This window comes from Heptranchias perlo, unplaced genomic scaffold (genome assembly GCF_035084215.1).
Source record: "Heptranchias perlo isolate sHepPer1 unplaced genomic scaffold, sHepPer1.hap1 HAP1_SCAFFOLD_53, whole genome shotgun sequence".
Lineage (NCBI taxonomy): Eukaryota > Metazoa > Chordata > Chondrichthyes > Hexanchiformes > Hexanchidae > Heptranchias > Heptranchias perlo.
Genome location: NW_027139548.1, coordinates 3657016 through 3729104, shown reverse-complemented (window position 1 = coordinate 3729104; position 72089 = coordinate 3657016). Strand labels below are relative to the sequence as shown.

At 45.1% G+C, this 72089-nt stretch overlaps 2 protein-coding genes across 2 annotated transcripts; one reads left to right on the top strand and one right to left on the bottom strand.

Moving 5' to 3' along the window:
• Nucleotides 1-30197: 30197 nt before the first annotated feature.
• Nucleotides 30198-38626, top strand: LOC137315028 (probable G-protein coupled receptor 139). Its single transcript, XM_067979984.1, has 2 exons — nt 30198-30210; nt 37722-38626. The coding sequence occupies exons 1-2, from the start codon at nt 30198-30200 to the stop codon at nt 38624-38626; spliced, it is 918 nt and encodes a 305-aa protein (XP_067836085.1).
• A 27029-nt stretch (nt 38627-65655) lies between these two features.
• LOC137315027 (probable G-protein coupled receptor 139) lies at nt 65656-67499 on the bottom strand. Its single transcript, XM_067979983.1, has 2 exons — nt 67436-67499; nt 65656-66593 (listed from the first exon to the last, which is right to left on the bottom strand). The coding sequence occupies exons 1-2, from the start codon at nt 67497-67499 to the stop codon at nt 65656-65658; spliced, it is 1002 nt and encodes a 333-aa protein (XP_067836084.1).
• Nucleotides 67500-72089: the final 4590 nt, after the last annotated feature.

Genomic DNA, 72089 nt, shown 5'->3' with positions numbered 1-72089 from the left:
GTAACCTGCAAGGCTACAGATCAATTGCTGGCAAGTGCTATAAGGCATGACAGCTCTATTCTTCGGCTGGTACAGACATGATGGTTCTTCTGTGATTTAACCTCGCAGTTATTTTCATGGCTTAGTGTTTGGTGCCTATCCCTATTTTAACAAATCAAAAGCTGGCCGCCCAGTTAGATGCATTCTACTGAAGTGCAAACAGAGGACTTCTCATTGTGTTGTCTTGGAGCGGCCCGTACACAGAAACAGTCGCACAGAATCTCCTGTGCTGTGAATTCATGTATTTCCCAAAGTCTTGGATGTCCTGTTCCAGGAAAGCTGCTTTTGATATCCTGAAAGATATATGCCGAGGAACCAGGCGAGTCCTTGGTTTCCTCCTTTAACCGCTTACCACGGAATTATCTGGGCTTTTCCCTCCCAGTTATCTGGAGGGGTGAATGCTGCCTGATTCGGTTCCCGAACGATCTTACATTTCACCCAGTTCGGATCAAAACGAATTTAATTTACTGACCCTCGATTCGGTTTACCTAAAACTCTTTCTTGCCAAACCGTCAAGGAAGAACCCCAGTCAAATTCATGCACTAAATAGAGTTTAACGGTTACAGATCAGAACTTATTGTAAAATTTGGGCACACGGACGCTTAATAGGCATGAACACGTCACCAGAGTCATGTCGCAATTGAATAGCAAATAACTACGGGCAGACTTACATAACAAGTTTAAGCAGCAACGGTTGCACAGGCAATTCCACGGACAGTTTCAGCTCTTGCAACGTGTGCCAGGAGCATGCTGAATGTATTGAATGAAACCAATTGGTTAAATCCGAGTCATGGAGCCGTTGACATACCAACATCTCATAATCAACCCACACTCTTTTGGTAAGGCAAGCATAGAGTTAGACCACAGATATTCTACTAAGAGTGATGATTTCAGGGAGTTATCATAATTGCTCTCTATTGTTATCTGGGAAGGAGAGGGAATTTTTTTTACGAATACTAAGTATATTTTCCAGGTTGACTGGAATCAAAAATCGGTAGCAAAACAATAACTGAACAATTGGAGGATTTTAAGGCAGAGATGGCTCGGGTACAGTGTGGACACATTCCCACGAGGGGGAAAGGCAGGACATCTAGAGTTAGAGCTCTCTGGATGACTAAAGATATATAGATGACAAAGAAACAGAAAAGGAGGCGTATAACAAATTTAAGGTACATAATACAGTAGAAAACGAGGCTAAATACAGAAAGTTCAGAGCAGATTTATATAAGGGAGGAAGTGGGACAAAGAGAGAGCATGAGAATAGATTGATGGCTAACATAAAAGGGAACGCAGAAGTCTATTATAAACATATAAATACAAAAGGACTGGTCAAAGGAAGGGTGTGAACAATTGGAGACAAATAACGAGATCTTCTTGTGAAGGCAGAGGGAATGGCTGAGGTACGAAATGAATATTTCACATTAGTCTTGAGTGGAGAAGAGGATGCTGCCGTTGTAGCAGTAAGGTAGGATGTAGTAGCGATATTGGATAGGATAAAAATAGATAAGTAGCAGGTACTTAAAAGAGTGGCAGTTCTCAAAGTATGAAAGTCACCCGGTCCAGATGGGATGCATCGTGGGTTACTGAGGGAAGTGAGGGTGGAAATTGAAGAGGCTCTGGCCACAATCCTCTAATTCTCCTGAGATATGCGACTTGTGCCAGAGGACTGGAGGGTTGCAAATGTCACACCCCTGTTCAAAAAAGAAGTGAGCGGTGAACCCGGCAATTACAGGCCAATCGGCCTAAAGTTGGTGTTGGGGTAACTTTTAGAGACAATAATCAGGGACAAAATTAATTGGCACTTCGAAAAATAAGGGATAATAAATGAAAGTCAGCACGGACATGTTAAAGGAAAATCGTGTTTTACTAACCTGTTTGAGTTTTTTGATGAATAATAGAGTGGGTTAATGAGGGTAGTGCGGTTGATTTTGTGTATGTGGACTTTCAAAAGGCATTTGATAAAGTACCACGTTATAGACTTCTTAGCAAAATTAAAGCCCAGGGGATTAAAGGGACCGTCGCATCGTGGATATAAAATCAGCTCAGGGACAAAAAGCGGAGGATAGTGGTGAACGGTTGGTTTTCAGACTGGAGGGAAGTCAACAGTGGTGTTCCCAAGTGGATAATAGTAGGACCGCTGCTTTTATTGATTGTATATTAATGATTTGAATTTGGGTATGCAGAGTACATTTTCAAAGTTTGCTTTGTTAATGGGGGGCATGAAGTACAAAAGCAAGGAAGTAATGCAAAATCTTTATAAACGATTGCTTCGGCCTTAGCTGGAGTATTATGTCGAATTCTGGGCACCGCAGTTTAGGAACGATGTCAAGGTCTTAGAGGCTGCCCAGAAGAGATTAACAAGAATGTTACCAGGGATGAGTGTTATGTGGAGAGGCTGGAGAAGCTGGGTCTGCTCTCTGTAGAACAGAGAAGATGAAGATGAGATTTGATGGACGTGTTCAAAATCATGATCGGTTTTGATAGAATAAATACGGATGAGGCCCAGTTAACTGGACGGGTCACACCGTGAGATCTCAGGGTGAGGCCCATTTAACTGGACGGGTCACACCATGAGATGGCACAGGGAATAGGTGGAAAATCCAATGGATCTCCTTCTGTGCTATCATTGAGTAGCAGTAGATGGGGAATGGGCTGGAATGGACAGCGGGCTAAGGTCATCATTTGGCCGAGCGGGTAAGTAGAGCGGAATCCACGTGTGAACATTTGAACAGATCCGGGAGCACTGAGAGCACAGCAGGGTCGAGTGATTCATTTGTTGTCACGGCGAGATCTCATGTGACTTAACCCACAGGTAGGCCGAGGCCTTGAGTGCGGTTATTGATATTCACGGTGCCCCCAAGTGGAAACTTAGGGCTGGATGTTCCTCCTCGGCAGTATACCCCCTGGAGCTGCGTTGACTGTGCTTGGGAACTGCTCTACCGCTCCTGGCACTGGCCCAGGTGGGAGCTTTTAGAAAGGAATTGGATGTATAATTGTAAAGGAGAATGTCCAGACCTGTGGGGAAAGAGCGGGGGAGTGGACTAATTGGATAGCTCTTTCAAAGAGCCTGCACAAGCCACGATGGGCCGAATGGCCTCCGTCTGTGCTTCATGATTCTATGATTCTCGGTTGGATTTCCTCGCTCGGCTGATTTACATATATCAGGTGGCGAGAGAGTTGGAGAAATGAAGGCTTGAGATGGCAGAAGCACAGATCAGGGTCTCAGCACCAGTGGCTGCTCCTGCACCCAAGTTTCATCTTCCAGTGATTATAAACACTTCAGTATATTTCACTCCTTGTCCATCACAGTGAGGTCTCCCCTGATGTTTCAGCTTTCGGCGTTAAAAAAACATTGTCCAACACTGTGAGGTCTTTCCTGCTGACAGCTTTCTGCGTTTTTAAACACTTCAGTGTATTTCACTGCCTGTCCAACACTGTGAGGTCTCCCCCGGTGTGTCAACTTTCAGTGTTTTTAAAAATTTCAGTGTATTTCAAACATGTCCAAAACTGTGAGGTCTCCCCTGCTGTGTCAGCTTCCTCTCTTTATAAATACTTTAGTGTGTTTCACTCCGCGTCCAACACCATGACTTCTCCGCTGGTGTTTTTTTTAATGCATTCATGGGATATGGGCAAGGCCAGCATTCATTGCCGATCTCTAATTGCCCTTGAGAAGGTGGTGATGAGCCGCCTTCTTGAACCGCTGCAGTCCGTGTGTTCAAAGTTCTCCCACAGTGTTGTTAGGTAAGGTGTTCCAGGATTTTGACCCAGCGACGATGAAGGAACGGCGATATATTTCCATGTCAGGATAGTGTGTGACTTGAAGGGCAACGTGCAGGTGGTGTTGTTCCCATGTGCCTGCTGCTCTTGTCCTTATCGGTGATAGAGGTCGCGGGTTTGGGAGGTGCAGTCGAAGAAGCCTTGGCGAGTTTCTGCAGAGCATCCTGCAGATGGTACACACTGCAGCCACGGTGCGCTGATAGGGGAGGGAGGGAATGTCTAAGGTGGTGGATGGGGCGACAATCAAGTCGGCTGCTTTTCCTGGATGGTGTCGAACTTCTTGAGTGTTGTTGGAGCTGCACTCATCCAGGCAAGTGGAGAGCATTCCATCACACTCCTGACTTGTGCCTTCTCGGTAAAAATTTTGGAACATAGGAACAGGAGTCGGCCATTCAGCCCCTCGTGCCTGCTCCACCATTTGATCAGTTCATGGCTGATCCGTGATCTAACTCCATATACCTGCCGTTGGCCCATATCCCTTTATACCTCTGGTTGCCAAAAAGCTATCTATCTCAGATTAAAATTTAGCAATTGAGCTATCATCAATTGCCGTTTGCAGATGAGAGTTCCAAACTTCTACCACCCTTTGTGTGTAGATATGTGTTCTAGTGTCATTCCTGAAACGTCTGGCTCTAATTTTTAGACTGTGCCCCCTACTCCTAGAATCCCCAACCAGTGGAAATAGTTTCTCTCTATCCACCCTATCCGTTCCCCTTAAAATCTTATAAACTTCGATCAGATCACCCCTTAACCTTCTAAACTCTAGAGAATACAACCCCAATTTGTGTAATCTCTCCTCGTAACATAACCCTTGAAGTCCGGGTATCATTCTAGTAAACCAACGCTGCACTCCCTCCAAGGCCAATTTGTCCTTCCGAAGGTGCGGTGCCCAGAACTGCTCACAGTACTCCAGGTGTGGTCTAACCAGGGTTTTGTATAGCTGCAGCATAACTTCCGCCCCCTTGTACTCCAGTCCTATAGATGTAAAGGCCAGCATTCCATGAGCCTTATTGATTATTTTCGGCACCTATTCATGACACTTCAATGATCGATGTATCTGAACCCCTAAGTCCCTTTGGACATCCACTGTTATTAACTTTTTACCATTTAGAAAGTACCCTGTTCTATCCTTTTTTGATCCAAAGTGGATGACCTCACATTTGTCTACATTGAAATCCATCTCCCACAGTTTGGCCCATTTACCGAATCTATCAATATCCCTTTGTAATTTTATGTTTTCATCTACACTGCTTACAATGCCACCAATCTTTGTTTCATCGGCAAACTTGGATACGTGACTTTCTATGCCTTCATCTAAGTCGTTAATAAATATTGTGAATAATTGAGGCAACAAGACAGATCCCTGTGGAACACCACTAGTCACATCCTGCCAATGTGAATACTTACCCATTACCCCTACTCTCTGTCGTCTTTCGCTCAGCCAATTTCCTAACCAAGTCCGTACTTTTCCCTCGATTCCATGGGCTTCTAACTTAGCTAACAGTCTCTTATGTGGGACCTTATCAACTGCCTTCTGGAAGTCCATATAAATAACATCCATTGACATTCCCCTGACCAGTACTTTAGTCACCTCTTTAAAAAATTCATTCAGTTTGTCAGGCACGACCTACGTTTCACAAATCCATGCTGGCTCTCCCTGATTAACTGAAAATTCTCGAGGAGTTCATTCACCTTATACTTAATTATGGACTCCAGAAAGGGGAGGGGGAGGCCATGGAGGGATTTAAACCCAAGGATGAGAATTTCACATTTATGGGCTATGGAACTGAGAGCCAGTGAGGGACAGTGAGGCCGAGCAGCACCTGGTGCTGGTTGGACACGAACGACTGAGTTTTGATCGAGCTCCCCTTTGTGGAAGGTGGAGTTTAGGAGACCGGCCAGCAGTGCAATGGAGGAATGGAGTCTGGAGGGAGGAGAAGCATTGATGATGGTTTCAATGGCGATGGGCTGATGAATGAATGGAGGCGGGAGAGTGAATCCCGGGGCCTTTGTGATGGAGGTCAAGTCGCGTCATGAGCTCAGCTCGGGATCACACGGGGCAAATTTTACTGAAGCAGTTAACCAATCTGCAGTAAAATAGCGGAGAGAGGAATGTCAATGGGGCCCGCTCATTGTCCGTCCCCTAATATCACCCACAGTCTTTTCTAGACTGCAATCCTCAACCTGCCATTCAAATGTGCCCGCGTCAGAGACTCAAAATTCATATTTTAACTGGGAAACTGCAGGAACAGATTGAAACGGGAATCCTTGTGTCCCTGGATTCAGTGTACGCTGCGGAGAAATCGGTATAAATTATAAATGAATCTCCAGGAGTGAACATGGTCATTACAATTATATAAAAACTGTAAATAAAACCGCTGTTTATTATTGGATCAGTCCTGTATCAGCACAGATGTTAACTTTATTGCTAAGTTAGGTCTGGTTAAGATAATGCGCTGGATTTTGAGCAGTTTGTGTTGTATCCACCACATTATATACATCGGAGACAAAGCTGCTGATGCAGCGTGTTTGTTCCATTGACTGTAACCAATAAGACTGATCGGGGGTATAACAGTCTTAGTGGAGACTTAACCCCTGTATAAATCTGGGCTCGTTGGAATGGATTCGTTGAGAGTGCCTCCCGGAACTGTGGATTCCAAGCCAACAGAAGTCAGTGCTTCTCAGGGAAAAGGGATATCCAGTAATCTATCAGATCGAAGGCAGTTATTATCCTGTTCTTGCAGCCGTTGGAGTTCCAGGTAAGGCGTTATCTCAGCTGTTAATAGTGTAAATCGGTGTTGACTCTGCTGCTGTACGAGGCAAATAATTTTTCTCCCAACATGTTTTACACAGTGGCCTGTTCTGTTCCATCGGTTGAATGATGGAATGTATTAAGTCCCTGCTCTTTCCAACCTTGGCATTGTTACTGGATTATTGTCTGTACTGAATGTACCATTGAATAATGTTATCTCCTTAACTTCTAAACATTAATTCTTGTAGGAGTTATATTTTATCTGTAGTGACATTTGTAAACATAAATCCAGCATTGTTACTGGATTATTCTCACTGAATGTAATGGAATCAAGTGTCTGGCAAAGAGCTGGTATCAGACCATCAGGAGCTGTTAACAGTTTCATGTTGGGGAAATAACCTGTCCTGGAATATATTTTCATCAATGTGTTTTCGGTGATTGATAATGAGACAGCTCACGGTCTCCGTGTTACAAGGAGGCAGCACAATGTCCTCCCTCCCCAATAACAGGCTTCAGTTTAACTGGGACCTCAGTGTATTTATTGATTATCTCTGTTATGAAGTATTATTTCATTATGTGTGTATCTGACGCCGCTTCAGATATGTGGCGACTGAACTGAGTTTGTTGCTGACTCTTTCACATCTCCCTCTCTGCTTCACTGTGGATGAATTCACTGGACTTCATTGTGAAATGAATTGTTTTGATGTTATGTTTTATCAGTTTGCCCTGTGTCTGTTGGAATCAGGAGGCGTTCTATTTGTGTGTAGAATGTAAATATATTGTTGGAGTTTAGTTAGTTGAACATTTCCGCCATCTATCACTTTACTTTATAATTACAGGAGAGTGAACCACAATTATTGTGAGATCTGTCTGGAAGTGGCATTCGATTCTGTTTATTCCATGATTTGGAGATGAAGCGAACAGTGTCGGTGAACAGGCGGATCTGTAGAAACATTAAACTATTCCACAGAGGCTTCACTATTTAACAAACTGACACTGAGAATATGATCGCTGGAACACGGGGCTGGTGAACAGAATGCAGGCGCAGGATAATAGGATTTATTCGGATATGAAAATGGATTTGAGAAAGAGAGGAGAGTGAGTGATAGAGAGGGCGACTGAGGGGGAAAGCGATAGGCTGTGGTGTGAATAATTCATCAGAATGAACCGCTGAATCTTCCGTTGCAATTAAACACAGAAAATGTGACTTGAAGGTTTTATTATGATGTGATCAGATTGAGGGAGTTTTTATTGTGGGACTCACAGCTCATTTCTATATCCCTGTCAGGTCCTCAGTCTGTTTTTGTGAATGTGCCTTGTTTTACAACAAAACATTAAACATAATTAAAATTTACTTAAATAACAGAATCAGTAATTCCTTGATCGTGATGAATTATTCGGATACTGTATTGTGAAGCTTGGTTGATTTAATTAATACTTTTCAGTTTAATTTGAATTGAATGTACAAAGTAAATTTGTAGAATACATTTTATACCCACCACTCGTTTCCTGACACCAATAACGACAACATGAACTGTTGAATATATTAGTTGAATTGTATTCGGGGGACCTATGGATTAGATTTGCTCTAACACTCTGCTGCATTCTCTCCCTGTGGATTGCAGATTCTCCTCCCACTGCATTGAACCTTCTGTCTTGTCATCCCTTGCCACTTTATCCGCTTTCCACAGCCGTCTGCTGATGCCTCCCCTCCAGCTCCGACATATCCTTTTCTTTTCTCCCTCCAAATCTTACTCAATGGCTCGGTCTCCAGCTGCCTTTCCCGTTTGATGCCAGACCCTGTCGGTTCTCTCAACCAAGAGCAAAAAAACAGCTGCACGTCCCCCTGTCCCCTCAACATTTCGACACTTCGTTCTCTTTCCCCGTCCGTCTGGAGCCAAATCCGGCTTTAATCCGTTGGATTCCCATTGTGCAAAACCGCTTCTCCCTTCCCCACCGGCACTGCGCCCTCACTCAGCCCTTCCAGTGGATCCGGTGCTCACTTTATTCACTTTCTCTACCCATCTCCCAATTCATTATTGATCATTGTGTTTAAAAACATCTATCTGCCTGAAAGCGCTGCCCAGGTCAATCAATCACTTTCCACCCTTCGATGCAGCAACAAAGCTGGAGATTTCACGCCAGATCCTCGCAAACTGCTGCTTTGGCTCGTGATCTGATCAGTAATTTCTCTGCTTCCTTTTCTTTATCTTACAGTTAACCTGGTTGCGATTGTGATCCAGTCCCGAGGAAAGTGCGGTCTCTCCAAATGTATCAGTCTCCACCTGGTGGGAATGGCAGTGGCCGATCTCATGGTCGTTGTCATTGAGCTGATATTGAGCTGGATTGTTCTGATTTATCTCCCGGGGTCATTCCTGCACATTACTCCTGTGTGTAGTTTTATTGCGTCCTTGGGTTCTGCAGCCACAGCGGTTTCTGTCTGATTCACAGTCGCTTTCACTTTTGATCGATTTGTGGCCATTTGTTGTGAGAAGCTGAAAACTAAATATTGCACCGAGAGAACGGCGGTTGTGGTTCTGGGAACAGTGAGTGTACTGGGCTGTTTAGAGACTCTCTCCTGGTACTTCACACTTAATCCGTACGATATAACTGATAATGTTCCATGGGGTTGTGAGATTAAACCGAGCTTCCGTGCTTTCCCCGCATGGGCCGCATTTGAGTTCCTTGACCTCATTTTAACCCTTTCTGTCCCGCTCTGTCTGATTTTGCTGCTCAATGTTCTGACGGTCAAGCGTATTTTAGCCTCCAGTCAAGTCCGCAGTGGACTCCGGGCCCGATGTAATTGAGGGAATGACAAGGTCGCAGAGATGGAGAACCGAAAGAAATCCATCATTTTACTCTTCAGTATATCGGGCAGTTTTATACTGTTATGGGTGACACAGGTTGCCTTCATCATTTATTTGCGAATTTCAGACACTCGATATTTTTACTCCACCACTGACCCTCTTTATATCACAGAAGACAAAGCAAAGAAGCTGCAGCTTCTCAGTTTCTGCACAAACACGTGTATTTATGTCCTGACCCAGAGTAAATTCAGAGAGGAGCTGAAGAACGCGGTGAAATACCCACTCAATCCAATTGTTAAATTAGTGATATGTAGAAAAAGCTGAGGGTTTTCAAGCACCAGAAATCAATCCCATTTCATTCTCCATCCCATTTAGTTCCCAGAGGACGGAAAGTAAATTTTATATTAGCAGCACAGAGCGGTGAAATGATCTTAAAATCTGATTATGATTTAATATTTTACTGATAATCTGGCCTATTGAGGCGGAATTTTACTTTACAGACGACTCATGAATTGTTGCTGAAAATGGAGGCACGAAAGGCTAGACTTTAAATAAACGGCCACCCTGGAAAATGGGCAAGGCTGAAAATCAGAGTCACTGCTGTGGGCCTGACCAGAATGGGTGCACTCCACATAAATGGAGAGAGAGAGAGGGAGAGAAGGAGGGAGAGAGGGAAAAAAAGAGAGTTAGAGAAAGATGGAGAGAGATGGAGAGAGAGAGAGAGAGAGAGGTAGAGGCAGAGACAAGAGGGAGAGACAAGACAGACGGAGACAGAGAGATAGAGGAAAGGAGAGAGAGAGGGAGCGAGAGAGAGAGAGAGACATAGATACAGAGTGGGAGAGAGTGAGGTAGTGATCCATAAAGATAGAGAGAGACAGAGGGTGAGAGAGAAACAAAGGGTGAGAGACAGAGAGAGAGACACACAGAGAGAAAGACACAGAGAGAGAAAAACACAGAGAGAGGGACAAAGAGAGAGGCAGATAGAGAGAGAGAGATAGAGAGACAGAGAGCGAGACCGAGAGAAAGAGACGAGAGAGAGACAGGGAGAGAGAGTCAGTGAGAAAGAGAGACCCAGAGGTAGAGAGAGTGAGAGATTGAGATAATGCTACAGAAAGATAGACAGAGAAAGAGAGTGCGAGAGACACATACGGTGAGCGACTGAGAGAGAGACAGGAAGACTAGAGAGAGAAAGGGAGAGAGGGAGAGAAACAGGGGGAGAGAGATACAGAAAGAAAGACAGGGAGAAAGAGGATGAAAGAGAGACAAAAGAATGATGAGAGAGAGAGGGAGATGGGTGAGAGAGAGAAAGCGAGATGGAGACAGAGAGACAAGAGAGCGAGAAGGGGGGCAAGACAGACAGAGGGAGAGGGAGAGGCAGAGAGCAAGAGGTAGAGAGAGAGAGACACACACACACAGATACAGGATGAGAACAAGAGAGCGAGATAGTTAAACAGAAAGATAGAGATAGACAGTGAGTGAGAGAGAGACAGAGGCAGAGTCAGAGACAAACAGAGATAGAGAGTGAGAGAGAGCTGGATAAAGATATAGAAATATAGAGAGTGACAGATAACAGAGGGTGAGAGACAGAAAGCGAGACAGTGAGCGAGACAGAGAGAGACACGGAGAGATAAAGAAAGAGGGACAGAGACAGAGAGACAGAGGGAGAGAGTCAGCGATAGTGACAGGGAGAGAGCGGGAGAGAGAGGGAGACAAAAGAGAAAGAATGGGAGAGAGAGGCGAAGAGAGGGACACACACACACACACAGATAGAGAGTGGGAGAGAGAGCGAGATCGTGATATAGAAAGATAGAGAGAGACAGAGAATGAGAGTGAGAAAGCGACTGAGAGACAGAGAGAGAGAGAGGGAAAGAAAGAGAGGGATAGAGACAGAGAGACAGAGACAGAGAAAGACAGAAAGAGAGAGAAAGAGAGATAGTGATAGAGGCAGAGAGAAAGAGACGGAGTTAGAGACAGAGAGAGAGAGAGAGAGAGAACAGCGGGAGAGAGAGACAGTGAGAGAAGGGGACAGCGAGAGAGAGACAGACAGGCGGAGTGAGATCAGAGGGACAAAATAAATATACCAATTGAAAAAACGCAGAAAATTAAGACAGATTCACATAAAAGGGACGGAGTGCGTGTGGGAGAGATAGAAACAAAGAGGAGCAGAGACAGAGTCAGACAGAGGCGGAGAGAGATAAACAGTGTTCGTAACGCAGGAGAGAAAAATATAGAGAGAAAGAGAGAACGAAAGCATATAAAAACAGAAGAAATAGGAGCAGGAGTAGGCCAATCGGCTCCTCGAGCCTGCTCCGCCATTCAATAAGATCATGGCTGATCTGATCCTAACCTCAAATCCAAATTCCTGTCGAATTTCCTGCCCGCTCCCCGTAACCCGTAATTCCCATTACTTCTAGGAAACTGTCCATTTCTGTTTTAAATTTATTTTATGATGTAGCTTCCACAGCTTCCTGGGGCTGCAAATTCCACAGACCTACCACCCTCTGAGTGAAGAAGTTTCTCCTCATCTCAGTTTTGAAAGAGCAGCCCCTTATTCTAAGATTATGCCTCCAAGTTCTAGTTTCACCCATCTTTGGGAACATCTTTACCGCATCCACCCGATGAAGCCCCTTCACAATCTTATATGTTTCAATAAGATCGCCTCTCATTCTTCTGAACTCCAATGAGTAGAGTCCCAATCTACTCAACCTCTCCTCATATGTCCACCCCCTCATCACCGGGATTAACCGAGTGAACATTCTTTGTTCTGCCTCGAGAGCAAGTATGTATTTTCTTAAGTATGGAGACCAAAACTGTATGCAGTATTCCAGATGCGGTCTCACCAATACCTTATATAACTGCAGCAATACCTCCCTGTTTTTATATTCTATCCCCCTAAGCAATAAAAGCCAACACTTCGTTGGCCTTCTTCATCACCTGCTGCACCTGCATACTACCTTTTTGATTTTCTTGCACTAGAACCCCCAGATCTCTTTGTACTGCAGTACTTTCCAGTTTCTCGACATTAAGATAAGAACTTGCTCTCTGATTTTTCCTGCCAAAGTGCATAACCTCACATTTTGCAACATTGTATTGCATCTCCGCCCACTCATCCAGCCTGCCTATATCCCCTTGTAGGTTTTTTATGTCCTTCTCACTCTCTACTTTCCCTCCCTTCTTTGTATCATCTGCAAACTTTGATATGTTACACTCGGTCCCCTCCTCCAAATCGTTAATATAGATTGTAAAGAGTTGGGGACCCAGCACCGACCCCTGCGGAACACCACTGGCTACCGGTTGCCAGTCCGAGAATGAACCATTTATCCCAACTCTCTGCTTCCTGTTAGATAACCAACCCTCCACCCATGCCAGAATATTAACCCCAATCCAGTCTTTATCTTGAGCAATAATCATTTATGTGGCACCTTGTCGAATGCCTTCTGGAAGTCTAAATACACTACGTCCACTGGTTCCCCTTTATCCACCCTGTACGTTATGTCCTCAAAGAACTCAAGCAAATTTGTCAGACATGACTTCCCCTTCATAATGCCATGCTGACTTTGTCCAATTACATTATGTTCATCCAAATGTTCCACTACTGTCTACTTAATAATAGACTCCAAAACTTTACACACCACAGATGTTAGGCTAACTGGTCTATAATTTCCAGCCATCTGCCTACTTCCCTTTTGAAATCAGGGTGTTACGTTGGCAGTATTCCAATCTGCCGGGACCTTTGCCGAGTCCAGAGAATTTTGGAAAATTATTACCAAAGCATCCACAATCCCAACTGCCACTTCCCTCAAGACCCTAGGATGTAATCCATCAGGTCCAGGTGATTTATCCGCCTTGAGTCCCATTAATTTACTGACTACCAATTCCTTAGTGATTTTAATCATATTTAGCTCACACCCCCTCCCCGAGAGCCCCCTTTTTGTCCAGTGACGGGATATTCTTAGTGTCCTCGACTGTGAAGACTGAAACAAATTATTTGTTCAGCATTTTTGCCATCTCCATGTTTCCCACCATTAATTTCTCAGTCTCATCCTGGAAGGGACCTACGTTTGCCTTAGCCACCCTTTTACTTTTTATATAACTGTAGAAACTCTTGCTTTCTGTTTTTATATTTTTTGCTAATTTATTTTCATAATCTATCTTCCCTTTCTTAATCAATCCTTTAGTTACTTTTTGCTGTCTTTTGAAGACTTCACAATCTTCTATCCTGCCACTGAGTTTGGCTACCTTATATGGCCTTTTTTTTCGTCGGATACTATCCTTAATTTCTTTACTTAGCCACCGATGGCTGTCATTTCTTTTACACCCTTTTTCCCTCAGTGGAATATGTTTTTTTTTGAAAGTTGTAAAATAACTCCTTAAATGAACACTACTGCTAATGTACCGTCTTACCCTTAAATCTATTTTCCCAGTCCACTTTAATCAATTCCGCTCTCATACCATCATAGTCTCCTTCATTCAAGCTCAGTACGCTTGTTTGAGAACCAACCTTCTCACCCTCTAATTGGATATGGAATGTAACCATTTTATGGTCACTCATTCCAAGGGGATGCTTAACTAGGACATTATTAATTAATCCTGGCTCATTACACAGGACCAGGTCCAAGGTTGCTTGCACCCTTGTAGGATCAGTTACATACTGCTCAAGAAATCCATCCCAAATAAACCCAATAAACTCTTCCTCAAGGCTGCCCTACCCAATTTGATGTGTCCAGTTAATATGATCGTTAAAATCCCCCATAATTATAATTGTTCCCTTATTACATGCCCCGACTATTTCCTGATTAATACTTCTTCCAGCAACTATTAGGAGGCCTATATACTACGCCCACGAGTGCTTTTTTCCCCTTATTATTCCTTATCTCGACCCAAACTGTTTCATTATCCTGATACTTTGTCCCAATATCATTTATCTGTATTACAGTGATTCCTTCCCTTATTAACATAGCCACCCCACCTCCCGTTCCTTCCTGCCTCTCCTTCCTGATTGTTAAATACCCTGGCATATTTAATTCCCAGTCCTTGTCACCCTGCAGCCATGTTTCTGTAATGGTCACAGGATCATACCCATACGTAGTTATTTGTGCCATTAACTCGTCCATTTTGTTACGAATGCTCCGTGCATTCAGATGAAGAACTTTCAAATATGTTTTGTGACACTTAGTTCCTGCTTATTCCTTTTTAAACACTTTACCTTTTACTTCATACCTTCTGTCCCTTCCTGACACGCTTTCCTCTGTCTCCCTGCTCAGGTTTCCAACCCCCTGCCACAGCTTTGATACTGGGTTAATTGCCTTACGCCTTCTAGTTTTTATTTTATCTCTCGTGCCTAAAGTACACTTTCTTTCCGCTGCTCTACGCTTTTCCCTTGCACTTGTTCTTGAACAACTGTTTGTACTATTTGTATTGTAGATTTCCCCTGGGTATTCCCCTCTCTTGGTGCTATCAACTTTATTCCCTTCTGACTCCCCGCTCAGTTTCCCATCCCCCTGCCACTCTAGTTTAAACATTCCCCAACACCGGTAGCAAACAACCCCGCAAGGACATTGGCCCCTGTCCTGCTCGGGTGTAACCCGGCACGCTTGTACAGGTCCCACCTTCCCCAGAACCGGTCCCAATGTCACAGTAATCTAAATCCATCCCACCTACACCATCCCTGCAGCCAAGCATTCATCCTGTCTATTCTCCTGTTCCTATACACACCAGCACGTGGCACTGGTAATAATCCTGAGATCACTAACTTTGAAGTCCTTCTTTTTAATTTATCTCTTATCTCCGTAAATTCACTTTGCAGGGCCTCATCCCTTGTTTTACCTATGTCGTTGATACCAATATGTACCACGACTACTGGCTGTTCACTCTCCTCCTCAAGAATGCCCTGCAGCCGCTCCGTGACATCCTTGACCCGAGCACCAGGGAGGCAAGATAACATCCTGATACATATAAACATATATATAATCAGAGAGAGTAAGCAGACGTGAATGAAACGAAAGAGATTGACAAAGAATTACAAAGTAATAGAAGTAGAGGTAGAAATACCAAGTTAGAAAAACACACAGAAAATGAACAGGGATAAACGATATGAACAGAGAACAGACACAATGAAAGATGGAGAAACATAAAAAGTGACAGGAAGGTAGTGACAGGAGTGAGAATAGAACACAGAAATAATTAAATAACCAAACAAACTGTGTGACCAGACTGGAGTGTGTGAGGGTGCTGACCAACAGAACAGCAGCAGATGGAGCAGGCCAGACAGTTCATGTATAACATCTCCGTGGATTTAATTTTGACATTTCTAAAGGTGATGCCTGGAGGCTGCACAATAAAGTCACTCAGTCTTGTGTACCTGATCCTGACCATGACTTACTGCAGGCGTTTCCCAGCTGCTTTATGTAGGAAAAATTCATCAGATAAACAGAAGCCTGAGACTAAATCGGCTTTCGCATGTCTGAAAGAAAAGGACGATTAAAAGGAGAAAGGACTGTTAAAAGGATTGTAAAACACAGTTTGGAAAAGATCAAACAGCAGAGAATTTATCACCATAGCAACAAGACCGATTCCAGGAGGGCTGGAGATCGTTTTAACAGTTGCCGACTGAACTTGGTTATGTTATGCACACTGAGAGAAAACAATTGAAGTTAATTAATCGTGGGTTGTATTTGTAGGAACCGATTGTTGACAAGTCACCGCCCAGAGATGTGGTTCTGTGTTAAAAAGGTCTTTAAAAGCTGGGCAGAAGTTGAGTGGGGAGGGACATAGATCCAACGCGTCTGCTCCAACCTCACATTTCGCTTCCTGTCAGCACCACCTCCCCTGGAATCTTCCTGACTGCTCGCTACCTCCCAGCTTGATGCCTCGATGTAGGTTCATAGATTGCCTGTGAAGCAGATGACCTGCTTACAAATGAAAGCCACTTTATCCAACAAAGGTATCCATCAAAATGCTTGGAATCTTCCCGGCAAGCTTGAGGCAACCATCATTATGTAACTTTCGTTATGGGGTAAGTCAATGATTGACATTGGATTTCCAAACGGTTATTCATTTTGGGAATTCAGAATGTGTTGTTTTATTGTTGTAAAAAGAATTATAAATCGGACATAAAACCAAGATGTTGTTCAAATTCTAATGTCAATTCTTGTAGGGTATTGATAATAATCAATGATTGTTTTCGTTAAAAGACACGGTTTGAGCCTGAAGTTTCTCAGAAGAAGAGCCCATTCAGTTAAATATAAAATTAAACCTCTTGGAGATAAAAAGGCATTGCCCCAAATGAAACTTTGGACCGTTTTGCTCCTCCATCTGTACCATGTGTAACTTTCCCAGTGAGCTGCTGGATTCTGTAATAAATCACAATGTACTATTACCACTTCTGCTGTGTTACTAAACTGGACAGGGTCCCGCTGCACTCTCCTGTTCTGTTGCTGTTACAAATACTGTTATTGTTTCAGAAAAACACCAGCTCGTGCGATTCTCTCTCAGGTTATATATTTTACTACAGTGAAACATTGATTTAACTGGAACAGCAAATGAACCCTCTCCGTGTCTCTCACCATGACAAGCTCCACCTTGCTCCTCTGAAAGATGGCCGACTTGCCCCTCAGTAAGTGGGCTGCCTTACTGGCGGACTTCGTGTTTCAGATTCAGTGGGGTCATTTTGATTAAGCTTCATGGCTGCCTTATCCCTTAGTATGGTGGCTGCCTTACTTGCGGCAATGTTGTTTCAGGATCAGTGTGGCCATTTTGATTATAAGAACAGAAGAACATAAAAAATAGGAGCAAGTGTGTCCATATTGCCCCTCGACCCTGCTCCGCCATTCAATCAGATTATGGCTGATTTTCGACCTTAACGCCAATTTCCCGCCCAATCTCCATATCCCTTGATTCCCACAGAGTCTAAAAATCTACCTCGCACAGCCTTGAATATACTCAAGCCTCAGCATCCACAGTCCTCCGGGGTCGAGAATTCCGAAGATTCACAACCCCGTCCGTGTAGAAATTCCTCCTCAACCCAATCTTAAATGGCTGTCTCCTTACCCTCAGAGAAAGCCCTCTAGTTCCAGACTCTCCAGCCAGGGGAAACAGCCTCTCAGCATCTACCCTGTCAAACCCCCTCAGAATCTTATGTTTCAATGAGATCACCTCTCATTCTTCTAAACTCAAGAGAGTTTATGCCCATTCTACTCAATCTCTCTTCAGAGGATAATCCTTTCATCCCATGAATTAATTGAGTGAACCTTCGTCACACCGCATCCAAGGCAAGTATACCCTTCCTTAGATCGGGAGACCGAAACTGTAGACAGCACTCCAGGTGAGGTTCCATCAAAGCCCAGGATAACTGTAACAAAACTTCCTTACTCTTTTACTCGAACCCATTTGCAGCAAAGGCCAACGTGTAATTTGCCTTCCTAATTGCTTGCTGTACCTGCATGTTACATTTATGTGTTTCTTGTACGCAACACACAGATCTCTCTGAGCACCAACATTTAATAGTTTCTCACCATTTAAAAATATTCTGCTTTTCTATTCTTCCTGGCAAACTGAATAACCTCGTACTTCCGCACATAATATTCCATCTGCCAACTGTTTGCCCTCTCAATTAACCTGTTTATATCCCTTTGCAAACTCTCTGGGTTCTCCTCACAGCTTACAATCCTACCTAGCTTTGTATCATTAGCAAACTTGGATACATTACACTCAGTCCCTTCATCGAACTCAACAATATAGATTGTAGACAGCTGAGGCGCAAGAACAGATCTTTGCGGCACCCCACTAATTACAGCCTGCCAATCTGAAAATGATCTGTTTTTTCTTACTCGCTTGGTTCTGTCCCTTAACCAATCCTGTATCCATGCTAATATAACACACCCAAATCCATGAGCACCCACCACCCCATCATGCATAACAATATTTTATGTGGCACTTTTTTCGAATACCTTTTGGAAATCCAAATATACTATATCTACTTTTTCCCCTTTATCTCGCCAGCGAGTTACATCCTCAAAAAACACTAAAAATTTGACCAACAAGATTTCCCTTTCATAAAAACATGTTGACTCTGCGTAATCATATTATGATTTTCTAAGTGCCCTCTTACTACTTCCTTAATTATGGATTTCAACACTTTCCCGACGATTGATGTCAGGCTAACTGGTCCGTTGTTCCCTGTTTTCTCTCTCCCTCCTTTCTTGAATAGTGGGGTTACATTTACTACCTTCAAATCCACTGGGACCGTTCCAGAATCTGGAGAATTTTGAAAGATCACAACCAATGCAGCCATTATCTCTGCAGCCACCTCTTTTGGAACCCTCGGTTGCAGCCATCTGGTCCAGGGGATTTATCGGCTTCTGGTCCCATTAGCTTCTCCAATACTTTTCCTCCACTGATATTAATTATTTTCATTTCCGCACTCTTATTAGCCTCTTGGTTCCCCAATATTTCTGGTATGCTTTTTGTGTCTTGTACTGTGAAGCCAGATCCAAAATATTTGTGAAACGTCTCTGCCATTCCCTTATTCCCCATTATAATTTCACTTGTCTCAGCCTCTAACGGACCAACGTTTTCCTCGTGGCGGCCTTGCCCCTCAGTAAGTTGGCCGCACTGCCCCTCAGTTAAGTTTGCCGCCTTACTGGTGGCCATTTTGTTTCAGGATCAGGGTGCTAATTTTGAAACAGGTTCATGGCGGCCAGTTGGTTTAACATGACCGCCTTGCCCCTCAGCAGAATGGCTGCCTTGCCACTCAGTAAATGACACCTTGCCCCTCAGTAAGATGGCTGCTTTACTGCTGGCCATTTTGTTTCGGTGTCATGGCATTGAAGTTGTTGTTCATAATGTTATAGTTTCATAGTTGATACGGCACAAATGGAGGCCATTGAATCTTTGTCGGCTCTTTGCAGGGCCCATCAAATTAGTCCCATTTTCCCTTCTGCTCTTTCCCCACAGCGCTTATGGTGACTTTGTAGTAGTAGTTGTAATATATAAATATATGTATATATAAGTTGTTAAGAACATAAGAAAAAGCAGCACGAGTAGGCCATACAGCCTCTCGAGCCTGCTCCGCCATTCAATCACATCATAGCTGATCTTCTATCTCAACTTGTTGTTGTAGTAGTTGATGTAATATCTAAATACAAGTTGTTGTCGATAAAGATTGTCTCTCAATCTTTCACTCTTTAAATTCTTCTCCTCTATAAACTGGACTTTGTTTTTGTGTAAATCAATGTTGCTGAGAGATTGCCCGTGTTACTGATGTGGGATCTTGCTGTGTATTAGGTTTTTCTTTGATTTGGCTCGTTTAAATACCATGAATATGTTTGAATTCTTTGGCTAATTGGAGAAAGTCACAAACTGAAAGTTGGCCACAAACGACAGGCTTTTTGTCCACTGCTAATTAAATCAAGTGAAAAGAGCAAAGGTAAAGTTCGTTCACCTTTGCAAACTGCAACAAAAGGGGCTGAAGTAACAAGAAATGCCCAGGCTTTTTGTCCCCGCTCCAGGAACAGGAGGGAAAACAAAGACACGGACAGTTTGAAGCCTGCAGCAAACATTGACGAGGTCAGACAGACAGACCGGCATCTTTTAGGGGGAATGAGTGAGTGGAAAAGAAGGAGAGAAAACGCTTCAAACATTTATTAGAGAGAGAGAGAGAGAGAGAAGCAAAATGTGCTCTTCAGTCTGTCTTTTCTCTCTTCTCTTTAGATTCTCTGCTTTGTAACTGGAGAGTTTATTTGTCAATGGTGTTTGCTGAGAGATTGCCTGTGTAACAGAATGAGTGAGTGAGTGAGTGTGAGGGAACTCTGGGCTCTTGCTGTGTCTTTCGAGTCCCTTGCTTTGTTTTTAGTCAATTTGTTTTCTCTCTCTTTCCAGTGGAACTTTTTTTGGGGAAATCTGTAACACGAAGATGTGGAAAGAGACATTTTGGGAGGAGGGAATCCTTGGACAAGAAGCTTTCTCTCCAGACAGGATTGGTTGAGGCCTTGACCATATGCTTTCACCCAATTCGGCTCATGTGAGTTGTGTCTGGATCACTGTGGGATCACTGGGACACTGCAGGACCACTGGGTCGCTGAGCGATCACTGGGACCTTGTAGGATCACTGGGACACTGTGGGATCACTGGAAAAGTGTGGGATCACTTGGATACTGTAGGATCACTGGCAAAGTGTGGGATCACTTGGATACTGTAGGATCACTCGGACACTGCGGGGTCACTGGGACACTGAAGAATCACTTGGTTACAGTGGGATCACTGGATCACTGGGAGGACTTGGGGATCACCGGGTCACCGTGGGATCATTGGATCACTGTAGGATCAAAGAGACACTGTGGGTCACTGGGACACTGTACGATCACTGGGTTACAGTGTGATCACTGGATCACTGGGAGCACTGTGGGATCACTAGCTCACTGGTGGCCATTTTGTTTAAGATTCTCACCTTGCCCCTCAGTGAGGGAAAACAGGTACTTCCTGTCTACTCTATCTAAGTCTCTCATAATTTTGTACACATCAATCAAGTCTCCCCCCAGACTCCTCTCCTCCACGGAAAACAACCCCAGCCTATCCAGACTTTCCTCGTAGCTGCAATTTTCAAGCCCTGGCAACATTCTTGTAAATCTTCTCTGCGCTCTCTCCAGAGCAATTACGTCCTTCCTTAAATGTGGTGACCAGAACTGCGCACAATACTCCAGCTGTGGCCTTACCAGCGTTAAATACACTTCCATCATTACATCCCTGCTTTTGTATTCTTTACCTCGGCGAATAACGGAGATCATTCCGTATGCCTTCTTCACAACCAAATCTACCTGCACTGCCACCTTCAGGGAACTGTGCACATGCACTCCGAGGTCTCTCACTTCCTCTGCTCCTCTCAATATTTTCCCGTTTACTGCGTATTCCCTTTTACTGTTTGCCCTCTCGACGTGCATTACCTCACACTTCTCCGGGTTGAACTCCATTTGTCACTTTTCCGTCCACTCCACCAACCCATTGATATTGTCTTGGAGTCTAAAGCTATCCTCTTCACTACCAACTACAGGCCAATTTTTGTGTCATCTGCAAATTTGCCAATCATGCCTCCGACATTCAAGTCCAAATCATGAATATATACCACAAACAGCAAGGGAGCCAACACTGAGCCCTGTGGCACACCACTGGAAACGGATTACCATTCGAAAAAACATCCATCGACTTTTACTTTTTGTTTCCTGTTACTGAGCGAATTTTGGATCCAATTCGCCACATTTCTTGTATCCCATTTGTTTTTACATTTCTGACCAGTCTGCCACGGGGGACCTTGTCAAATGCCTTACTAAAATCCATCTTGACAACATCAACTGCACTACCCTCATCAATCCTCCTTGTCACTTCCTCAAATAATTTATTCAGATTTGGAAATTTGGAAGGCAAGACCTTCCCTGAACAAATCACCGCTGGCTATCCCTGATTAAACCATGGCTTTCCACGTGACAGTTGATCCTATCTCTCAGTATTGATTCGAATAGTTTGCCCACCATCGAGCTAGCACTGACCGGCTTCTAATTGTTCGGCCTTTACCTCGTGCCCATTTTAAACAACGGTACTACGTTTGCAGTCTTCCAGTCCTCCTGTACCTCCCCTGTATCCAGTGAGGATTGGAAAATGATCCTCAGAGCATCCGCTATTTCCTCCCTGGCGTCCTTCAAACACCTACGAAACAATCCATCCGGCTCTGGTGAATTATCAACTTTCAAGAATTCCAGTCCCTCTTGTAGTTCCTCTCTCGTTATGTTTACCTTATCCAATATTTCTCACGTCTCCTCTGTAACTACTACCTTTTCCTTTCCTTTTGAATATGGAGACACAATATTAATTTAAAACTCTACCCACATCCTCTGCTTCTACACACACGTTACTCTTATCATTCCTGAGAGGTCCCACCTTTTCCTTAGCTATCCTCTTGTTCCTAATGTACTGATAAAACATCTTTGGGCTTTCTTTAATCTTACCAGCTAATATGTTTTCATGCCCTCTCTTTGCTTTCCTTTTTTACGTCATCCCTGTACTTTCTATACTCCTCCAGGCTTTCTGCAGCATTTAGTTTTCTGTGACAGTCATAAGCTTTCTTTTTCTGCTTTACCTTGCCCCGTATACTTCTAAACAACAAGGGGGCTGTAAATTTGGCAGTGCCACCCTTCTTCTTTGAGGTGACGTGTCTTCATTGTGCCCGTAGAATTTCACTTTATAGTGCCCCCCACTGGCTTGCCACTGATTTCTCCTCAAGTAGTTGTGTCCAGTTCATGTGTCTGCCAAATCACCTCTTCATTCTGTAAAATTTGCCTTTCCCCAATTTAAAACGTTTGCTCCTGTTTTAACTCTGTCCTTTCCATAATAATGCTAAATCTAACTGAATTGTGGTCACTATCCCCAATAAGATCACCCACTCTCACTTTACCCACTTGCCCTTCTTCATTTCGCAGGACGAAATCGAGAATTGCATCCCCTCTTGTTGGGCGTGTCACGTACTGACATAAAAAGTTCTCCTGGGCACCGATCAAGAATTTTGCGCCCTCTGTGCCCTCACACTGTTTGAATCTCAGTTGATGTTTGGTTAGTTGAAGTCCCCTACTATTATTGCCCTCATATTTTACACTCAGAAATTTGCCTAAATATTTGTTCTTCTATCTCCCTTTCGCTATCCGGGGGTCTATAGTTTACTCCTAATAGTTTGACAGCCTTTTTTTATTTCTTAGCTCAACCCATATAGCCTCGATTGATGATCCATTGAGCATATCATCCCTTCTCACAACTGTCATTGATTTTGAAAAAATAATGCTATCCTCCCTCCTTTTTTATCACCCACTCTATCCTTCCTGAAAACTCTGTATCCAGCGATATTGAGTTGCCAATTCTCCCCGTCCTTAAGCCATGTTTCCGTTATCGCAATGATGTCATGCTGCCATGTGTCTATCTGTGCCATTAGCTCATCTGTTTTCTTGTAATACTCCTTGAATTGAAGTATATGCCATTTAACCCCGTCAAATTCCTGTGCTGATCCCGATTTAACCTTTGCTTCTTTTTGCCTTTCTGAGTCCCAAACTACGTCACTAACTGTTTTTCTACTTCCCGTTTCCTGGTCTGAATCCGTCCTATCTATACCTGCCCTTTGGTTCCCACTCCCCTGCTATACTAGTTTAAACCATCCCCCAACAGAACTAGCCAATGCCCGAGCGAAGATATTGGTTCCGGTTCTGCTTTGGTGCAACCCATCCAGCTTGTACAGGTCCCGCCTTTCCCAGAACCGGTCCCAATGCCTCAGGAATTTAAATCCCTCCATCCTACACCATCTCTCAAGCCACACGTTCATCTGGTCTATTCTCCTATTTCTGCTTTCACCAGCACGTGGCACCAGGAGTAACCCGGAGGTTACTACCTTAGAGTAGTTTCCTTAGAGCGGTTGACTTGACATTTTCTACATTCTCGATTAAGGTGCATGGGCAGGTCGTATAATACATTTGGCTTTCTTGCCCTCAGAGTCCAGGGATTTGAAATAAGAAGAAATAAAAAGCGCTTTTATTCTGACCCAGTTCTGACCAATCTGTAACCTCATGGCCCGGTATATTCCTCACTCGACCATTATCAACAAGCCAGGCGATCAACCCTGGTTCAATGATGTGTGCAGAACAGCATGCCAGCAGTAGCACCGGGCGTACCTAAAAATCAGGTGCCAACCTGGTGAAGCAACAATTCAGGACTACATGAATGCTAAACAGCGGAAGCAACATGCTATAGGCAGAGTTAAGCGATTCTGCTACCAAAGGATCAGATCAAAGCTCTGCAGTCCTGCCACATCCAGTCGTGAACGGTGGTGGACAATTAAACAACTAACGGGAGGAGGAGGCTCTGTAAACATCCCCATCCTCAATGATGTTGGAGTCGAGCACGTGGGTGTAAAAGACAAGGCTGAAGCGTTTGCAACCATCTTCAGCCAAAAGTGCCGAGTGGATGATCCATCTCGGCCTCCTCCCTATATCCCCACCATCACAGAAAACAGTGTTCAGCCAATTCGAATCACTCCACGTGATATCAAGAAACGGCTGAGTGCACTGGATACAGAAAGGGCTGTGCGCCCCCACAACATCCCGGCTGTTGTGCTGGACACATGTCGTCCAGAACTAGCCGCGCTTCCAGCCAAACTGTTCCAGTCCAGCTGCAACACTGGCATCTCCCCAACAATGTGAAAATTGCCCAGGTATGTCCTGTCCACAAAAAGCAGGACAAATCAAATCCGACAAATTACTGCCCCATCAGCTTACTCTCAATCATCAGCAAAGTCACAATGCCATCAAGCGGCACTTACTCACCAATAACCTGTACACCGAAGCTCAGTTATGGTTCCGCCAATACCACTCGCCTCCAGACCTCATTAGAGCCTTGGTCCAAACATGGACAAAAGAGCTGAATTCCAGAGGTGAGGTGAGAGTGACTACCCTTGAAATCAAGGCAGCATTTAACCGAGTGTGGCACCAAGGAGCCCTAGTAAAATTGAAGTCAATGCGAATCAGTGGGAAAACTCTCCAGTGGCTGAAGTCATACGTAGCAGAAAGGAAGATGGTGGTGATTGCTGGAGGCCAATCATCTCAGTCCCAGGAAATTGCAGCAGGAGTTCCTCGGGGCAGTGTCCGAGGCCCAACCATCTAAAGCTGCTTCATAGAATCATAGAATCATAGAAGTTTACAACATGGAAACAGGCCCTTCGGCCCAACATGTCCATGTCGCCCAGTTTATACCACTAAGCTAGTCCAAATTGCCTGTACTTGGCCTAAATCCCTCTTTTCCCATCATACCCATGTAACTGTCCAAATGCTTTTTAAAAGACAAAATTGTACCTGCCTCCACTAATGCCTCTGGCAGCTCGTTCCAGACACTCACCACCCTTTGAGTGAAAAAACTGCCCCTCTGGACCCATTTTATCTCTCCCCTCTCACCTTAAATCTGTGCCCCCTCGTAAAAGACTCCCCTACCTTTGGGAAAAGATTTTGACTATCTACCTTATCTATGCCCCTCATTATTTTATAGACTTCTATAAGATTCCCCCGAAACCTCCTACTCTCCAGGGAAAAAAGTCTCAGTCTGTCTAACCTCTCCCGATAAGTCAAACCATCAAGTCCCGGTAGCATCCGAGTAAATCTTTTCTGCACTCTTTCTAGTTTAATAATAGCCTTTCTATAATAGGGTGACCAGAACTGTACACAGTATTCCAAGTGTGGCCTTACTAATGTCTTGTACAACTTCAACAAGACATTCCAACTCCTGTATTCAATGTTCTGACCAATGAAACCAAGCATGCTGAATGCCTTCTTCACCACCCTATCATCCTGTGACTCCACATTCAAGGAGCTATGAACCTGTACTCCTAGATCTCTTTGTTATATAACTCTCCCCAACGCCCTAACATTAACGGAGTAGGTGCTGGACCGATTCGATCCACCAAAATGCATCACCTCACATTTATCTAAATTAAACTCCATCTGCCATTCATCGGCCCATTGCCCCAATTTATCAAGATCCCGTTGCAATCCTAGATAACCTTCTTCACTGTCCAGAATGCCACCAATCTTGGTGTCATCTGCAAACTTACCAACCATACCTCCTAAATTCTCATCCAAATCATTAATATAAATAACAAATAACAGCAGACCCAGCACCGATCACTGAGGCACACCGCTGGACACAGGCTTCCAGTTTGAAAAACAACCCTCTACAACCACCCTCTGACTTCTGTCGACAAGTCAATTTTGTATCCAATTGGCTACCTCACCTTGAATCCCGTGAGATTTAACCTTATATAACAACCTACCATGCGGTACCTTGTCAAAGGCTTTGCTGAAGTCCATGTAGACCACGTCTACTGCACAGCCCTCATCTATCTTCTTGGTTACCCCTTCAAACAACTCAATCAAATTCGTGAGACATGATTTTCCTCTCACAAAACCATGCTGACTGTTCCTAATCAGTGCCTGCCTCTCCAAATGCCTGTAGATCCTGTCCCTCAGAATACCCTCTAACAACTTACCCACTACAGATGTCAGGCTCACCGGTCTGTAGTTCCCAGGCTTTTCCCTGCCGCCCTGCTTAAACAAAGGCACAACATTTGCTACCCTCCAATCTTCAGGCACCTCACCTGTAGCTGTCGATGATTCAAATATCTCTGCTAGACGACCCGCAATTTCCTCCCTAACCTCCCATAACGTCCTGGGATACATTTCATCAGGTCCCGGAGATTTATCTACCTTGATGTGCGTTAAGATTTCCAGCACCTCCCTCTCTGTGATATGTACACTCCTCAAGACATCACTATTGATTTCCCCAAGTTCCCTAACATCCATGCCTTTCTCAACCGTAAATACCGCTGCGAAATATTCATTTAGGATCTTACCCATCTCTTGTGGTTCCGCACATAGATGACCTTGTTGATCCATAACAGGCCCTACTCTCTCCCTAGTTACTCTTTTGCCCTTTATGTATTTGGAGAAGCTCTTTGGATTCTCCTTTGCCTTATCTGCCAAAGCAATCTCATGTCTCCTTTTTGCCCTCCTGATTTCTCTCTTAACTCTACTCTGGCAATCTCTATACTCTTCAAGGGAACCACTTGATCCCTGTCGCATATGCATGTCATATGCCTTCTTCTTCTTTTTGACCAGGGCCTCAATCTCCAGAGTCATCCAAGGTTCCCGACTTCTACCAGCCTTGCCCTTCACTTTATAAGGAATGTGCTTACCCTGAACCCTGGTTAACACACTTTTGAAAGCCTCCCACTTACCAGACGTCCCTTTGCCTGCCAACAGACTCTCCCAATCAACTTCTGAAGGTTCCTGTCTAATACCATCAAAATTGGCCTTTCCCCAATTTAGAATTTTAATTTTTCGGCCAGACCTATCCTTCTCCACAGCTATCTTAAAACTAATGGAATTATGATCACTGGTCCCAAAGTGATCCCTCACTAACATTTCTGTCACCTGCCCTTCCATATTTCCCAAGAGGAGGTCAAGTTTTGCCCCCTCTCTATTTGGGCCATCCAAGTACTGAATGAGAAATTCCTCCTGAATACACTCAACAAATTTCTCTCCATCCAAGCACCTAATGCTATGGCTGTCCCAGTCAATGTTAGGAAAGTTAAAGTCCCCTACTATTACCATTCTATTTTTCTTGAAGCTGTGTGTTATCTCCTTATATATTTGCTCCTCAATTTCCTGTTGACTATTTGGTGATCTGCAGTACAATCCTATGAAAGTGATCTCTCCCTTCTTATTTTTCAGTTCTACCCATATAGACTCAGTGGGCGAACCCTCGGATATATCCCCTCTCACTGCTGGCGTGATGTTGTCCCGAATCTAGAACGCAACTCCTCCTCCTCTTTTACCTCCTGCTCTATCTTTCCTATAGCATTTGTACCCTGGAACATTGAGCTGCCTGTCTTGCCCCTCCCTTAGCCATGTTTCAGTAATCGCTATAACATCCCAGTCCCATGTACCCATCCATGCCCTGAGTTCATCTGCCTTGCCCATCAGACTTCTTGCATTGAAATAAATGCAGTTTAATCTGGACTTCCCTTGGTCTTTGCCCTGCTTTATCAGGCCATCTGTCAGGTCATGTTCGGTACACTCTCCCTTACTGCCTTTTGTTTCTGTCACCACTTTACTTCCCACTGACTTCCTGCATCGGTTCCCATCCCCCTGCCACATTAGTTTAAACCCTCCCCAACAGCACTAGCAAACACTCCCCCAAGGACATTGGTTCCAGTCCTGCCCAGATGCAGACCGTCCAATTTGTACTGGTCCCACCTCCCCCAGAACCGGTTCCAATGTCCCAGTGATTTGAATCCCTCCCTCTTGCACCATCTCTCAAGCCACGTATTCATCCTAGCTATCCTGTCATTCCTACTCTGACTAGCCCGTGGCAATGGTAGCAATCCTGAGATTACTACCTTTGAAGTCCTACTCTTTAGTTAAACTCCTAACTCCCTAAATTCAGCTTGTAGTAGCTCATCCCGTTTTTTACCTATATCTTTGGTGCCTATATGCACCACGACAACTGGCTGTTTACCCTCCCCCTCCAGAATGTCCTGCAGCCGCTCCGAGACATCTTTGACCCTTACACCAGGGAGGCAACATACCATCATGGAGTCTCGGTTGCGTCCGCAGAAACGCCTGTCTATTCCCCTTACAATCGAGTCCCCTATCACTAAGCTCTGCCACTCTTTTTCCTGCCCTCCTGTGCAGCAGAGCCAGCCACGGTGCAATGAACCTGGCCACTGCCACCTTCCCCTGGTGAGCCATCGATCCCAACAGTATCCAAAACGGTATAGCTGTTTTGGAGGGAGATGATCGCAGGGGACCCCTGCACTGCCTTCCTACTCTTCCTCTGTCTGTTGGTCACCCATTCACTATCTCCCTCAGTAATTTTTATCTGTGGTGTGACCAACTCACTGAACGTGCTATCCACGACTTCCTCAGCATCGCGGATGCTTCAAAGTGAGTCCATCCGCAGCTCCAGAGACGTCAAGCGGTCAAACAATAGCTGCAGCTGGACACACTTCCCGCAGGTGAAGGAATCAGGGATGCAGGAAGGAGCCCTGAATTCCCACATCCCACAAGAGGAACATGACACGGGTCTGGGATCTCCTGCCATGACTTAACCCTTAAGTTAGCTTAACAACAACTACAATGTCAAGAGAAAATAAAGGAAAGATAAACTTATTACCACTCTCTTTAAGAGTTTACTCCTTTAAATTATTCTTAATTTAGAGAATGTTAACTGCACTAGGGACCTTGATTCACTAAAAAAAACACGACTTGCTTTAAGTCCTGCAGACCTTACCTTTCTTTTTACTTTGGTTACTGTCGATAAGCAGAAATACTCACCTGAACCTTCTCACCAAGCAGGAGCCTCCCCTGTGTCGCGTCCCGATCTGATTCCTGACCTCACTTCGAACTCCGTCGCAGCTCCCTCTGAAATCCCGCCTTTTTATGCGATGCTCCCTCTGCTCCGATCCGCTCCTCTCAGCTGTTCTCAGCGCTCTGAAATCCCGCCTTTTTATGGGTCGCTCCCTCTGCTCCGATCCGCTCCTCTCAGCTGTTCTCAGCGCTCTGAAATCCCGCCTTTTTATGCGATGCTCCCTCTGCTCTGATCCGCTCCTCTCAGCTGTTCTCAGCGCTCTGAAATCCCGCCTTTTTATGCGATGCGCGAACTCGAGGCATTGTCTCAGAAGAAGAGGTCGCCCGTTTAAAACTGAGATGAGGAGAAATTTCTTCTCTGAGAATGTTGTGAACCTTCGGAATTCTTTGCCCAAAGAGTTGTGGACACTGAGTCTTGAATATATTCAAGGCTCGGTTAGACAAATGTTTGATCAGCAAGGGAGTCAAAGGATATGGGGAAGAGGTGGGAAAGTGGAGTTGAGGCCAGAATCAGATCAGCCATGATCTCATCGAATGTCGGAGCAGGCTCGAAGGGCCAAATGGCCGACTCCTGCACCGATCACTTATGTTATTATGCACTGTGGCCGCTGGTCGATCAGTGTTGGTGCTCAGCACCGCCTGCACTGCCGACACACGTTTATCACTGTCGGTGCTCAGCACCGCCTGTACTGTCGACACAGGGTTTTCAGTGTTGGTGCTCAGCACCCCCTGTGCTGTGGACTCAGGGTTTTTAGCGTTGGTGCTCAGCACCCCCTGTACTGTGGACTCAGGGTTTTCAGTAACAGTTCTCATACTCCCCAGTTGAATTCCTCTTACGCTGGATGTTGGAAAACATTTCCTTTGGCGGGAGATAAGAGAATGTTGTCGGCAGGTGAGTGACTGGGACACTTGCCCCATATGAACACAGGCATCCCATGATGATGAGAGATCGAGGTGAATTGTCGTGTTACGTGAATCCTCCTGAAAGATAAGCAGACCCTCTTGTTGAAGGCAGTATGATTTCCCAGAGTGCTATTGAGTGTTAGCGGTGCTGGCCTCTTTGATAAGAGAGTTTCCCTCACACCGAAATTTGGACAGAGAAAAAGTATGTATTGTTAGAACGGGATTAAAGTCTGTATGAGTGATGGAGGAAGTGAATTTGGAAGAGTGCTTTGACTTATCTCGACTTGTTGTCAGGACATTGAACCTCATCCTGATCTGTGTGACTGTTATTCAGGTGGTGGAAGTTACAGTGAACCTCTTCCTTTCCTGTGTAACACTTTTTCGTGATTTGGCAGAAGTGGACTGGACACAACTATTTGAGGAGAAATCAGTGGCAAGCCAGTGAGAGGCACTAAAAAGTGAAATTCTACGGGTTAAGTGCAGACACGTCCCCTCAAAGAAAAAGGGTGGGACTGCCAAGTTTAGAGCCCCCTGGTTGTCTACAAGTATACGGGGCAAGATGAGGCAGAAAAAGAAGGCTTATGATTGTCACAGAAATCTAAATACTGCAGAAAGCCTAGAGGAGTATAGAAAGTACAGGGATGACGGAAAAAAAGGAAATAAGGAAAGCAAAGAGAGGGCATGAAAAAATATTAGCCAGTAAGATTAAAGAAAACCCAAATATGTTTCATCAGTACATTAAGAACACGAGGATATCTGAGGAAATGGTTGGACCTATCAGGGATGATAAGGGTAACTTGTGTGCAGAAGCAGAGGATGTGGGTAGGGTTTTAAATGAATATTTTCTCTCTGTAATCACAAGAGAAAGGGATGATCCAGGCCAGAGGTCTGAAATATTGGATAAGGTAAACATAACGAGAGAGGAAGTACGAGAGGGACTGGAATCCTTGAAAGTTGATAGTCACCAGGGCCGGATGGATTGTTTCCTAGACTATTGGAGGAAGCCAGGGAGGAAATAGCGGATCATTTTCCAATCCTCACTAGATACAGGGGAGGTACCGGAGGACTGGACTTCTGCAAACGTAGTACCATTGTTTAAAAAGGGTACAAGGGAAAGCCGAACAATTAAAGGCCGATCAGTCTTACCTCGGTGGTGGGCAAACCATTAGAATCAATACTGAGAGATAGGATCAACTGTCACTTGGAAAGTCATGGTTTAATCAGGGATAGTCAACATGGATTTGTTCAGGGAAGGTCATGCCTTACAAGTCTGATTTAATTTTTTGAGGAAGTGACAAGGAGGATTGATAAGGGTAGTGCAGTGGATGTTGTCTACATGGATTTTACTAAGACATTTGACAAGTTCCCACATGGCAGACTGGTCAGGAAGGTAAAAGCCCATGGGATAAAGGGAAATGTGGCGAATTGGATCCAAAATTGCCTCACTAGCAGCAAACAAATGGTAACAGTTAATGGATGTCTTTGCGAGTGGAAATCCGTGTCCAGTGGTGTGCCACAGGGCTCAGTGTTGGGTCCCTTGCTCTTTGTCGTATATATTAATGATTTGGACTTGAATGTGGGGGGCATGATTGGCAAATTTGCCGACGACACAAAAATTGGCCTTGGAGTTGATAGTGAAGAGCATACATGTAGACTCCAAGGAAATATCAATGGGTTGGTAGAGTGGGCGGAAAATTGGCAAATGGAGTTCAATCTGGAGAAGTGTGAGGTACTGCACTTCGGGAGGGCAAACAGTAAAAGGGAATACGCAGTAAACGGGAATATATTGAGAGGGGTGGAGGAAGTGAGAGACCTTGGAGTGGATATGCACAGGTCCCTGAACGTGGCAGTACAGATAGATAAGGTCGTGAAGAAGGCATACGGAATGCTCTCCGTTATTAACCGAGGTATAGAGTACAAAAGCAGGGATGTAATGATGGGACTGTATAAAACACAGGTAAGGCCACAGCTGGAGTATTGTGCGCAGTTCTGGTCACCACATTTCTGGAAGGGTGCAATTGCTATGGAGGGAGTGCAGACATGATTTACAGGAATGTTACCAGGGCTTGAAAATTGCAGCTACGAGGAGAGATTGGATAGTCTGTGGTTGTTTTCCTTGGAACAGACGAGGCTGAGGGGAGACTTGATTTAGGTTTTCAAAATTATGAGGGGCCCAGATCGAGTAGACAGGAAGTTGCTGTTCTCCCTGGTGGAGAGTTCAGAACTAGAGGTCATAGATTTCAGTTGAATGGCGGAAGGATTCGAGGGGACATGAGGAAAAACTTTTTTTCACCCAGAAGGTGGTGGGTGTCTGGAATTCGCTGCCCGAATTTGTGGTAGAGGCATGGACCCTCAACTCTTTTCAAATATACCTGAACCTGCACCTAAAGTGCTGCAAGTTGCAGGGCTACGGACCGGGTGCTGGAAGGTGGGATTAGAATGGGCACCTTCGAGTCGGCGATGGACACGATGGGCCGAATGGCCCCTTTATGAGCTGCATCTTTCCATGATTCTAAGATGGCGTCTGGCGCACGTCACATAGGAAAGGTGCACACGCACTCTGAACGTTTCCTGAACCTTCTCGTATCCTCTCTTAAATTCATCCCATCCAATACTGTACAATTTCTTACGGTAGTGTTATCCCACTCTCCCAATCCTTTGTGCACTTTGACGCCAGTTGACTGTTGACCTCACTAACCTTGCCCACTTATGTCAAAGCATTGATGTTCTACCTGTACGGCATCCATGTTCATGATGCTGTGTGACTGACATTAACTTTGTCCCGCACTGCCACCCGCTGCCTTTTGGATATATGACTAGAGGGCCTTATGGACCTCCGCCCCCAGCCCCCCGTTCTGCAGATATAGGCAGTCCCTCCTTCTATCCACCTCATGCACCAAGGTCTCCAGTGCTTCAGAAGAATCTTGGAGCATGCACTCTCGCAGGCCTGGTACCAACTCAGATCGGCAGGTTTTTTTATTCGTTCATGGGATGTGGGCGTCGCTGGTAAGGCTAGCATTTATTGCCCAACCATCATTGCCCTTGAGAAGGTGCTGCTGAGCCGCCTTCTTGAACCGTTGAGAACATGTGATGAATGTTCTCCCAAAGTGCTGATAGGAAGGGAGTGACAGGATTGTGACCCAGCGACGATGAAGGAACGGTGATATATTCCCAAGTCGGGACGGTGTGTGACTTGGAGGGGAAGGTGCAGATATTGTTGTTCCCATGTTCCTGCTGCTGTTGTCCTTCTAGGTCGTAGAGGTCGCGGGTTTGGGAGGTGCCGTCGAAGACGCCTCGGCGATTTGCTGCAGTGCATCCTGTGGATGGTACACACTGCAGCCTCAGTGCGCCGGTGGTGAAGGGAGTGAAAGTTTAGGGTGGTGGATGGGGTGCCAATCAAGTGGGCTGCTTTTTCCTGGATGGTGTCGAGCTTCTTGAGTGTGTTGGAGCTGCACTCATCCAGGCAAATGTAGAGTACTCCAGACTTGTGCCTTGTAGATGGTGGAAAGGCTTTGGGGAGTCAGGAGGTGAGTCACTCGTCGCAGAATACCCAGCCTCTGACCTGCTCTTGCAGCCACAGTATTTATGTGGCTGGTCCATTAAGTTTGTGGTCAATGATGACCCCAGGATTTTGATGGTAGGTGATTCGGCGATGGTAATGCCATTGAATGTCAAGGGCAGGTGGTTAGACATTCTCTTGTTGGAGATAGACATTGCCTGGCAATTGACTGGCGTAAATGTAACTTGCCACTTATGAGCCCAAGCCTAGATGTTGTCCAGGTCTTACTGAATGCGGGCACGGACTGTTTAATTATCTGAGGGGTTGCGAATGGAACAGAACACTGTGCAATCATCAGCGAACATCCCCATTTCTGACCTTATGATGGAGGGAAGGTCATTGATGAAGCAGCTGAAGATGGTTGGGCCTAAGACACTGCCCTGAGGAACTCCTGCAGCAATGTCCTGAGGCTGAGATGATTGGCCTCCAACAGCCACTACCATCTTCCTTGTGCTCGGTGTGATTCCAGCCACTGGAGAGTTTTCCTCATGATTGCCATTGACTTCAATTTTACTTGGGTTCCTTGGTGCCACTATCGGGAGGAGGAGGCTCAATGGCAATCTCTCTCACCTCACCTCTGCAATTCAGCTCTTTTGTCCATGTTTGGACCAAGTCTATAATATCTGGAGCCGAGTGGTCCTGGCGGAACCCAAACTGAGCATCGGTGAGCAGGTGATTGGTGAGTAAGTGCCACATGATAGCACTGTCGACGACACCTTCCATCACTTTGCTGATAATTGAGAGTAGACTGATGGGGCGGTAATTGCCCAGGTTGGATTTGTCCTGCCTTTTGTGAACTGGACATATCTGGGCAATTTTCCACATTATCGGGCAGATGCCGGTGTTGTAGCTGTACTGGAACAGCTTGAGTAGAGGCGAAGCTAGTTCTGGAGCACAAGTGTTCAGCGCTACAGCCGGGGTGTTGTCGGGGCCCATAGCCTTTGCTGTGTCCAGTGCATTCAGCCGTTTCTTGATATCACGTGGAGTGAATCGAATTGGCTGAAGACCGGCTTCTGTGAAAGTCGGGATATCGGGAGGAGGCCGAGATGGGCCATCCACTCGGCACTTCTGGCTGAGGATTGTTGTAAACGCTTCAGCCTTGTCTTTTGCACTCATGTGCTGGACTCCGCCATCATTGAGGATGGGGATGTTTGCAGAGCATCCTCCTCCCGTTAGTTGTTTAATTGTCCACCGCCATTCACGACTGGATGTAGCAGGACTGCAGAGCTTTGATCTGATCCGTTGTTTGTGGAATCGCTTAGCTCTGTCTATAGCATGTTGTTTCCACTGTTTAGCATGCATGTTGTAGCTTCACCAGGTTGGCGCCTGGTTTTTAGGTAGGCCTGGTGCTGCTCCTGTCATGCACTTCTGCACTCCTCATTGAACCAGGGTTGATCGCCTGGCTTGTTGGTAATGGTAGAGTGAGGAATATCCCGGGCCATGAGTTACAGATTGTGCTGGAATACAATTCTGCTGCTGCTGATGGCCCAGAGCGCCTCATGGATGCCGAGTTTTGAGCTGTTGGATCTGTTCTGAATCTATCCCATTTGGCACGGTGATAGTGCCACACAACATGTTGGATGGTGTCCTCAGTTAGAATATGGGCCTTCATCTCCGCGAGTACTGTGCGGTGATCACTCCTACCAATACTGTCATGGAGAGATTCATTTGCCTCAGGTAGATTAGTAAGGACGAGGTCAAATAAGTTCTCCCCTCGGGTTGGTTCGCTCACCACCTGCCGCAGGCCCAGTCTGGCAGCTGCGTCCTTCAGGAATCGGCCAGCTCGGTCAGTAGTGGGGCTACCGATCCACTCTTGGTGATGGATATTGAAGTCCCCCACCCAGAGTACATTCTGTGCCTTTGCTACCCTCAGTGCTTCCTCCAAGTTTTGCTCAACATGGAGGAGGACTGATTCATCAGCTGAGGGAGGACGGTAGGTGGTAATCAGCAGGAGGTCTCCTTGACCATGTTTGACCTGATGCCTTGAGATTTCATGGGGTCCAGAGTCAATGTTGAGGACTCCTAGGACCACTCCATCCTGACTGTATATCACCGTATTGCCACCTCTGGTGGGTCTGTCCTGCCGGTGGGACAGGACGTACCCAGGGATGGTGATGGAAGAGTCTGGGACGTTGGCTGAAAGGTATGATTCTGTGAGTATGGCTATGTCAGGCTGTTGCTTGACCAGTCTGTGGGACAGCTCTCCCAATTTTGGCAAAAGTCACCTGAGGTTTGTGAGCAGGACTTTGCAGGGTCGACTGGGCTTGGTTTGCCTCTTTCGTGTCCGGTGCCTCGTGGTCCAATGCCGGAGAATGTTAGAGTCGGATCACCACCAGTGATGTTAGACCAGGATCACCAAAATTAATGTTAGAGTAGGGTCACCACCAGTCATGTTAGACCAGGGTCACCATAATTAATGTTAGAGTAGGGTCACCACCAGTCATGTTGCAGACGAATCAACACCGGTGAACATCACATTAAAAAACAATTTTAATTTCATAACAGAGGAGGGAAAATTTCAACGAATTATTATAAGGGCCCACAGGGATCTCAGAACGAGCACATTCCCTTTGGGGTTACTTTCCGTTCATTAATTTTTTGGAGCGAATTTCAAGGATGGAAGTACATTATTTCCCGATTGGCACTGCCGGGTGCGCTTAAACATAAGATCTCCCCTTATTTGTTAAGTGACTGTAACTAACATCAAGTTTATGTAACATGTTTTTCTCATCGGGGCACTGATTGATCTATAAAATGGGAGCAGTTATGGATCTCGGATATTCGTCAGTCTGAACCATAAACCTGCTCTTCCAAAAATGGGACGGGCAGCAATTCCACTGATAAAAGATATTTACTACCCTATTCTGGCATCCTTTGGTGTTCCGGGTAAGACATTGTATCCTAATGTTTAATAGCTGTTGACTATGTGACCGCTTTGGTGCCTGTTTCATAATGTTACAGATTCCCGATAATAACCTCATTGTAAAATCACAGAGTCGCTGGGAAAAAGTGATAAATATCAGTTCTTAACCAACGAGTGCGGGCTGCAGGCAAGACGCTATTCTAGTCGATAAATCGTAGACAATGGGTGCCCGTATTTTCTCGCTTGACTTCAGGAGGGCGGGTGACGCCCTTCTATTGCACAGTAGTCAGCTCACTAAAGATTGTGTTGCCTGATTGCATTGCACCGATTTAATTACGAACAGCACGATGGGCTGAATGGCCTGCTTCTATACTGTATCGGTGTGTGGGTCTGTGATTCTATGATCACTCTGCTTAATGTGGGTAATTACTTGGATTAAAGACATCTCCATCCAACAGGTGACTTTAAAAGATACTTTGTGAAACATTTGTTTCAACCACATCTGATGCCTTCTGCTGGAAAGAACCTTTGCGGGTTTCTCCAGGTGCCAATCTGCTCTCCTGCAGCGTCCTCTGGGATATTCCGGGGTAGATTTTGGATTTTACCATCTGAGGTTAACCATCGCCTGGGCGGATTGCGTGGAGAAATTCGTTGCACCAATTCAGGGGATAACTGATAAATTTGAGTGGGTGGAATCCGTGGTGAAACCTTCATGGCGGTGTGAGCTCAGCGCTCAACGCTGCACCGAAATATATATCTGGATGGATGACAGAGAATCTGGTTACTTATTGACTTTCAAAGATCAACAAGGTCACTCGCTTCCCTCCCCCAATCCTCATTCTCCAGGTGCTCCCCGTTTCCAGACACTTCTTGGAAATCTCGGACCAGCGATGTTTATCCCTCTATTTTTTCTGTGGAATGTTTTCTTTCTTTTTAACATTCTCGCTAATGCTCTCCGTTAAAAAGGAGCCCGTGAACATCACCGTAAGGAGCAACACTGCTGAACATTTCAAATATATACAGTGAGATTCAACCTGAGTGTTCCCAGTAACTTTTCTCTTCTCCCTCTTTCTTACAGCAAATTTAGTGACAATTGTGATTCTCTCCCGAGGAAATTGCGGCCTTTCCAAATGTGTCTCTGTCTACATGGTGGCCATGGCAACAGCAGATCTACTGGTCATCATCTTCAACGTAATAGTCCATCAGATATTGAATTATCACTTTCCATATTCATTCCTGTCCTACACTGCCGTTTGTAGATTCCTTCTGTACGTTAATTTTGTCATAATTGATATGTCGGTATGGTTTACAGTCTCGTTTTCATTTGACCGATTTGTGTCGATTTGCTTTCAAGAGTTTAAAGGGAAGTATTGGACCAAGAGAACGGCAACCGTGGTTATCGGAACGGTCACTGTGTTGGCTTATTTGAAGGGAGTTCCTATGTTGTTTTCATATGAACCTGAACGAATAATTAACAATGTGCAGTGGGGATGCTGGCCAAAGGTGGACGTTTTTACATTACCTGCATGGGAAGTGTACAGCTGGATCCAGACTCTGTCAGTACCATTGCTTCCCTTTACTTGCATAGCCCTGTTTAATTCTTTGACCGTGAGAAGAATCTTAGTGGCCAATAGGGCCCGCAGGGAACTCCGGGGTCACAGCACTAACAATCAGAGTGACCCAGAGATGGAGAACCGAAGGAGATCCATCATTTTACTCTTCACTATATCAGGCAGTTTTATACTGTTCTGGATAACATCTGCCGTGAGTTTTATTAATACCAAGTTTTCGGGCACCATATATTACCAAGGTGATTATTCAGACCCTGGATATATCGCCATTGAAAGCGGATATCTGCTCGCGTATTTGAGTTGCTGCACAAATACGTGTATTTATGCAGCGACCCAGAGGAAATTCAGAGAAGAACTGAAAACTCTACTGAAATCTCCCTGGTCACTGATTCCCAGATTGGTTACAAATTAGATAAAAATAAATCAAACCAAAGATTCTTCTCATAACTAAAGCGAAATTTCAAATCATTCTCTGTATTAGAAAGTCCTTCTTTCTGGTAATCTGAAAAATGGGAGATGTTGGACAATGATATGAAATAAAATGAAGGAAAATGAAACCTGTTGAAGATAACTGCAGTATTACTTGTGGGGTTCACCGGGGCAACAGCAGCATCAGCAGGGATCCTGTAGCGGAATTAGAGCAGGTTCCTGAAAGTTCATTAACAATTATCTGCGAGAGTGAAGTAATGCTCATTCTCAGCTCCTGTCTGTTACCATGACGTTTAACTTCCTTATGGAAGCGCACGAGAACAAAGAGCCATTATTGCAATTGAGTGTGAAAGGGGAACATTCGTGTCAAGTCGCGGGCACGGAGTGAGCAATTTGAGAGTTTGGTAATTGTGGAAGTTCGGTGCAGTGGGGGAATGAGATGCTGCTTCGCCTTGTTTTCTGAACGTTTTTCCGCAGATCGGCAGCGGACCTGAGCAGCAGCAGCAGACCGAGATTGGGGATAAAAGCAGCAGCAGACCGAGGCCTGAGAGCGGGGATAAAAGCAGCAGCAGACCGAGGACCGAGAGCGGGGATAAAAGCAGCAGCAGACCGAGGACCGAGAGCGGGGATAAAAGCAGCAGCAGACCGAGGCCCGAGAGCGAGGATAAAAGCAGCAGCAGACCGAGGCCCGAGAGCGGGGATAAAAGCAGCAGCAGACCGAGGCCCGAGAGCGGGGATAAAAGCAGCAGACCGAGGCCCGAGAGCGGGGATAAAAGCAGCAGACCGAGGCCTGAGAGCGGGGATAAAAGCAGCAGCAGACCGAGGACCGAGAGCGGGGATAAAAGCAGCAGCAGACCGAGGACCGAGAGCGGGGATAAAAGCAGCAGCAGACCGAGGCCCGAGAGCGGGGATAAAAGCAGCAGCAGACCGAGGCCCGAGAGCGGGGATAAAAGCAGCAGCAGACCGAGGCCCGAGAGCGGGGATAAAAGCAGCAGCAGACCGAGGCCCGAGAGCGGGGATAAAAGCAGCAGCAGACCGAGGCCCGAGAGCGGGGATAAAAGCAGCAGCAGACCGAGGACCGAGAGCGGGGATAAAAGCAGCAGCAGACCGAGGCCCGAGAGCGGGGATAAAAGCAGCAGCAGACCGAGGCCCGAGAGCGGGGATAAAAGCAGCAGCAGACCGAGGCCCGAGAGCGGGGATAAAAGCAGCAGCAGACCGAGGCCCGAGAGCGGGGATAAAAGCAGCAGCAGACCGAGGCCCGAGAGCGGGGATAAAAGCAGCAGCAGACCGAGGCCCGAGAGCGGGGATAAAAGCAGCAGCAGACCGAGGCCCGAGAGCGGGGATAAAAGCAGCAGCAGACCGAGGACCGAGAGCGGGGATAAAAGCAGCAGCAGACCGAGGCCCGAGAGCGGGGATAAAAGCAGCAGCAGACCGAGGCCCGAGAGCGGGGATAAAAGCAGCAGCAGACCGAGGCCCGAGAGCGGGGATAAAAGCAGCAGCAGACCGAGGCCCGAGAGTGGGGATAAAAGCAGCAGACCTGCAACAAGAGAAAACTGCAGTGTGACGTCACTGGTGAGGCAGGTAAGTGACTGTGCGCCAAGATTTCAGTTAACATATCGCATATAACTGAATTTTGAAAACTAAACTTAATTTAATTAATCTAATAAATTAATAGAGGTAAACAATTTGATTAACACTAAATTTTGGTTCGTAAGTTTGCAGATGACAACAAGATTGGTGGCATTGTGGACAGTGAAGAAGGTTATCTAGGATTACAACGGGATCTTGATGAATCGGGCCAGTGGGCCGATGAATGGCAGATGGAGTTTAATTTAGATAAATGTGAGGTGATGCATTTTGGTAGATCGAATCGGGCCAGGACCTACTCCGTTAATGGTAGGGCGTTGGGGAGAGTTATAGAACAAAGATATCTAGGAGTACAGGGTCATAGCTCTTTGAAAGTGGAGTCACAGGTGGATAGGGTGGTGATGAAGGCATTCAGCATGCTTGGTTTCATTGGTCTGAACATTGAATACAGGAGTTGGGATGTCTTTTTGAGGTTGTGCAAGACATTAGTAAGGCCACACTTGGAATACTGTGTACAGTTCTGGTCACCCTATTATAGAAAGGATATTATTAAACTCGATAGAGTGCAGAAAAGATTTACCAGGATGCTACCGGGACTTGATGGTTTGACTTATAGGGAGAGGTTAGATAGACTGGGACTTTTTTCCCTGAAGAGTAGGAGGTTAAGGGGTAATCTTATAGAAGTCTATGAAATAATGAGGGGCATAGATAAGGTAGATAGTCAAAATCTTTTCCCAAAGGTAGGGGAGTCTATAACGAGGGGACATAAATTTAAGGTGAGAGGGAAGAGATACAAAAGGGTCCAGAGGGGCAAGTTTTTCACTCAAAGGGTGGTGAATGTCTGGAACGAGCTGCCAGAGGCAGTAGTAGAGGCGGGTACAATTTTGTCTTTTAAAAAGCATTTGGACATTTACATGGGTAAGATGGGTATAGAGGGATGTGGGCCAAGTACAGGCAATTGGGACCAGCTTAGTGATATAAATTGGGCGACATGAACATGTGGGGCCGAAGGGCCTGTTTCCATGTTGTAACTTCTGTGATTCTATGATTCTATATAAGTAAAACAAGCTGAGAACAGTAGATATGTTGCTGCAGCAATATGTGGGAGCTTGTGGACAGTTTTGTCCAGGGCGACGACATCTGCACTAAGTGTCTGCGGCTCAAGGAACTTCGGCTGCGAGTTGAGGAGATGGAGTCCGAGCTGCGGACATTGCGAGATATCAGGGAGGGAGAAAGACACCCGGACCCTTTCCTCCAGGAGGCAACCAATTCACTCAGATTCAATACTTTAGAATTGACACGTGGTCATGGACAGGAGGGTGTGACTGCGAGTGAGGCAGGTCCGGGGATCCAGGAAGTAGTATAGCAGGAGCCAAAGTCCCTGCGCTTGTCCAACAGACTTGAAGTTCTTGCAACTCTTGTGGACAAGTGCGGGGACTGCGGGGAGGATGAGCAAACTGACAACGACACCGTGGTACGGAAAGCCGTTCAAGTGGGGGGACCAAAATGGAAGGTGGTTGTCGTAGGCGACAGTATAGTCAGGGGGACAGATACTGTTCTCAGCAGCCAGGAGCATGGGTACCGAAGGCTATGTTATCTACCCAGTGATAGGGTTAAGGACACCTCCTGCGGGCTGGAGAAGAACTTCGAGTTGGAGGGGAGGATCCAGTTGTCGTGGTCCACGTAGGTCCCAATGACATAGGTAGGACTAAGAGAAGGTACTGCTGAGAGAGCTGGAGCAGCTCGTGACTAAATTAAAAAGCATAACGACAAAGGTAATAATCTCTGGATTAGTACCCGAGCGATGAGCAAATTAGCATCGGGTTTATAGGATCAGGGAGATGAATGCGTGTCTCAAGGATTGGTGTGAGAGAAAGGGGTTTCGATTCAAGGGGGACTGGCAACAGTACTGGGGAAAGAGAGAACTGTTCTGTTGGGACAGACTACACCTGAACCACGGTGGGACCAGAGTTCTAGCGAATCGAATAACCAGGGAGGTAAACAGTGCTTGAAACGAAATAAGGGGGGAGGGTCCCCGGTGGAGAAAAATCTACAATGCTAAATGGAAAAGACAAGGAAGCAGTGCAGGAAAGTGATTGGAGTTAGGATAACCAGATTGTGACAGGGAAGGACAGAGCATACAAAGAAAAGAGTGCACTTACAAATAGGGCCCGGGTCAGATAAAATGATAACAAGACAAATAGGGCCATGGTAAAAAAACATGTTAAGATGGCTAAAAATGTGAAAAAGACAAATCTAAAGGCAATGTACCCGAATGCACGAAGCATTCGTAATAAGGTAGATGAATTAACAGCGCAAATAGATGTAAACAGATATGATATAAATGCAATTACAGTGACATGGCTGCAGCGTGACCAAGGTTGGGAGCTGAATATCCAATAGTATTCGATACTTCGGAAGGTCAGGCAAAAATGAAAAGGAGGTGGGCTGGCGTTGTTCATATGGGGTAAAATCCGAGCCATAGTGAGAAAGGATATTGGCTCAGAAAATCAAGATGTAAAATCACTCTGGGTGGATTTAATAAGCACCAAGGGGCGGAAAGTACAGTTGGGAGTTTTCTGTAGACCTCGAAACAGTAGTGATAGTATAGAGGACGGGATCAAACAGGAAATTAGAGATGCATATAACAAGGGTACTGCAGTAATCATGAGTGTCTTTAATCTACATATAGACTGGCCAAAGCAAATTACAAATAATATTGTGGAGGATAAATTCCTGCAGTGTGTGCAAGGGATGGTTTCTCAGACGAGTACGTTGAGGAGCAAAACAGGGAACAGGCTATCCTCGATTGGGTGTTGTGCAATGAGAAGGGGTTAATTAATTATCTTTTTGTGCGGAGTGCATTAGCGAAAAGTAACCACAACATGATAGAATTCTTCATTAAGATTGAAAATTAAGTATTGCATTCCGAAAATAGGGTCCTAATCTAAACAAAGGAAACTACGTAGGTATGAGGAGTGAGTTGGCTATGATAGACTGGGAAGCTTCATTAAAAGGCATAACGATGGATAGGGAATGGCTTACATTTTAGGAACGAATGCATGCATTGCAACAATTATACATTCCTTTCTGGCGCAAAAACACAAATGGAAAGCGGCCCAACCATGGCGAAGAAAATAAATCCAGGATAGTATTAGATCCAAAGAGGAGTCATATAAAGTTGGCAGAAAAAGTAGCAAGCCTGAGGATTGGCAGCAGTTTAGAATTCAGCAAAAAAGGACCAAGAGATTGATTCAGAGGGGAAAATAGAATATAAAAGTAAACTTGAAAGGAACATATAAGTGGACTGAAAAGCTTCTACAAGTATGTAAAAAGAAAAAGATTAGTGAAGACAAAATATAGGTCCCTTACAGTCAGAAACGGGAGAATTTATATTGGGGCACAAAGAAATGGCAGAGCAATTAAACTAATACTTTGGTTCAGTCTTCACGGAACAGGACACAAATAACTTCCCAGAAATGCTCGGCAACCAAGGGACGAGTGAGAAGGAGGATTTAAAGGAAATTAGTATTAGTAAAAAAATAGTGCTGGAGAAATTAATGGGACTGAAAGCCGATAAATCCCCAGGGCCTGAAAATCTGCATCCCAGATTAATAAAAGAGGTAGCCATGGAAATAGTGGATGCATTCGTTGTCATCTTCCAAAATTCTACAGACTATGGAACGGTTCCTGCAGATTGGAGGGTGGAAAATGTAAACCCACAATTGAAAAAAGGAGGGAGAGAGAAAACAGGGAATTACAGACCGGTTTGCCTAACATCAATAGTAGGGAAAATGCTAAAGTCTATTATAAAGGATGTTAAAACAGGACACATAGAAAACATCAACGGGATTAGGCAAAGTCAACGTGGATTTATGAAAGGGAAATCGTGTTTCCACCCTGCTGGAGTTTTTTGAGGATGTAATTAGTATAATAGATATCGGAGAACCAGTGGATGTGGTTCATTTGGATTTTCAGAATGCCTTTGATAAATTCCCACATAAGAGATTCTTATGCAAGATTAAAGCATATGGGATTGGTGGTAATATACTGGCAAGGGTTAAAAATTGGTGAACAGACAGGAAAAAATAGAGTAGGAATAAACGGGTCTTTTTCGGGGTGGCAGGCAGTGACTGGTCGATGAGGGAACCAAACGCATTATTTCCAAGTTTTCTGACGACACAAAACTAGGTGTTATCGTGAATTGTGAGGAAGATGCAAAGATGCTTCAAGACGATTTAGACAAGTTGAGTGAGTGTGCAAATACATGGCAGATGCATCATAATGTGGTTAAATGTGAAGTTATCCACTTCGGAAGGATAAACAGCAAGGCAGAGTATCAATTAAATCGTGATAGATTAGGGAATGTTGATGTACTTAGGTATCCTTGTACACCAGTCACTGAAAACAAACATGCAGGTGCAGCATGCAGTTAGGAAGCAAATGACATGTTGGCCTTGGTTGCAAGAGGGTTTGAGTAAAGGAGCAAGGATGTCTTACTGCAGTTACACAGGGCCTTGGTGAGACTGCACCTGGTGTGCAGTTCTGTTCTGCTTACCGAAGAACGGATACATTTGCTATAGAGGGTGTGCAGCGAAGGATCACCAGACTGATTCTTGTGATGGCAGGACTGTCGTATGAGGAGACATTGTGTGGATTCGGCCTGTATTCACTCGAATTTAGGAGAATGAGAGGTGGTCTCCTTGAATCATATTAAATTCTGAGAGGGCTAGACCGACTTGATGCAGGGAGGATGTTTCCCCTGGCTGGGGGTGGGGGTTCAGAACGATAGGTCACAGTCTCAGGATCCGGGGTAAGTCATTTAGAACTGAGATGAGGAGAAATTTCTTCACTCACAGGGTGGTGAACCTGTGGAATTCTCTACCACAGAAGGCTCCGGAGGCCAAGTCACTGAATATATTGAAGAAGGAGCTCGATAGATTTCTCGACACAAAAGGCATCAAAGGGTATGGGGAGAGAGCTGGAGTATGGTATTGAGATAAAGAATCAGCTATGATCATATTGAATGGCGGAGCAGGCTCGAAGGGCCGAATGGCCTACTCCTGCTCCAATGTTCTATGTGTCTATGTTTCACATCGAAGAGGAGAGATGAAAACAGGAGGCAAGCGAGTCCTTTTATTGCCTTGAAGTGGGGACATTCGGCGAGCGAACATTAAGGTGGACAGAGAGCTAGTAACAGACATGCTGATGTGGAAGGGGAGACAGAGTTCAGGAAGAGACCTCAGAGCTACCGAATTCCCAGCGAGAGATGGCGGACCAGCTGCACCAGAGTATGAGCTGGACGATAAGGTTTTACAATAAGGAGAAGTGGTTAGGCTGTCGGAAGAGAAAGATCTCATTTGATACTTCATGTGAATCAAAGATTGTGGGAACCGGAAGGGATAGAGCTGTTGAGAAATGCTGACAGTCACATACCCATCATCGCAGAGATCATAGAATCATAGAATCTTACAACACAGAAGGAGGCCGTTCGGCCTGACGTGCCTGTGCTGGCTCTTTGAAAGAGCTGTCCAATTCAATCCTACATCACAGCTTTTTCCCATAACCCTTCAAATTCGTCCTCTTCAAGCACATGTCCAATCCCGTTTTTAAATTCCTATGGAATCTGCTTCCACCACTCTTTCAGGTCGCGCGTTCCAGATCTCAACAACCCTCCGTCTGAAAAAAAAAATGTCGACTCACTTACGGTCTAGTTCTGTGGCCAATTATTTTAAATCTATGACCTTTGGATACCGACCCACTTGTCAGACGAAAGTTTCACCCCATTTGGTCCACCAAAACCCCTCATTATTTTGAATACCTCTACCAGGTCTCCCCTCAACCTTCTCAGCTCTATGAAGAAGAAACCTGGCTTCTCCAATCTATCCACATAATTGCAGTCCCTCATCCCTGCTATTATCTTGGCAAGCCCCATCTGTAACCTCTCCAAAGCCTGGACATCCTTCCTAAAGTTTGCTGCCCAGAAATGAACACAATACTCCAGCTAAGGCCTAACCTGTGCTTTTGAAAGGTTTTGCATGAATTCCTTGTTTTTGTATTAAATGCCTCTATTAAAAAAGCCACTTGTCCTATTCGCTTTCTAAACCGCCCTTTAAACTTGCCCTGACACTTTCAAAGATTTCTGAATCTGCATTCCCAGCTCCCTCTGCATTCCCACTCCCTCAAAATATTGCCAATTAGACTATACTGTCATTCCATGTTGTTCCTCTCAAAGTGTATCACTTCACACTTATCCGTGTTGAATTGCATCTGCTATGTTTCTGCCCATTTCAGCAGTCTGCCCATGTCCTCCTGAAGTCTGCGACTATCCCCTTCACTATTCACTGCGTTGCCAAGTATTGTATAATCCGCAAACTACGAAATTGCGCTCCCTGCAACCGAGATCAAGCCATTTACATATAACAAGAAAGGTAATGATCATAATAACGACCCATGGGGGACCCAACTGCATAATTCACTCCAGTCAAAAAAACATCAGTTCACAATTACTCTCTGCCTGCTTTCCATTAGTCATTTACGGACCCAAGTTACCATCATCCCGTTAATCTAATGTGCTTCTATTTTCTGAATTAATTTTTTATGGGTTATTTTATCAAATGCCTTTTGAAAGTCCATATATACAATATCTACTGCACGAACTTCATCAACCAATAATGATACTTTATCAAAGAACTTCATCAGGTTAGTTACACAAGATTGGCCTTTAACAAATCGTTGTTGCCTGTCCCTTTTTAACCCACGCTTCTCCAAGTGAGTATTAGTTGTGTCCTTGGCAATGGTCCCTGGCAGTTTTCCAAACACTGACGTTAGACTGATTGGCCTGTCGTTAACAGATTGATCCATCTTCCCCTTTTTAAAAGGGGTGTAACATTTTCAATCTTCCAGTCCTCTGGCACCACTCCCATATCCACGGTGGATCGAAAGAATGTGGTCAATGCTTCTCCTATCTCCAGACTTGCTTCGCTCAGTAGCCGTTGAGGCATCCCATCTGGACCGGGGGACTTGTCAACTTTGAGTGATGCCAACCTATTTAGCACCTCCTTTCCATCTATTTTTATCTTATCCAATATCTCTACTCCCTCCTCCTCTACAGCGACATTAACCTCATCCTCTTCTTTTGTGAAGATAGATGTAAATTCCTCATTCAGTACATCAGTCACGCCGTCTTCCTCCACAAGAACATTTCCTTCTTTGTCCTTAATCACAGGATCTAATTATCATAGTACGATACAGCACAGAAGGAGTCGATTGGGCCCATTGCGCCTGGATGAGCTCTTTGAAAGAGCTATCCAATTGGTCCTACTCTCTAGTTCTTTCCATACTGCCATGTCAATTTTTTTACCTTTAAGTTTTTATCCAAATCACTTTTGAAAGTTCTAAATTAATCTACTCCCACCACCCTTTCAGGCAGTGTATTCCAGTTCATAACAACTCGCTGCGTTACAGTAATATTTTGTCATTTCGTCTCCGGCTCTTTTGGCAATCATCTTAAATCTGAGTCCTTCTGTTACCGACCCTTCTGGCACTGGAAACAGTTTCTCCTCATTTACACTATCAAAACCGTTCATGATATTGAACAACACTACCAAATCTCCTCTTAACTTTTTCTGTTCTAAGGAGAACAATCCCAGCTGCTCCAGTCTATCCGCATAACTGAAGTCCTTCATCCCTGGTCCCATTCTCGTAAATCTCTTCTGTGCCCTTTCGAAGTCCTTGGCATCCTTCCTAAAGCTTGGTGCGCAGAATTGGACACAATACTCCAAGCTGCGGCCTAACCAATGTTTTATAAAGGTTTAGCATAACTTCCTTTTTCTGTACTCTATGCCTCTATTAATAAACCCCAAGATCCTACAGGCTTCTTCAACAGCCTTCTCAACTTGTCTGCCTACAATCCCTTTGAAATTGTACCATTTGGCTTATATTGACTCTCATCGTTCGTCCTACCAAGATGTATCACTTCACACTTCTCTGCGTTAAATTTAATCTGCCATGTGTCTGCACATTTCGCCAGTCTGTCTATGTCCTCCTGAAGTCTCTTTCTATCCTCCACATTATTTATTACATTTCCGAGATTCTTCTCATCTAACACTTTCAAATTATTAACCTTCGTAACCATATCCACGTCATTAATATACAACAGAAAGCGCAGTGGTCCTAATACTGACCCCTGGGGAACCCCTCTGTATATTTCCCTCCAGTCTGAAAAACAACCATTTACAACTACTCTTAGCTTTTTCCCTCCTAGCCAGTTTTGTATTCACGCTGCCACTGATCCTTTAATCCCTTTGGCATTAATTTTACTCACATGCCTATTATGCGGCACTTTATCAAATGCCTTTTGCAAGTCCATATTCACAACATCAACCGTACTAACCTCATCAACCCTCTTCATGCAGGCGCCAAGAGGAGATAGTTACAGATTTCCACTATCCTTTGTTTGAAAAAGAGCATTCTGATTTAAATCCAAAATGTTCTACAAGAATTGGTCAGATTGAGGAGAAGGGATCAGATTGGGGCGAAGGGGTCAGATTGAGGAGAAGGGATCAGACCGGGGCGAATGTTCAGATTGAGGAGAAGGGATCAGACTGACGTCAGAAGTATGACTGAGGAAAAGGCTACCGATTAGAGAGAAAGGGTCAGTTTGAGGAGAAGGGTCCGATTGAGGAGAAATGATCGTATTGGGAAGAAGGGATCAGATTGAGGAGAAGGTTCAGATTGAGGAGAAGGTTCAGATTGAGGAGATGGGTCAGATTGTTGAGAAGGTGTCAGATTGAGGAGAAGCATCAGTTGAGGAGAAGGTTCCAATTGGGGAAAAGGAGTGAGTTTGGGGAGAAGGCATCAGATTGGAAAGAAGGGATCAGTTTGAGACCAAGTGGTCAGATTGAGGAGCAGGGGTCAGATTGGGGGTAGGATCACATTTAGGAGAAAGTGTCTGACTGAGGCGAACGGGTCATATTGGGAAGTAGGGGTCAGATTGAGGGAAAATAGACAGATTAGGGAGAACGGGTCAGATTGAGGAGAAGGGCATAGATGGAGGAGAAAGCTTTAGATTTGAGAGAAGGGGTCAGATCGAGGCGAAGGGGTCAGATTGAGGAGAAAAGGTCAGACTTGGGAGAAGGGGTCAGATTCGGGAGAAAAGGTCAGATTTGGGAGAAGGGGTCAGATTGGGGATCAGCGGTCAGTTTTGAGAGAAGGGGTCAGATTGAGGAGAAGGGGTCAGATAGGGAAATGGTCAGATTGAGGAGAAGAGGTCAGATTGAGGAGACGGTCATCTGAGGAGATGAGGTCAAATTGGGGAGAAGGAAGATATTGAGGATTCAGGAGATGGGATTAAGTTTAGGAGAAAGGGTCTGATTCATGAGAACCGGTCAGATTCGGGAGAAGGGATCAGATTGAGGAGGAGCCAGATTGAGGAGAAGGGGTCAGATTGAGGAATGGTCAGATTGTGGGGAAGGGGTCAGATTGTGGGGAAGGGGTCAGATTGTGGAGAAGTGAAAGATTGAGGAAAAAGGGTCAGAATGAGGATTAAGTTTAGATTTGGGATGAAGGGGTCAGGTTGAGTTTGGAGGAGGCACCGAGATGTAGATGGCGATTTGAGTGTAGTATCATAGAATCATAGAAAATTACGGCACAGATGTAGGCCATTCTGCTCATCGTGTCCCTGCCGGCCGCAAAATGGCTATCCAAATTAATCCCACTTTCCAGCAATTGGTCCATAGCCCTGTAGGTTTCGGCACTTCAAGTGCACATCCAAGTATTTTCTAAATGAGTTGAGAGTTTCTGCCTCTACCACCCTTTCAGGCAGTGAGTTCCAGACATCCACCACTCTCTGGGTGAAAAAAATCTCCTCAACTCTCCTCAAATCCTTCTACCAATTACTTTGAATCTATGCCCCCTGGTCACTGACTCCTCTGCAAAGGGAAATACTTCCTCACGCTCCACTCTGTCTCGTCCCGTCATCAATTTATATACTTCAATTAAGTCTCCCCTCAGCTCCAAAGAAGACAATCCCAGCCTATCCAATCTTTTCTCATTGCTAAAATACTCCAGACCTGGCAACATCCTCGTAAACCTCCTCTGTACCCTCTCTCGTGCATTCACATTTTTCCTGTAATCTGGTGACCAGAGCTGTACGCAGTACTCAAGCTGTGGCCTAACCAATGCTTTATACATTTCTAGGATAACCTGCCTGCTCTTATATTCTTTGCCTCGGCGAATAAAGGAAATTATCCCATATGCCTTTTTCACCACCTTATCTACCTGTCTTGCTAACTTCAGGGATCTGTGAGCATGCACTCCAAGGTCCCTTTGTTCCTCTACACCTCTCAGCATTCTCCCATTTATTGTGTATTCCCTTGCCATGTTTGCCCTTCCCAAATGCATTAACTCACACGTTTCTGGATTGTCACTTTTCTGACCACCTGACCAGTCCATTGATATTTTCCTGTAGTCTACAGCTTTCTTCATCACTATCACAGCCATTTTTTGTTTCATCTGCAACGTTCTAGATCATTCCCCCCACATTCAAGTCCAATTCATTGATATCTACCACGAAAAGCAACGGACCCAGTACCGAAACATGCGGGACCTCAGTGGAAACAGCCTTCCTGTCGCAAAAACAACCGTCAACCATTACCCTTTGCTTCTTGCCACTGAGCAAATCTTGGATCCAACTTGTCACTTTCCCGTTGATCACATGAGCTTTTACTTTTTTGACCAATCTGCCATGTGGGACCTCGTCAAAAGTCTTGCTAAAATCCATGTCGACTACATCGAATGATTTACCCTCATCCGCCCTCCTTGTTGCCTCCTCAAAAAATTCAAACAAGCGAGTCAGACTCGACCTTCCCTGAACAAATCCATGCTGACTGTCCTTGATTAACTCGTGCCTTTCTAAGTGACGATTTATCCTGTCCCTCAGAATTAATTCCAATAATTTGCCCACCACCGAGGTTAGACTAACTGGCCTGTGATTACTCGGTCTATCCCTCGCTCCCTTTTAAAAAACGGTACAACGTTCGCAGTCCTACAATCCTCCGGCACCTCGCCTGTGGTCGGGAGGATTGGAAAATGATGGTCAGAGCCTCCGCTATTTCCTGGTTTGCTTCTCTTAACAGCTTGGAATACATTTCATCCGGGCTTAGTGATTTAACTACTTTCAAAGATGCTAAACCCCTTAATGCTTCCTCTCTCACTATGTTTATCCCATCCAATATTAAAACATCCTCCCCCTCCTTCACTACAATCTCTGCATCGTCCTTCTCTTTTGTGAAGACAGACGCAAAGTATTCATGAAGAACCACAGCAACATCTTCCACCTCCACACATAGTTTCCCGTTTTGGTCTCTAATAGGCCCCACACTTTCCTCTCGCTCTTTATGTATTTACAAAACATCTTTGGGCTTGAGTGTGACATGTTTGAGATGGAATGACCTGAGAAGAGGTGTTGGATCTGAAGTAATTTTGTGACGTTATGTGCGTTGACAGGGTGGCTTTGAAGGTGAAGTGATTGGAATGTCTTTCCCTACCACCGCCAGTCAGGGTCGCTCTTTCATTAGCCGGTCACAACCTGGATTGCTCAGTCGTCATAATATCCCAATTTTAATCTGAGGGCCCAGAGTTTAAGTCCCTATTCGTGTGCTGTTTTAACCAATTGCAATCCCATTCCATTCACACCATAAATCACCGCCATTAATTGCCAGTCAGTTAAAGTCTGCTGCCGACAAATATAAATGAGACTGAGCTGCATTATTATTCAGTGCAAAACTGTAACGCAACGGAGTGAGAGAGGAGGGAACTGAACGGTTGACAAGGAGTCAGATTCACTCAAAGGGAACTCTAAATCAGGGAGGAGGGAACTGAACGATTGACAAGGAGTCAGATTCACTCAAAAGGAACTCGAAATCGGGGAGGAGAGAATTGAACGATTGACAAGGAGTCAGATTCACTCAAAGCGAACTTTAAATCGGGGAGGTGGGAACTGAGCGATTGACAAGGAGACAGATTCACTCAAAGAGAACTTTAAATATGGGAGGAGGGAACTGAGCGATTGACAAGGAGTCCGATTCACTCAAAGCGAACTTTAAATCGGGGAGAAGAGAACTGAACGTCCCTCACTCAAAAATCACTTTTTTCCCAATTTAAAGTGGTGGAAAATCTTTGCCCATGTCCGCTTCCTTCCCCGATTCCTTCATCATTCTTTCTCTGCATCTGTTATTATATCCGTGATTATTGATTATTTTCGGCGGCGATTAAAACAGCGCAGGTTAAAACTGGTCATCAGGCAGTCAGTCTTTGAATAGAAAAGGCAGGTGATGAATCAGGAGAACAGCACGAGGTGATTCAGCCCATAGAACTTATTCCACCATTCACTTTGATCGTGTTTGATCCGAAACTCAAATACATTTACCCGCATTTGCTCCAGGCTCCTTACCCTAAAAAATCTTTCGATCCCAATCCTGAAATTGAAACTGACCAACAGCCTATTAGGGGAAGAGAGGTATAGACCGTTACTCTGTTTGTGAAAAAAAGCTTCCTGATATCGCTCCTAAGTGTCCTATTTCTGAGTGATCAGATTGAGGAGAAGGAACACATTGAGGAGAAGGGGTCCGATTGAGAAGAACCGACCAGGCTGGGAAGATAGAATTAGATTGAGGAGAAGGGTGTAGATTGGGGAGAAGTGGACAGATTGAGGAGGAGGAGTCAGATTGAGGAGCAGGGGTTAGATTGAGGAGAAGAGGTAAGTTTGGGGAGAAGAAGTCACATTAAATGGAAGGTGTCAGATCGATGACAAGGGCCAATTAAAAGAGAAGGAGTCTGATTGAGGAGAACGCATCAGTTTGAGTAGAAGGGGTCAGTTTAGGAATAACTGGTCAGATTGAGGAGAAGAGATCTGATTCGGGAGAAGGAGTCAGACCGAGGAGAAAGGGTCAGATTGAGGAGAAGGAGACAGATTGAGGACCAAGTTCAGATTGGGATGAAGGGGTGAGGTTGAGTTTGGAGCAGACTCAGAGAGGCAGACGACGCTTGGAGTGCGGTATGTTTGTGAAGAAATGGCCTGAGAAGTGGTGTTGGATTTGAAGCAATTTTGTGACGCAACTTGTGTTGACAGGGCGGCTGTGCTCTTGAAGTGGATGTAATTCATCATAACAGCCAGTCAGCGTCGCTGTGTCGTTAGTGTTTCAAAGCCCGCATCGCTCAGTCTGCAGACCAAAAGTGTTATGCGTGCAGGGTTCAAGGCCCTTTTCAGGTGTTGCTTTTATCAATTGCAATCCCACTCAATTTACACCATAAACCACCGCCATTAAGAGCCAGTCAGTTAAAGTCTGCTGCCGAAAAATATAAATGGGACAGAGCTGCATTATTATTCATTACAACACTGTGTCGAGCGGAGTCAGGGAGGAGGGAACAGAACGATTGACAAGGAGCCAGATTCACTCAAGGGGAACTTTGAATCGGGGAGGAGGGAACTGAACGTCCCTCGCTTAAAAATCACTTTTTTCCGCACTTTGAAGTGGTGGAAAATCTTTGCCCATGTCCGCTACCTTCCCCGATTCCTTCAACGTTCTTTCTCTGCATTTCTTATTGTATCGTTGATTATTGATTATTTCTCATGGAGATTAATTGTAAACAACTTTACAACACCAAGTTATAGTCCAGCAATTTTAATTTAAATGCACAAGCTTTCGGAGGCTTCCTCCTTCCTCAGGTGAACGTTGTTGGAAATTAAATCCTCGAAATGAAATCGCATTTATAAATCACAGAACAATGCTTGGTGATTACAGACAGTTTTTTCAACTGCCCGTTGCCAAGGCAATCAGTGTGCAGACAGACAGGTGTTAACTGCAAGGTCTCCGAATATACAAATCACCAAAAAAAAAACAAACAAAAAAAAAGAGATAGAGAGGTAGAAACTTGGAAAAGACAGCAACTGACCCGTTATATTAAAAACAGATAACATTTGTTCGCTGGTGGGGTAACGTGTAGCGTGACATGAACCCAAGATCCCGGTTGAGGCCGTCCTCATGGGTGCGGAACTTGGCGATCAATTTCTGCTCGACCATTTTGCGTTGTCGTGTGTCTCGAAGGCCGCCTTGGAGTACGCTTACCCGAAGGTCGGTGGATGAATGTCCATGACTGCTGAAGTGTTCCCCGACTGGGAGGGAACCCTCCTGTTTGGCGATTGTTGCGCGGTGTCCGTTCATCCGTTGTCGCAGCGTCTGCATGGTCTCGCCAATGTACCATGCTCCGGGGCATCCTTTCCTGCAAAGTATGAGGTAGACAACGTTGGCCGAGTCACAGGAGTATGAACCATGCACCTGGTGGGTGGTGTCCTCTCGTGTGATGGTGGTATCTGTGTCGATGATCTGGCATGTCTTGCAGAGGTTACCGTGGCAGGGTTGTGTCGTGTCGTGGACGCTGTTCTCCTGAAAGCTGGGTAATTTGCTGCGAACGATGGTCTGTTTGAGGTTGGGTGGCTGTTTAAAGGCGAGTAGTGGAGGTGTGGGGATGGCCATAGCGAGGTGTTCGTCATCATTGATGACATGTTGAAGGCTGCGGAGAACATGGCGTAGTTTCTCCGCTCCGGGGAAGTACTGGACGACGAAGGGTACTCTGTTGGTTGCGTCCCGTGTTGATCTCCTGAGGAGGTCTATGCGATTTTTCGCTGTGGCCCGTCGGAACTGCCGATCGATGAGTCGAGCGTCATATCCCGTTCTTACTAGGGCGTCTTTCAGCGTCTTTAGGTGTCCATTGCGTTCCTCCTCGTCTGAGCAGACCCTGTGTATTCGCAGGGCCTGTCCATAGCGGATGGCCTCTTTGACGTGGTTAGGGTGGAAGCTGGAAAAGTGGAGCTTCGTGAGGTTGTCCGTGGGCTTGCGGTAGAGTGAGGTGCTGAGGTGCCCATCTTTGATGGAGATTCGTGTGTCCAAGAAAGAATCTGATTCTGAGGAGTAGTCCATGGTGAGCTTGATGGTGGGATGGAACTTGTTGTGTTATCGTGCAGTCTCTTTAGTGATTCCTCGCCGTGGGTCCATAGGAAGAAAATGTCGTCGATGTATCTGGTGTATAGTGTTGGTTGGAGGTCTTGTGCAGTGAAGAAGTCCTGCTCGAACTTGTGCATGAAAATGTTGGCGTATTGGGGTGCGAATTTGGTCCCCATGGCTGTTCCGTGTGTTTGGGTAAAGAACTGGTTATCGAAGGTGAAGACATTGTGATCCAGGATGAAGCGGATGAGTTGTAGGATGGCGTCTGGAGATTGGCTGTTGTTGGTGTTGAGTATTGATGCTGTCGCAGCGATGCCGTCATCGTGGGGGATACTGGTGTATAGTGCCGAGACGTCCATCGTGGTGAGAAGTGTTCCTGGATCAACAGGTCCGTGGGTACTGAGTTTTTTTAGAAAGTCTGTAGTGTCGCGACTGAAGCTGGCGGTTCCCTGCACGATGGGTTTCAGGATGCCCTCGATGTATCCAGAGAGGTTCTCACACAGGGTTCCGTTGCCTGATACGATAGGACGTCCGGGTGTGTTGGCTTTGTGTATCTTTGGGAGGCAGCAGAAGTCTCCCACACGGGGAGTACGTGGGATGAGAGTGCGTAGGATGTTTTGAAGGTCTGGATCGAAGGTCTTGATCAGTTTGTTGAGCTGATGGGTGTGTTCTTTGGTCGGGTCTGTGGGTAAGCGTGTGTAGTGTTCCTGGTTGTCCAGTTGTCGGTATGCTTCTTTGCAATAGTCCGTTCTGTTCTGTATGACGATGGCTCCTCCTTTGTCCGCTGGTTTGATGACGATGTTGCGGTTGGTCTTGAGAGCGTTGATGGCGTTGCGTTGTGCTCGGGTGACATTCTGGACTGTCTTGTGAGTGCGGCTAATGAATCTGGCATAGACACATTTCCTGACAGCTTGACCATACATGTCAAGCTGAGGGCAGCGACCCTCCGGAGGAGTCCAGTGAGAGTCTTTCCTCTTCGGTTGCTGCACCACGGATCCCTCTGTCTGCTGTTCCGGATCGTTGATTGTCTCATTGGTTTCGCTGCTGAAATTTTGTGGTTTGTGGTAGAATTCCTGGAGCCTCATTCTCCTGATGAATTCCTCTGTGTCTGCCGCGAGACTAGTGGGGTCCATTTTGGTCGTGGGGCAGAAATTGAGCCCTCGGCTGAGAACTTCGATTTCGTCTGATTGAAGGGTGTGGTCGGACAAATTGACGATAGACTTCCCTGTGGTTGCAACCGTGGTACCAGGGGAAGCTTGGTCGATGCTGGTGGTGATGTCGAGTTTCTCAAGCTTCCTGCTCTTGGTTTTCATGTAGGCAGCGTAGTTCCGTTGCCTCGTCTGTTTGGCGGTATATCGTAGCTGGTCTGCTGTGTCCTGAGTGCAGGTTGAGAGTATGGACTCTATCTTAGTTTCGAGGTTGCGGCGTCTGCTGTCGAGTTGGTGTACGAGATGATTGCGGAGTGTGCGAGAGGTACGACGGCAGAGTCTCTCAGCGTGATCCGAGTTGTATGTGGACTTGAGTGGGTTCGTGATCTGTAGTCATTTCGGGATCTTGTCTGCTTTCTTGCAGCTCTGTAAAAACTTGATGTCTGTGTCTAAATGCGCGATCTTCTTGGATATCCTTTCCACTGTGAGCCGGCAGTTTGTGGTGTCAATGGTCGCCATGACGTGGAGATGCCGGTGATGGACTGGGGTTGACAATTGTAAACAATTTTACAACACCAAGTTATAGTCCAACAAATTTATTTTAAATTCCACAAGCTTTCGGAGGCTTCCTCCTTCCTCAGGTGAACGGTGTGGAAATGACATTTTCGAATCCTTCGCATTTGAAAATCACAGAACAATGCCTGGTGATTACTGCCCGTTGCCAAGGCAATCACAGTGAGCAGACAGAAAGGTGTCACCTAAAAGGCCACCGAATATACAAACACCCCCCAAAAAAAAAGAGAGAGAGAGAGAAGGAAGACAGTAAATGATCCGTTATATTAAAAACAGATAACATTTGTTCGCTGGTGGGGTTACGTGTAGTGTGACACGAACCCAAGATCCCGGTTGAGGCCGTCCTCATGGGTGCGGAACTTGGCTATCAATTTCTGCTCGACCATTTTGCGTTGTCGTGTGTCTCGAAGGCCGCCTTGGAGTACGCTTACCCGAAGGTCGGTGGTTGAATGTCCATGACTGCTGAAGTGTTCCCCGACAGGGAGAGAACCCTCCTGTTTGGCGATTGTTGCACGGTGTCCGTTCATCCGTTGTCGCAGTGTCTGCATGGTCTCGCCAATGTACCATGCTCTGGGGCATCCTTTCCTGCAACGTATGAGGTAGACAACGTTGGCCGAGGATCCCGTATGGTTTTTTTTAACCGCTTTCTCAATCTGTCCTGCCACTTTCAAACATTCATGCACATATACCCCCAGGTCTCTATGTCCGTGCACCCCCTTTAGAATTGTACCCTTTCGCTTGCATTGCCTATCCTCGTTCTCCCTGATAAAATGTATCGCATCGCATTTCTCTGCATCAAATTTAATCAGCCACGTGTTCGCCCATTCCAACAGCCTGTCCATCTCCTCCTAAAATCTATTACTATCCTCCTCACTGTTCACTACACTTCCAAATTTTGTGCCATCTGCAAATTTTGAAATTGGACCATGTACACCCAAGTCCGTGTAATTACTATATATCAAAAAAACATTGGTCCAAGCACCGACCCCTGGGGAAGACCACTGTACACCTTCCTCCAGCCTGAAAAAAAACAAGTGTTCGTTACTACTCTCTGTTTCCTGTCACTTAGCCAATGTCTTATCCATGCTGCCACTACCGCTTTCATTCCACGGACTGCAATTTTGCTGACAAGCCTGCTGTGTGGCATTTTATCAAACGCCTTTTGAAAGTCCCGATCGACAACATCAACCGCATTGCCCTCATCAACCCTCTCTGTTACCTCATGAAAAAAAACTCAATCAAGTTCGTTAAACACGATTTGCCTTTAACAAATCAGTGCTGGATTTCCTTTGTTAATCCACACTTGTCCAAGTGACTATTAATTTTGTCCTGAATTATTGTTTATTAAAGCTTCGCCACCACCAAATTTAAACCGACTGGCCGACAGTTGCCTGTTTTTTTCCTTACACCCTTTTCTGAACAATGGTGTAACATTTGCAATTCTCCAGTCCTCTGGCACCACTCCCGTATCTAAGGATGATTGGAAGATTATGGCCAGCACCTCTACAATTTCCACCCTTACTTCCCTCATCAACCCAGGTTGCATCCCATCCGGACCGGGTGACTTATCTCCTTTAAGTACAGCTAGCATTTCTTTTACCACCTCCTTATCAATTTCACCACATCAAGTATCTCAACTACCTGTCCTTTTACTCTGATTTGGCAGCATCTTCTTCCTTGATAAAGACAGATGCAAAATATTAATTTAGTACCTCAGCACTGCCCTCTGCCTCCATGCGTAGATCTAATTTTTAATCCTTTATCGGCATCACTCCTCCTCTTACGAACCGTTTACTATTTATATGCCTGAAGAAGCCTTTTGGATTAACTTTTATGTTAGCCGCCATTCTATTCTCAAAATCTCTTTGCCCCTGTCATTTCCTTTTTCACTTCTCTGTAAAACCCTGATTATGACTCTCCCGTGCTTTATCCGGATTTATTCTGGGTCAGGACACAGTCTGCCACAGTTCCTGATTAGGATTCCAGGCGATCCAACGGGATTTATTCGGGATCAGAACACAGTGTGTCATAGTTCCTGATTAGGATTCCCGAATATTTAGCAGGATTTATACCAGATTAAGATCGATGCCGTCATTGTTACATCATCATTAAATATTGCATTGATATTGGAATAGTGACATCAAAGTAATTTTCAGTTTAAAGGTCGATCCCTCAGACTAATGGGGAAGGGCCATTAACGGTGAGATATTTCGTCAATCCGCCAGAAGTATAACTTCCATGGAGGGCTGTTTGAGCCGGAGGAAGCTGGTCCCTTTGAAGAGATTGCTGGTTTTATCTCGGCCACTGTTAGGCTGAGAGTTTAGCGCATTGCTTCTTGCGAAAAGTGATCAGTTGAATATTCGGCTTTCATGCTCTTTTTAATGCAGCAGACTCTGAACTGGGATGATCACATCCCAACTTTCACGCCCTCATACCTGGGGCTAAAAATTCCGCTAGTCGGTTGCAAAATCAGGAAAGCGAGACACCCCAGGCCATAATTCTCTGTGTATTAATATTAGTGGAAGTAAAATAACAGGCCAGCGATGCACTGTTCGGGACAGGCACGGCTGGTGTGCGGAAGGAGCGCGGAGCCGGAATTCACCCCGACATTCCTCAGCGCTCTTTTTTATCCAAGCATTTAAACTGATTGCTATCGATGGGTTAACACCTGCATTAAATCCCGCACACAGGAGTGTAGGACGGGCCCGTTAATTGTTTAATTAGATGTGAGGACCAGAGAAACACATGAACTGTTGATTTGGAAACCGGGGAATCAGATCCGCATCTGATTGGATTTGACACGGTCATGCAATGGTTAACTTGATCATTCCTTTGTTTTCCATTTTCCCTGTTGATTTTGGATGATGTTGTTGATAACACAGCGCCTTCCCACGATTGTGGCTGGGTGCAGCTGCATCGCCGACCGATGGAATAAAAAACCTGTGCCTGCGGCCGAACTAGTGCCTTAAATTTTATTGGTCGTCTGAATGCTGTTGAATGCGCCTATTACACAGAACTGCCCGCAACTCACAACCACTTCCGCCTGACGCTGGATGCCAGCCGGATTGGCAGAGCCTGGGCTCCCCGGGGGCCTGAAATCAAGTGAAGTTTGGCTTTCGGAGAACCTCAGGATGAAGTGGAACGTGAAAGAGTGACGGATAAAGGGCGCACTTAATCACATTAATAAATGAAGGCAATTCACAATTACAGTACGAAGGCGATTGTTAGCGGAAAGTTTTCAGTCAGGTTCTTGAACATTGAAATGAGGCGTCATAAGTTTATTGAACACACGTTACATACAATAGTACTTATACCCACTTATACCCACACCTGATGATGGTTGGTCGGGGATTTAAAGGTATTTCAGTTCTGAGCTCAGTATCATCGACCTTTACCAATCCCAATACTCATTACCAACTGTCAGTTTTTAAACATTTGCTCAGTTTCTCTGGTCCTCATTTCTAATTATACAATTAACGGGCCCGTCCTACACTCCTGTGTGCGGGATTTAATGCAGGTGTTAACCTTTCGAAAGCAATCAGTTGAAATGTTTGGATAAAAAAGAGCGCTTTGGAATGTCGGGGTGGATTCCGGCTCCGCGCTCTTTCTGCACACCAGCCGTGCCTGTCCCAAACAGTTCTAAACAATTTTACAACACCAAGTTATAGTCCAACGATTTTATTTGAAATCTACAAGCTTTCGGAGGCTTCCTCCTTCCTCAGGGAAATGAGGGAAATCACATTTCCCTGAGGAAGGAGGAAGCCTCCGAAAGCTTGTAGATTTCAAATAAAATCGTTGGACTATAACTTGGTGTTGTAAAATTGTTTACAATTGTCAACCCCAGTCCATCACCGGCACCTCCACATCATGTCCCAAACAGTGCATCGCTGGCCGGACATTTTGCTTCCACTAATATTAATACACAGAGAATTATGGCCTGGGGTGTCTCGCTTTCCTGATTTTGCAACCGAGCAGCGGAATTATTAGCCCCAGGTATGAGGGTGTGAACAGTTGGGATGTGATCTTCCCGGTTCAGAGTCTGCTGCACTACAGATTCCGTTAAAGCCGAATATTCCTCTGATCACTTTTCGCAAGAAGCAATGCGCTAATTTATCAGCCCAACAGTGGCCGGGATAAAAACAGCAATCTCTTGTGTTAATCCACACAATTATTCATTACATAATTACAGAAAAGTTCAATTACACCCCCATATATTTATTCCATTGGGCTACGAAGTATAATTTCTTATTTCGTTAACATTTCGATAATTTCATTCCTGATCCTTATAATTGCAATGGTACAAAGTAAAACCTTTAATTATAAATCTGTCTTTGTTTCTTTATCATTTGTAACAATTGCAAATGAAGATTTATGTCCAGGTATTTCCCTTTGCAGAACTAACAGCTTTCCACACTTTTAACATATGATTAAATTTCTCTGAAATTTATGATTTAGCATGTAATCGTCTGTCTTTAATGAAGTTTCTTACTATTCTTTCTTGAAACTGACCATTGCTGCAGGGTCAGCCCTGGTCAAACAGCCCAATGGGATTTTAAATTGCCTTTCTCTGCCCCGCTTAACAGATAACCTTAAAAGGTAAAGATTGCTATAATATAAGGAGAAACCAATGCAGATTAGCAGTTTCAGGACAGTCTGATTAGTGCTTTCCTTACAGTCCGTCCATTGTTGGCAGTCGAGTGTTTAAGGTCAACAACGAAGAGTATCTCAACAGCACCATAAATCTTTCTCGATCTATTTATTGGGAAAATCTCTACCAATTGCTTTTCCATATGTTCCCACTCTCTGGACCCACATTAACCATTTCATGTAGTGGTGTTGTCACCGTGACTGACCGTGTCTTGGACCGGTTCTTCAGTCCATCTTCATCATGCATCTCGCTTGGTGGTTTCGTCATGCTCAACGCATCATTTCTGTGAACACAGCGATATCCCAAGATCATGCAACACGAGACAACCGATAAAAGCCATTTCTGCCCTTTCTGGCTCTCTCTCAATAGATCGGGGTGTCCAGAGTGTTCGATTAGAATCTCTCCCTGCGCGGTCGCGATGTTTCGAGCAGTGGCCAAGCTATCAAATACATTCTTCTCATTGTTCAATATAAGCAAGGACACCACCATCTCCAAGATAATGATGTCAATTAACTATCTTAACTACACATTCCTAACATTCGCTGGATTGTGTATTGATACCAGATTGATATATTTTGGCGAGTGCTCCCCATGTGATTTAATATGCGATATGACTGGACAGGATAGATACAAGCAGAAAGCTTCCATTCGTTGAGGGATCAAGAAGTACCGGCCATAGATAAAAGGATAAATGCAAATGATTTAGAACGGAGGGTGGGAGAAACATCTTTGCGTGGAGAATTACGTAGCTGTGCAATTTAAGGATCAGAAATCATATGAGTGGGCAAATTCATGGCAGATGCAAAACAGTATGGATAAATGTGAAGTTATCCACTTCGGAAGGAAAAACAGAAAGGCAGAGCATTACTTAAATGGTGATAGATTTGGAAATGTTGATGCACAAAGGGACCTGGGTGTCCTTGTACACAAGTCAGTGAAAGCAAACATTCAGGTGCAGCAAGCAGCTAGGAAGGCAAATGACATGTTGGCCTTCATTGCAAGAGGATTTGAGTCAGGAGCAAGGAGCAAGGATGTCTTACTGCAGTTATACACGGCATTGGTGAGACCACACCTGGAGTATTGTGTGCAGCTTTGGTCTCCTTACCTAAGAAAGGACATACTTGCCATAGAGGGACTGCAGCGATTGTTCACCAGACTGGTTCCTGGGATGGCAGGACTGTCGTATGAGGAGAGATTGGGTCGACTAAGCTTGTATTCCCTAGAGTTTAGAAGAATAAAATGTGATCTAAATGAAACATATAAAGTTCTGACAGGGCTAGTCAAACTGCAGGGAGGATGTTTCCCCTGGCTGGGGGTTCCAGAACGTGGGGGTCACAGTCTCTGGATACGGAGTACGACTTTGAGGACTGAGATGAGGAGACATTTCTTCACTCACAGGCTGGTGAACCTATGGAATTCTCTACCACAAAATGCTGTGGAGCCCAAGTCATTGAATGTTCTTTAAGAAGGAGCTAAATAGAATTCTGGACACAAAAGTTATCAAGGGGTAAGTGGAGAGAGCGGGAATATGGTATTGAGATAAAGGATCAACCATGATTATAATGAATGGCGGAGCAGGCTCAACGGGCCGAATGGCCTACTCCTGCTCTATTTTCGATGTTTCTATATCAATATTCAACATTAAGTTCGATAGATGGATGATTAAAATAGGTTGAAGGGATATTGAGACCGCGGGCAGATAAAGTAATTGGAATTAGTTATTTATTTTCCATTTATTCCTTCATGGGAAGCGGGCGTCTCTGGCAAGGCCAACAATTATTGCCTATCCCAAATTGCCCTTGAGAATATGGTGGTGAGCCGCCTTTTTGAACCGCTGCAGTCCGTGTGGTGAAGGTTCTCCCATGGTGGAGTTCGGTAGGGAGTTCCAGGATTTTGAAAGAAGCGACGATGACGAAACGGTGATATATTTCCAAGTCGGGATGGTGTTTGACTTGGAGGGAAACGTGCAGGTGGTGTTGTTCCCATGTGCCTGATGCCCTTGACATTCGAGGTGGTAGAGGTCGCGGGTTTGGGAGGTGCTGTCGAAGAATCCTTGGCGGGTTGCTGCGGTGCATCCTGTAGATGGTACACACTGCAGCCACGGTGCGCCGGTGGTGAAGACAATGAATATTTAGGGTGGTGGATGGGGTGCAAATCAAGCGGGCTGCTATGTTCTGGATTGTGTCGAGCTTCTTGAGTGTTGTTGAAGCTGCACTCATCCTGGCATGTGGAGAGTATTCCATCATACTCCTGACTTTTGACTTGTATATGGTGGAAAGTCTTTGGGGAGTCACGAGGTGAGTCACTGCCCGCAGCCTCTGACCTGCTCTTGTTGCCACAATATTTATGCGGCTGGTGCAGTTAAATTTCCGGTCAATGATGACACCCAGGATGTTGATGGTGGGGGATTCGGCGTGAATCTTAATGGGAGGTGGTTCGAGTTTCTCTTGTTGGAGATGTTCATTTTCTGTTACTTAACTGGCGCGAATGTTACTTGCCACTTATCGGCATAAGCCTGGATGTTGTCCAGGTCTTGCTGCATGCGGGCAGGGAATTATTCATTACCTGAGCGGTTGCGAATGCAACTGAACACCGTGCAATTATCAGCGAACATCCCCATTTCTGACCTTATGATAAAGGGAAGATCATTGATGAAGCAGCTGAAGAGGTTAGGGGCGAGGACACTGCCCTGAGGAACTCCTGCAGTAATGCCCTGGGGCTGAGATGACTGTTCTCCAACATCCACTCCCATCTTCCTTTGTGCTTGGTATGACTCCAGCCACTGGAGAGTGTTCCCACTAATTCCCATTGACTTCAATGTTGCTGGGGCTCCTTGTTGCCACACTCGGTCAAATGCTGTGTTGATGTCAAGGGCAGTCACTTTCACCTCAGCTCTGGAATTCAGCTCTTTTGTCCATGTTTGGACCAAGTCTGCAATGAGGTCTGGACCCGAGTGGCCCTGGCAGAACCCAATCTGAGCATCGGTGAGCAGGTTATTGGTAAGTAATTGCCGCTTGATAGCACTGTCGACGAAATCTTCCAACACTTTGCTGATCATTGGGAGTGAACTGATTGGGTGGCAATTGGCCGGATTGGATTCGTACTGCTTTTTTTGTGGACAGTACATACCTGGGCAATTTTCCACATTGTCGGTAGATGTCAGTGTTGCAGCTGTACTGGAACAGTTTGGCTCGAGGCGTGGATAATTCTGGAGCACATGTCCTCAGCACGACAGCCGGGATGTTGTCGGAGCCCACAGCCTTCGTTGCATCCAGTGCACTCAACCGTTTCTTGAAATCACGTGGAGTGAATTGAATTGGCTGAAGACTGACTTCTGCGGTGGTAGGGATATCGGGTGGAGGCCGAGGTGGATCATCCACTCGGAACTTCTGGATGAAGATGGTTGCAAACACTTCAGTCTTGTCTTTTGCACTCACGAGCTAGACTCTGCCATCATTGTGGATGGGGATGTTAACAGAGCCTCCTCCTCCCGTTGGTTGTTTGATTGCTCGGGTGGAGGGCAAACGCCTACAAGGACTGGTTGAAAATAAAAGAAAGAGGGATTTGCATTTATCGAGCGCCTTTCACGGCCTCAAGACGTGCCAAGGCGCTTTACATCCAATAAAATACATTTGAAGTGAAGTTACTGTTGTCATTTTGGCTGCATATTCACACGAAGATTACAGAAGAATTACAAATAACCACGATTGTAACACACGTCATTGGTTCGACACTAAAGGAAACTTGATCTATTAATTAAAATGGGCGTCTTATTCCAGTACTTGCGGTGCGAAACAGTTCACGCTGAAGACCTCGTGTTCTACTCCACTACTGAAGCTCAGTCATGAATGTTTTCTTTGAATCTTGACCGGGAAGCGCGCTGTACTCACAGGGAACGGTTCTGTTCGCCCTGGGAAAGCAGCCGGCATAAAACGCAGGGCAAAATTGGAGGACATGTTTTCTGATACCTGTTACTTTTCACAAGGATAATCAATTTTCGTCAAGACAGGAAGACGGCCATTCTAAGATGGTACCCGGAAGTACTTGAGTTCTAATTAAGACAGGAAGCTTTGGTATATTTTTTCATTTTTTTTACAAATATCAACATAACTGTCCATGGAGATTTCATCATCTGCTTCAGCTCTTCCCTGAATTTCGTTTGGGTAGCTGCATAAATGCACATGTTTGTACAGGAACTCAAATACATGAGCATAAATCCGGTTTCAGTGGCGATATAGGCAGGATCTGCATAATCGGCTTGATAATGCACGGTGTGTGTCAGTCTGGTCGTTAAAAAACTAACGATAGCTGTCAGCCACAACAGTATCAAACTGCCCGACACAGTGAACAGTAAAATGATGGATTTCCTTCGGTTCTTCATCTCTGGATCGCTCTGATTCTCACTGCTCCGACCCCGGAGTCCCCTGCGGGCTCGACTGGCCTCTAAAATACATCTGACTGTCAAACAATTAAACAGTAATATCAAAGCAAAAGGAAGCCACGCAACGAAAACACTTTCGAACCAGGAGTAAGCTGCACCCGCAGGTGATGAAAAAAAGCCCAGTATGTTGTGGCAACCCCAGTGAACACTGTTAATTATTCGGTCAGGTTCATATGCAAACCAAAAGGGGATGTTCTCTAAACAGATCAGGACAGAGATCGTTGTGATAACCGCAGCCGCAGTTCTCACTGTGCAATACTTTGTTTTAAACTTCTGACAACATATCGATACAAATCGGTCAAATGTGAACGAGACTGTGAACCACACCGACAGATCCAGGGTAGCAGGATTCATGCACAGAATGAACTTACAAACGGCAGTGTAGGACAGGAATGGATATGGAAAGTGATAACTGAAAATGTTATACAAGGTTACATTGAAGATAATGACCAGGAGATCTGCTGTTGCCATGGTCACCTTGTAGACAGAGATACATTTGGAAAGGCCACAATTTCCTCTGGAGAGAATCACGATTGTCACGAGGTTCGCTGTAAGAAAGAGGGACAAGAGGTAAGTCACGGGGACAGTCAGAGAAATCTCACAGCACATTGTGGGAAATATTTCGATGTGATCTTACTTAGGTTTATACACACGGATTCTTTTAGTTGTACACGAGAGCGCTGACGACATTTTGTTTGAATGAAATAAATCATTGAAACTCAATGTAGAGAGAGTGAAAATCTGCCGTTCTTCCAGCACCCTTCAGTCAGCCGTCGTCAAGAAGTAAATATAATTTCACAGTAATTACTGGAAAGATATGAATTCAAATAAAATATTCAACTGCGACAATAACGTTCAGTTTTGGTCGAAACTCTGGCCTTTTTCTATTAATAATCGCCCCAGGAAACTGCTCGGTAACAGAGCGGCAGCTGGTGGAACCGCGAAGGTTCTTTGCAGCCGAGGGAAGGGGAGCAGGTCCCTGAGCGGCAATCAGTTCTCAAATTATCTTTCAACGGCCCCTGTTGGTGGAGGTGACTGCAGTGTGGGGAATTATCAACTTGAAGTGCACAGGTAACAACGGTACAAATGAAATGGTTAACAAAGACACCAAGCAACACATTCTATAGTGATCTATGCACTGTTGGCGGGGCTGGGGAATCAGCCTCGTCCTCCATCGTATTGGGAGCAACATTGATCGCCCGTTGCCCACGATCTCCCGATCAGAGCAACGCCTCACCGGCGCCGCGGATTGCTAGAATTCCCGCTGAAATTCACTAATTTATCCCGGTGGATCAATGACTCCGAAATTAGGACATTCTCGGAATTTGACACATAATCATTTAAAGTGAGATAGTGAACAGTTATGAAACAACAGGTTATATTGACTTACCGGGAAAACCAAAGGCTGCGAGAATCGGGTAGTAAATCTCCTTAATATGAAGAATTGTTGGCATTTCCATTTTTAGGAGAATGAGTGAATTCTGTCCGGCTTCACGGTTCCGATTTGAGTGCATCTGAGCTCCGAAAATACTCCCCCTTTATAGAACAATCGGTGCCCCGGTGAGAAAATCAGGTTACACAATAATTGGCGTTAGTTACAGTCACTTAACAAACAAGGTGGAATTATCCAACCCAGTGCTCCCCGGACGCCAAAGGGGAAATTACACAGGACAGTTCGTGAAATTATTTCTATTAAAATTCAAGAATGGAAAAAAATCCCAGAGGGAATGGAGTTTGCGCATGCCCGGTGAACCCAGAGGGAAACATCATCCCGGGCACTCTGTCAGGTTTTTGGGATCACATATTAATTCATTGAAGTCTTGACTCACTCATTACCGAGATGAAACAAATTTTGTGATCTGATGATGAATGTTGATGACTCGGCTAGAACATTACAGGTGGCGTCTCGACTGTAGCATTACTGGTTGTGATCCTGCTCTAACATTACTGGTGGTGACCCTACTCTAACATTACTGGTGGTGATCCTACTCTAACATTACTGGCGGTGATCCTACTCTAACATTACTGGTGATGATCCTGCTCTAACATTACTGGTGGTGATCCTACTCTAACATTACTGGTGATGATCCTGCTCCAACATTACTGGCGGTGATCCTGCTCTAACATTACTGGTGGTGACCCTACTCTCACATTAATGGTGGTGATCCTACTCTAACATTAGTGGTGGTGATCCTACTCTAACATTACTGGTGGTGATCCTACTCTAACATTACTGGTGGTGATCCTACTCTAACATTAATGGTGGTGATCCTACTCTAACATTGGTGGTGGTGATCCTACTCTAACATTACTGGTGGTGATCCTGCTCTAACATTACTGGTGTTGATCCTACTCTAACATTACTGGTGGTGACCCTACTCTAACATTACTGGTGGTGATCCTACTCTAACATTACTGGTGGTGAACCTACTCTAACATTACTGGTGGTGATCCTACTCTAACATTACTGGTGGTGATCCTACTCTAACATTACTGGTGGTGATCCTACTCTAACATTACTGGCGGTGATCCTGCTCTAACATTACTGGTGGTGATCCTACTCTAACATTACTGCTGGTGATCCTACTCTAACATTACTGGTGGTGATCATACTCTAACATTACTGGTGGTGAACCTACTCTAACATTACTGGTGGTGATCCTACTCTAACATTACTGGTGGTGATCCTACTCTAACATTACTGGCGGTGATCCTGCTCTAACATTACTGGTGGTGACCCTACTCTAACATTAGTGGTGGTGACCCTACTCTAACATTAGTGGTGGTAATTCTACTCTAACATTACTGGTGGTGATCCTACTCTAACATTACTGGTGGTGATCCTACTCGAACATTACTGGCGGTGATCCTACTCTAACATTACTGGTGGTGATCCTACTCTAACATTACAGGTGGTGATCCTACTCTAACATTACTGGTGGTGATCCTACTCGAACATTACTGGCGGTGATCCTACTCTAACATTACTGGTGGTGATCCTACTCTAACATTACTGGTGGTGATCCTACTCTAACATTACTGGCGGTGATCCTACTCTAACATTACTGGTGGTGATCCTACTCTAACATTACTGGTGGTGATCCTACTCTAACATTACTGGTGGTGACCCTACTCTAACATTACTGGTGATGATCCTACTCTAAAATGACTGGTGATGATCCTACTCTAACATTACTGGCGGTGATCCTGCTCTAACATTACTGGTGGTGATCATACTCTAAAATTACTGGTGTTGATCCGACTCTAACATTACTGGCGGTGATCCTACTCTAACATTACTGGTGGTGATCCTACTCTAACATTACTGGTGGTGATCCTACTCTAACATTACTGGCGGTGATCCTACTCTAACATTACTGGTGGTGATCCTACTCTAACATTACTGGTGGTGATCCTACTCTAACATTACTGGTGGTGACCCTACTCTAACATTACTGGTGATGATCCTACTCTAAAATGACTGGTGATGATCCTACTCTAACATTACTGGCGGTGATCCTGCTCTAACATTACTGGTGGTGATCCTACTCTAAAATTACTGGCGGTGATCCTACTCTAACATTACTGGTGGTGATCCTATTCTAACATTACTGGTGGTGATCCTACTCTAACATTACTGGCGGTGATCCTGCTCTAACATTACTGGTGGTGATCCTACTCTAAAATTACTGGCGGTGATCCTACTCTAACATTACTGGTGGTGATCCTGCTCTAACATTAGTGGCGGTGATCATACTCTAACATTACTGTCGGTGATCCTGTTCCAACATTACTGGTGGTGATCCTACTCTAACATTACTGGTGGTGATCATACTCTAACATTACTGGCGGTGATCCTGCTCTAACATTACTGGTGGTGATCCTACTCTAACATTACTGGTGGTGATCCTGCTCTAACATTACTGGTGGTGATCCTGCTCTAACATTACTGGTGGTGATCCTACTCTAACATTACTGGTGGTGATCCTACTCTAACATTACTGGTGGTGATCCTGCTCTAACATTACTGGTGGTGATCCTACTCTAACATTGGTGGTGGTGATCCTACTCTAACATTACTGGTGGTGATCCTGCTCTAACATTACTGGTGGTGATCCTACTCTAACATTACTGGTGGTGACCCTACTCTAACATTACTGGTGGTGATCCTACTCTAACATTACTGGTGGTGAACCTACTCTAACATTACTGGTGGTGATCCTACTCTAACATTACTGGTGGTGATCCTACTCTAACATTACTGGTGGTGATCCAACTCTAACATTACTGGCGGTGATCCTGCTCTAACATTACTGGTGGTGATCCTACTCTAACATTACTGCTGGTGATCCTACTCTAACATTACTGGTGGTGATCATACTCTAACATTACTGGTGGTGAACCTACTCTAACATTACTGGTGGTGATCCTACTCTAACATTACTGGTGGTGATCCTACTCTAACATTACTGGCGGTGATCCTGCTCTAACATTACTGGTGGTGACCCTACTCTAACATTACTGGTGGTGACCCTACTCTAACATTAGTGGTGGTAATTCTACTCTAACATTACTGGTGGTGATCCTACTCTAACATTACTGGTGGTGATCCTACTCGAACATTACTGGCGGTGATCCTACTCTAACATTACTGGTGGTGATCCTACTCTAACATTACAGGTGGTGATCCTACTCTAACATTACTGGTGGTGATCCTACTCGAACATTACTGGCGGTGATCCTACTCTAACATTACTGGTGGTGATCCTACTCTAACATTACTGGTGGTGATCCTACTCTAACATTACTGGCGGTGATCCTACTCTAACATTACTGGTGGTGATCCTACTCTAACATTACTGGTGGTGATCCTACTCTAACATTACTGGTGGTGACCCTACTCTAACATTACTGGTGATGATCCTACTCTAAAATGACTGGTGATGATCCTACTCTAACATTACTGGCGGTGATCCTGCTCTAACATTACTGGTGGTGATCATACTCTAAAATTACTGGTGTTGATCCGACTCTAACATTACTGGCGGTGATCCTACTCTAACATTACTGGTGGTGATCCGACTCGAACATTACTGGCGGTGATCCTACTCTAACATTACTGGTGGTGATCCTACTCTAACATTACTGGTGGTGATCCTACTCTAACATTACTGGTGGTGACCCTACTCTAACATTACTGGTGATGATCCTACTCTAAAATGACTGGTGATGATCCTACTCTAACATTACTGGCGGTGATCCTGCTCTAACATTACTGGTGGTGATCCTACTCTAAAATTACTGGCGGTGATCCTACTCTAACATTACTGGTGGTGATCCTATTCTAACATTACTGGTGGTGATCCGACTCTAACATTACTGGCGGTGATCCTGCTCTAACATTACTGGTGGTGATCCTACTCTAAAATTACTGGCGGTGATCCTACTCTAACATTACTGGTGGTGATCCTGCTCTAACATTAGTGGCGGTGATCATACTCTAACATTACTGTCGGTGATCCTGTTCCAACATTACTGGTGGTGATCCTACTCTAACATTACTGGTGGTGATCATACTCTAACATTACTGGCGGTGATCCTGCTCTAACATTACTGGTGGTGATCCTACTCTAACATTACTGGTGGTGATCCTGCTCTAACATTACTGGTGGTGATCCTGCTCTAACATTACTGGTGGTGATCCTACTCTAACATTACTGGTGGTGATCCTACTCTAACATTACTGGTGGTGATCCTGCTCTAACATTACTGGTGGTGATCCTACTCTAACATTACTGGTGGTGATCCTACTCTAACATTACTGTCGGTGATCCTGCTCTAACATTACTGGTGGTGATCCTAATCTAACATTACTGGCGGTGATCCTGCTCTAACATTACTGGTGGTGATCATACTCTAACATTACTGGTGGTGATCCTACTCTAACATTACTGGCGGTGATCCTGCTCTAACATTACTGGTGGTGATCCTACTCTAACATTACTGGTGGTGATCCTGCTCTAACATTACTGGTGGTGATCCTG

Coding starts and splice junctions, on each gene's coding strand:
- LOC137315027 (XM_067979983.1), bottom strand. CDS start 67,499: ATGCCAACAATTCTTCATATTAAGGAGATTTACTACCCGATTCTCGCA. Junction 66,594..67,435: donor CGCAGCCTTTGGTTTTCCCG/GTAAGTCAATAT, acceptor TCTTTCTTACAG/CGAACCTCGTGACAATCGTG.